Below are 65,347 nucleotides of genomic sequence, written 5' to 3' on the forward strand. Positions count from 1 at the left end.
CCGCCCCTGCACACGTAGGTATGAAAGAAAAGCATGTACATGTATATGCATTGTATCTTTGAAGTATCGTTTTCGTTGTCAGCTAGGTATGACTGTAGGATAAGGAGAGTTCACTGGATAATATGTGTATTGTGATTAGTTTGACTCTCCTTTTTTTGCATTAAAAATACCGACTATTTTTCTTATTGCGCGAAAAATGATACCTGCATTTGTACACCCGTATAACGTTTTTAGCTGTCCGTTATTATATAACCATACACTGTATGTACAAATGGTGTAATGAAGCGCATCACAGCAAAATCCATCTGGCATCTACAAGGCTACATGCAGAAAGGCTTCTTTATAATTTCCCGCCCAACGACAGTACAGTTTAGAAACAGCCAATAGAAACACAGGATATAACTTGAAAGTGAAAGTAGAATAAACATAGATAACGTTAGGTGTTCTTTCCGGTGAATATCCACACAATACATGTAAATAAGCATTCATATGTATTCAAAGTATTTAACATAATATTACTAGCATATAGATACATTTATCTCCACCATGGACACAGTCAACTTACAAATATCACAACTTTGACAATATATATATTGTAGTTTCGATTTCTATTTTTATCTGACCAATGAGCGTAAGCGAAGCAAAAGTTGTACGTGATTTCCACCAATAAAAGCAAGGTTCTTATAACGTGTTTCTTATTTACAGTGCAATAGCTAGGGGTAAGGGCGCGTAGATCATGTCATCCAAACGAAGGTGTGAGGACTCCAACAATATCAATGTTTACAAGAAAACACGTATGGATGGACCTTCAAATGTCAAAACCAGAGTTGCCAGTTGTGACAACGATAATGATAGAATCTTTTTGGAGTTTCCAAATTCACTTGTCAACGCACTCAACATCGCGTTAGACAGTTTTATGGACGAGAAAAACTGGATGGGTTATATAGCGTTAGTTCCCTTAAAGATTATCAATTCAAACGCTGCCGATGGCCATGAAGGTTTTCCATTTTCTAAAGCTTACTGTTGTACAGAAAGGTATACTACTCAGTATTCGTTTGGATCCATTTTCAGAAAAGGGTTGTCAATGTTGATCGAGTTCATACTTCATCGGACAACACCGGAAAACAAGCAGGAGAGATTCGTTCTCGGCAAACTCCTTCATTATCTGTTCGACAGAATGGATACAGGTACAATATTATGTACATGTAGGCCTTAAAAAACTTTAAATAAATGAAAATTCTTTCTGCAGTAGTGCAACAACACACTTTCTCCATTATATGATAAGTATCACGATACAATATATATCGTTGTGTGTTTTTAAGTCATCTGAGCCAGAGGATAAGAATTACCTATAGCCATCATGCTTTGTCTGGTGTGTACCATCCATGGTACACCATGTATAATTTTTTTCATTCTGTATTGGGTTTTAATTGTACACCGTGCGTGCTACGTTCACCTTCTAGCTTCGCACTAAGGAGAATTTCCCTTTAATTCAGTAGGTAGATCAACAGACCAGTAAGTTCAGAATAGCGGGTTCTAACTTCCATACATACAAACATTATAAAAATCTTTTTATTTTCCTTTGGTTTATGCCTTCTTTTTAGGTCATCTGAACCAAAATGTATAGGCATTATATGCTCGTTCCATAGTCGTCTGCCATGCAATGTGTTAAAGTTTCATTCAAACAACTTCTTCTCCAGAAACCGAAAGGCAGAAGGTCACCTAATTATATAATTATAGTAGGAATGATATCCGTTCGATATGTGGTTTAATACTATATGTAAATGTTGACTTTGTGTAACCCAGACTCTGCCTGTCCCTAAGGTTCTGTCTCTCTGTATTCATAATTAAGCTAGAATAACGACACATATTGACAGACTGATATTTTCTCCCATACTTCACAGGGATATCCCGTGGTTGCTAGGGAAAAGATAAACTCTATCTTACACAGGGGGGTGTATAGAACGAATATACGTACCCGGCCTACTATACCTTTCGGCCGGGTACGAATTGGTCCCTATGTGTCGTAGTGGAGCAACTGCCTCCGAAAATCACTCGGGCATAGTTTTTCATACTTTTTTGTAGGTTTCCGATTATTTTATGCGTATACATGCATTTACATATTATTTTTGTCCAAAACAAACATAACTACCATTCTTAATATCTACCGTACAGCTCACAAGACGTCAAATTCACAATTTGTGGACTCGCCGTATAAATTCCCCTCAGAAAGATCTTCATATGTAATATGTAAAAAAAATGATGCCTTGATGAGAATTTGATATTTTATGTGGTTCAGTTTTATTGCCTAGTAGGTAAGCGATACCAAACAAGTACGATAAAATGCAAACAAATGATTAATAATGGTTTGCATAATCATTAATTTGCTCCATTAGCGGTAATAGGCACCAATTGTAGCTCTAAAGACGACACCATTTTCTGTCTATAAGTCTTTTGGGCTACAATATTGCAGCTAGGGGGTGTAAGACAGCTCACATGCGCTAGACAACAACGTGACGTCATTAAACATGCGGCGTAACTGTGCTGCGCATTGTAGATGACGTCATCAATTTTGACGCATAATGACATTCCTGCGATAATGGCGCGATAAAAAAAACTGGAAGCCAAGTGAAACTTCATCATTTTTTCTACTGAGTATGGGAGAAAAAGAATCAAACATGGGTCTGTGAAGTGGACAGGGATATCTCAACCCTCATGAAAGATTTTGGCCGTCAACCCTCGGCAAGGCTAGGGTTGACCAGCCAAAATCTTTCACTCGGGTTGAGATATCCCTGTCCATTTCACAGACCCATGTAAGATTCTATTAGTCATTTATTAAAGACACCTTTGCAATTATTGACTGTTCACTCAGTCACCCAACAGACCCTGTAATGTAATAACAAACACCGCACTCAAAACTTGTCGCTTTGCCACGTGCACAAGTATGAACAATCTTTTTATAGCCTACATGTACAGTGTTGTACACGTGCAATACAGTGTTCCTAAAAGCCAATCACTTGCCCAGACAAAAAAGACTGACTTATGGGGTGAGGTATACCCGTGCTATTTTCGTTATATTGGGCACACTGTCTACCCTTGAAATATACATTTACTTTGGGATTACAAATCTATCTTGGCCAGGACTCATACACACATACTTTTGATTCTGCTACATAATGGTATCTTTATCAAAATTACTGTTTCAGATTTTGGTATATTTTAAGAATAGCAATGTTAATGTGTAACAGCTAGGACAAAAGTTGGGTGTAAAATTATTAAAACTGTAGTTGGAAACTTGGATTTAAACCCACAACTCTACAAGCAATGAAGTGCAGACAGCTACCTCACATGTGATCCCTAAAATCTGACGATGAGGGTTTTTTTGTATTAAATTATGATAATTAATTTCAAAGAGCTGCTGTCAAATCAATTTAACATTTATTGAAGTAATTCATTGTAATTGAGGTTTATCAAAGCATTTTACCTAGTATGAAACATTTCTCGGGTTATATTCGTTATTATTTTTCATAATTTTATGAAACATTTCAAGGTAATATTCATTCATTTTTTTCATCATTTTCAGATGCTGAAGCCATGAAAAACATGGAAACATACATGGAAACAGAACTGACCGCAGTGATTACAAATCATCTGTTTGGCAAGTTGTCTACGTCAACATTGTTTACCATTGATAAGCATTGCAAAGGAAATAGCAGAGGAGAAAGAAACATAAAGACCAACAAACCTGTCTGCCCTTGTGAAAAAACTGATTGTGAATTGTCTGGAGATTTTGGAGATACAAGTATAGGTATATGTTTTGACCATCCTACTGACACTTTACAATTTTGTTTTTTGTTGTGCTTCATCCATTGTCAGTACATAACCAGTTTACTTTTTGAACTTTTTCTCCAAAAGAACAAAATTTTATTGAAATTGTGCGGAAATTCCATGGCCAAAGGTCAATCAAATTGTGAATTACATGGCCAGTCCCCCTTATCAGACAAGGGACCTGAAATTGGGCAAGGTCAAAATATCAAAACAAAAATCATGATCTTTCTTTTTTCCTATTTTTATTCTCAGATAGAAGGACATGCAGTATTAAGGACTTTTACAAATATTGTGAATTTTATTTTCATGGTCTCTCAGGTTCTGACATCAAGAAGAGGAGGTGAATTATTAATTGCTATTATTTATTGTTAGAAATGATTTTTTTTTTCAATTGGCAATAAAATCCTGTAAATGGTGTGAAATTATTAATGGGGGAGGACAGGCATTTGAATGAGGTGTATCCAATTCCAAGGGACAATCACATAGGGATAGGGTTATAAAAGGGAAAACCTACTATCATCAGATGATAGGCTAGCTGTTCCAATCACAATCTTGTCCCTGGTTCATTCATCTGTTAACAATTCTTATAACTGCTATTTCTCAAAAAGCACTGAAAGGATTTGTCTCAAATTTAAGACATATGTTCCCCTATGAGTGACCCTTGTTATGTAAATTACATTTTGGGACTGATTGAACAACAAGATGGCTGACAGGCAGCCATCTTGGATTTTTGATAGTTAAAGTTTGTTACTGCTATTTTTCAAAAAGTACTGAAGGGATTTGCCTATCTCAAGTTTCATATGTACTTGTAGGATCCCCATGTGCTTAAGTGCTACATATTACATTTTGGGACCAATCTGTCATCAATATGTACAACAGGCACCCAGAGATGAAAAGCCCTAACTATACTCATGCACATGTATAATATAGCTTTGCAATCTATGTGCGATAGAAGTCTAAAATAAACATGGTCTGGAAATCAATGGCTTATCTATAGACAAAAGATCAGGTACATAGCTGGGGATACCAATCTGTGCGAGTGATTAACCTAAGGCCACACCAATTTGAAAAATAGTTCTTCAGGATTTGGGGGGAAAAAAGTGGGGTGAGAGGGTGGGGTTTTTTTTGTTTTTTTTTTTGTTTATTTTCTTTTTCCCAAAAAAATGGGGCGAGCGGTATCAAAAATGAGAATAAGATGTACACACATATTAGCAAAAGGCTAAATCCATTATATTTGTGTTTTATTTACATGCAGGTTGTAGCATTTTATGTTTTGAGAGTCAAAAGAAAAGATGTAAATAACATCTTTGGCCTCTGTGCTATTGACTTGTCTGAAAGACTAATTATTGTCTGAACAATGTTCATGTGCAAAGATTTAAAGAGAACAAGGTAAAAACCAATATAATGATAAATTCAACATTTATTAACAACAATAATACCTGACTGCTATGCTTTGGCATTGAATTTTTTTTCATTAATTATCAAATTCAAATAATTTTATACTATAAATCAACAGTGTTTTTATTTCTCGTACAGGTGGAACTTTACTAAAAACACTATAGGAGAATCATAAATATTGTTGATCTACAACATAAAGAACCTATAAAATTTGGCCACACATAATAGAACAAAAGGTTAGCATTTGCGTATATGAAAATGCTTTTTTTCATGTAAATTTACATTTAAAAAAAGAATTTTCAAGTATGCAAATGTAATAATTGGATTGTTTTAGAGTCACACAAAGTCAAATGTAAATATATTAGATATTTAAAATCACAGTATAGATATAATCTTGACTAGTCATTCAAAACTATAGCATTCAATATCACCTGACATATAAATTTCAATTTTGCATTAATTCTTACCCGGTATATTAGTTTCTGTGAACCTGCTTTCATCTTTGATAACAAACCAATACAAAAACATTCTAAAGTTGGAAGGAGATTTATTCCATGTTTTGCTGTTGTTGGCATGATATGAAGTTTTGCTGTTGTTGGCATAATATGAAGTAAAAGTAAAAAAAAAAAAAAAAAAAAAAATGAATTTGATGCCAATATTCAGAAAAAAATATTAAAGGTTCGTAATTTTAAGCAATAAGGGTTATCTATGAAGCATGTAATTTTATGTCTACCACATCAATCACATTTTCGTCATAAGTGTTTATAGAATCGAACAAATGTTTAAACGTCTTACAGTACAGAGATCAACAACATCTCTGCCAAAAGTTCTCACAGTTGCAACATAAACACCCGCCATTTTTTCATTCATTTTTTCTTAATCTGGTCCCCTTTTGCGCTTAAAACTTTTGTTTTCTTACCGGTTTAAGCGCTCAAGTGATAAGGATTTCAGCGTGTCTAAAGCACAAACCAGAAACAGGAAAGGAAAAAATTGGACTTTCGTTCTTCGGATTTCCGAGCATCTGAAATAGGGGTGGTAATTTTTTTTTTTTTTTTTTTTTCTAACTTTTCCATTTTAGAAACGGGAAATCCCGAAGAACTAGGTTTCAAATTGGTGTGGCCTAAGGAAATAGGTGGGGGTGGGGCATTGATTGTAGATTGTATCATCTGATCATCAATCTGGCAACCGTTTAGTATTATGAAAACTTGAGCACAGTTCAGCCAGGTTGATCAAAACTCCATATTTGAACAACATAGCTTGTGATTTGTAACAATATTTACGCTGTTTGATAATGTGAAGAGAACAACTTAAGTAAACTTCAATGAAATAAATAGTAATTCTTATATCAATAATACGTATATCAAATAATTTTGGAAAAAAAATTGTTTCAAACCATGCATGTACTAAAACTTATATATCACCTGTTGTAATAACTTGGTATTTACTGTTATAGAGAAAAATAAGTTGATAAAGATAAAAATTGGTGTTTTACAGGAAACTGGAAGGTTTGGCATGGTAACGTTGATGTCATGGTGAACAATGAAGTTGTTGTAGCTTCTCCAGATGTCGAAGCCGAAAGCAGTTCCACCGAGAAATCTCCTGTCAATGTTAAACTCAAGAGCAGCTCTTTGACAGGAAATCCTCAAATCATCGCCCAAAACATTGTATTTTCTTTTCTACAAAAACACAGGCATCCAGAAAATGATAACTTTCTCTGTCCATGTATAGGAGTTACGAGTAAAGATATTGTTGTGTATTTGTATGATTCCATCTATGATGTTCTCCTTGAAAGTACAATTATTCCGCTACATGGTATGATTGCCTCTCCAAATAACAATATTAACTTGGTTGCAGTTTTAGTGTCATGGCTGGTTGTCAATTATAAGTACCTGTGTGATGGTGTCATGGAAGAGATGAAAACAATGAAGGCAGATTTTTTTCAACAGGCAGAAGCAAAATTAAGTATTTACGAAGCACAGTTAAAAGCTGGTGAAGTTGGAAATGCCTGTTTTACAGTTTATACTAGAGACATACTGAAAAATCTTCATCATCCATCACTAGTTGAGTTGAAGAAAAGAAAGAGATTAATTTTTATGGAGCCAAGTGAGAAGTAGTACATCTACACCTAGCTGCCTTATTGAGATAGTGATATCCCAGTAATTATAAGTTCTAATGTATTACAAACTGTAACTGGCTTTCCCCCATGGCCACTTACTTTCACGAGTTCAGTTTCAATTCAAGTTCACCAAGATTGAATTTCACAGATTAAAAAAACTAAATTGAAATATTGTACCTTATTATCAAAGAAAATACTAATTCGCTGTGATAAACTTTTTGTGAATTTAATTTCATAGTGAAAATTGTGAAAGTAAATCGCATGCGAAAGAAAGTAGATTTACAGTAGTTTATAGTAAGATATGCAATACATGGGCTTATAGAAATGAAGACGATATCCACTGAACTATCAAGAAGACAATGATATCCACTGAACTATCAAGAAGACAATGATATCCACTGAACTATCAAGAAGACAATGATATCCACTGAACTATCAAGAAGACAATGATATCCACTGAACTATCAAGAAGACAATGATATCCACTGAACTATCAAGAAGACAATGATATCAACTGAACTATCAAGAAGACTGATATCCACTGAACTATCAAGAAGACAATGATATCCACTGAACTATCAAGAAGACAATGATATCCACTGAACTATCAAGAAGACAATGATATCCACTGAACTAACAAGAATGTCATTACTAATAGTCACTGGAGCAGAATAAAGATATTCAATTAATTTTTTTTTTCATGATTTATTCATATATCTAAATGACAAAACCATAAAGTAGGACTGTATAATTCTCATTTCCTCATCTAATGCTGTAAATATTGTTAATATTGGCTATAGGGTTTTGTACCTCGCAATTTTTTTCAAAAAGCAAGGTTTTACATATCGAACGCAACGGATGCTTTCATGTAAAATATTTGAATTGAAAAAATATGAGCTCATTTGAACAAACCATGGCTATAAGAACTTATGAAACAATCCATGAAATATTTAAAGATGTTCTACTGCTGACAGAGCTAAATAATATTTATCATTTGAATAATAATTAATATTTAATCATGTAAACATTTTTGTATATGCATGTATGTGAACAACTTCGCTAGCCAAGGGTATTAGCCCGATTCTCTTTCTATTACAAGAGAATCGGACTAATACCCTTGGCTAGCGAAGTTGGTATGTGAAATGTCTGATTTTAAAACACACACAAATACATGCAAAATAATATATTTTGCTTTTGTTGTCTTCAATCAGTTACTCATTCCATATAGGGCATACTGTTATGGATTTATTTTGAGATGCAATGAATTATTTTAAATATTTTTATATTCAAGTGAAATAAGAAGTTCAAACTTTCAAATGATGATTATAGTGTAAAGTAAGTAGCTATTGTTACGGAAGAAAATTACTTATTTATTTTTTAATAAATAAAAATTATCATTTGTCGGCGGTGTAACATCTTTCAGATAACATTTAAGTTTAAAAAATAATCCAAATGAATGAATTATTAAATTTTTGTATAACACAAAAACACTGATATTTGGCCTAGCTGTAGCATGCTGGGATGAAGGGCTACCAAGTTTGTTCAAATGAATGACCTTGTCCTTCAGTCAATGTCACAGGGGTCAAATAGGCTAAAATCTTTAAATAACTTTTTGTGAATACTTAAGAGGTCTAGAGACCTGATATTGGGCCTGTAGCATGCTGGGTTGAAGGGCTTCCAAGTTTGTTCAAATGAATGACCTTGACCTTCATTCAAGATCACTGGGGTGAAATAGGCTAAAATCTTTAAACAACTTCTTGTAAATAAGTAAGAGTCCTAGAGACTGGATATTGGATTTGTAGCATGATGGGGATCAAGGGACCTTCATTAATGGTCTAATTCATCAATATATCAGAACCTGAATTTCTTCTAATACAAGAGTCCTCTTGTATTGCCTTAATTGTTTGCCACTACTGTATTCTTTGAGGTGTTGTATTATGCCAATAGTCAGATGACCGTTAAGGCCCGTGGGCCTCTTGTTTTTTTTTTTTTTTTTTTTTTTTAATTCTAAGATGTATTATAGTGTCAAGGGTATGAACTCTACGGTAGAGAAATTTAATCCAAGTATTTTTGAAGCACGCTCTTCATATCAGTGACGCATACCTTAAAGAGAAATAATTGATACCATAATAGGAGTCCATATATATATACTGTCGGTTAGAAATTTGTGCCAGGTCTCTGTGTATACACCACAGGGACTTGTAACGTAGGTTGTGAGAAAGTCTGCTGTGTATACATGTGTACTATATACTATATAAAAGGACAAGGGAACCAACGGCTCGCTTGGAAGAGGTACACCTGCCTCTATATACAAAAGTCGCCCGTATTCCGTCAAACATTGATAAATATGTACATATTTAATACCAATATATTCTTAAATAAATTTTCGACATGGAAAACACAACTTCAAACACGAAATAATATATAACATACCTTTATTTCACTATGAACGTGGAAAATGCAGTCAGATATCACCGATGTCGTTTTGCCTGTCCACTAAAATCTAGGTTAAACACGTGTGTGTGGATATTGTGTACCCCATACCCGGACCCGGACTGGAAACACCATATACCCGGTGTCTGTACACTAAACGCTACAATATCAATGTGGTAACGGTCAAGTACAACATTAGAGTCTCCATTTAAGTTAGATTCTTCAATTAATGATATGTGCATCTCAAATAAAGATTCTTCTAAGAACCTAAACAGTGAAACTTAATTTATACAGAGTATGAGTACAGAATTTCAGTGTAGTATCGGGTAAGGGCGAGTACACCAAAAAGGTACCCATCATCAATTACAATATGGCGGATTATACGAACAAGAGTTGAGTGCTGGATAAAAAAAAGTCTGATTCTCGCTTAGCTGTTGGATTGGATTAATGAAAGAGTTATCAGAGATAGCCTATTTGTATTTGCAATGGGAAAATATCACCAGAAAGTGAAATGAATGCATACAAAATTTGTTACAGGGGATATGAGTGCTTTTGACCTAAATTTCAGTGGACAGGCAAAACGACATCGGTGATATCTGACTGCATTTTCCTACGTTCATAGTGAAATAAAGGTATGTTAATATATTATTTCGTGTTTGAAGTTGTGTTTTCCATGTCGAATATTTATTTAAGAATATTATTGGTATTAAATATGTACATATTTATCAATGTTTGACGGAATACGGGCGACTTTTTTAGAGGCAGGTGTACCTCTTCCAAGCGAGCCGTTGGTTCCCTTGTCCTTTTATATAGTATATAGTACACATGTATACACAGCAGACTTTCTCGCAACCTACGTTACAAGTCCCTGTGGTATACACGTAGGCCTACACACATTTTCTACAGCCGCTAACATACTTGTTTCTGTTTTGGGCTACTAATTTTGTCCAATGAATGACCTTGACATTCATTCGAGGTCACAGGGTTCAAATTATCCTCGATAAATATTACGATTTAGAATGTCTAAGATGAGTTTTACGATGCTTTTTGATGAATTTGCAAGCGCCCGAAGGCGCGAGATTTTGGTGTTTGGGGGGTCCGGGGGTCTCCCGGAAAAATACGATTTAGAATGGCTGAGATGTATTTTAATGATTTTAAAGCGTTCTTACCACGGTAATTTTTCGATTTAAAGTAACCTGCATTTAGAAATGATAATTGTGATAATTGTGTCGTCATATCATTGTGCAACCTTGCTCGATCTGAACATACCGGCTTCACACCATCGGCACATTGTATTGTAACTCAAAATAATAATGAATTAATTGTCTTAAGACATATAAACAAAGTAATCTTTTAAGAGATTTTTTTTTAAATACAAATGTAGTACGTAGAATCCCTTAAAGGCCCACTACCTTTCCGGAGCAAAATTTACAGGTTTCTTAAAAACATTAATAGCAAAAGAAAATATATATCGATGGCTTAAGATGAGGTTACAACACCAAACATATGCAAGATTTCCTGTCTAATGTACGATAACAGTGGAGATTCATTTCGCTGTTTTGCCGTCTGGCGCAGTGATAGTCAACTACCGCGCGGCATTTAGGACGACACGGCGGGAAACATAAAACGACCCGCGTTATGAAAATTAACATTTTATCTATTCTAATTAAACAGTTCTGAAGTGATGATAAGTGTGCTAGTAAACGTATAGTTAATAACTTCTGCGACTCTACAAAATTATTGATCTCGTTTTTACATTCCTATTTTAAAAATTAAAAGCCGTTTCGGAAAGGTAGTGGCCCTTTAATGGACATTTTTAGTGTTGTTCATGTGTATTGAATTTCTACTATTAAAGGTTTGAACATTATGTGCTTGAACGTTGTAGGAAATGCGCCGCACAGCGAAAATTTTTTTAGAATGAAGTTAGAAAAATGTGCATGATTGAGGACCCTTTTTGAGGATTTCTTTCAAATATACAATTTTAGAACCGAGAATGGGGGGGGGGGGGGGGGGGGCATTGCAATGAATGAACATGTATTGCTTTTTTAATATGCATTAATTTAATACCTCGCGAAATTTTTCAAACATGATTTAACATACATATAATAAATTTTAGTAAGAATGATGTTTTCAATGACTGCTGAGATATTTAAGCGAAAATAAAGACCCGCAAATAAGTTCAAAACAGTAGATCGCCAAAATGTTACATCCGCAAATGTATATATTACAGCAGTTTGATGTAATAACATTGTTTACTTTAAAATCGGCACCTGAGATCAATGTAAAATGGACGAACCAAAATAAAAGGAAACTCATCTAATATATCTCTCAAGTTACAATTTTATCTCTCTTCTGATGACAGGGTGATATCTCCTTATTCCTTTATTTAATCAATAAACAAATTAACTTAATAAACTAGTTACATTTGTTTCTTTTCATTTTCAATCGGTTTACACAAATAAAATTGCATACATTGGTCAATGACTTTCTATCGGGTGTTGGTATAAAAAGGGGACTCAGTAACTTTTGATAATATGTCTTAGATTGAAGTATGAATAATTCTCTGTTCTAATATCTTATACGCAACGTGAAAAGATAATGAAGATTCAAATGTCCGTCTGCCTTAATTTCAGCCAATTTCTGAAAACTTTGAATTTTCTACATCAAATCAGAGGGAACCGTCCTAACTCAGAGTATATCAAATAATAACGTGTAGTTTTCTTTACCTTACGGACACTTTCTACATTCCAGACGCATAACTAAGTATACTGTTAACATGGGAATCAACTACAAAGAAAAACGTTTCATTATTCAATCAATGATTTCTTAAAGATAAGAATAATGAAAATAAAGCTTTCCTTCCCTGGTCTTCTATTTGATTCCGTGGTTTAAAGATTTTTTTCAAAGTAAAATTACTGAGCGAATTTGAGATCCAATTTTATCCTATTGTTACTGCAAATATTGCTGAATATATTTTCATTATGCGACAATTTTCATTTTATGCTTGGATATAGCTAATTACTTTGCGAGCTGAATATTCGACGTGAAAGGTAATCCGTCACGACTAAGGTTTAATATTTTTGTATTGTATGGGTAGTGAATAGAAAATTGGGTTTAAAAAAAACGCGTGTGGTTAATTATCTGTAGTGTAAGGCAAACAAATGAGGCAACGTGGGTATGTGAGCGTCAGACCTGTCCAATCGAGCTCGCTGGAATGCAGTCGTTTGGCTATAATAACTATAATCGGGACAATCCAATACGTTTCTCTTACGTACATAGAAACACAAAAGACCGACGATCGAATATATCTCTATTGGTCACGTGTAATTTGCGTTATTAGCCATTTTACATTTCACCCGATAAGAAGGACGGAAACCGACGCGGATTTCACACTTAGGAATCTCTCGAAGAGGCATGTAAGTACTGATTACAGGTAAGTCTCATCTGAAAATTCAATACACTTGTATATGTATATGTGTATATATGTATTCGTATAAACTGATCAAACTCGTTTATTAAAACCATTTATCATTATTTTTCTTCTTGAATACTGTACCATACCAAGTCCAGTTGAAATTTGTTATTTATATACATCGATATTAATCAATTTTGAGATACCAATGCATATAATAAAGAATTTTATGAGATTGATTAAGGGAAAAAATTGACCGAGGAAGAAGATCGTCGATAAATTTTCTTAGGTCAATATAAACATATATTAACCGAAACAAAAATGCTACATTTGTTTTATTATGTTTTGACAAATCATGTAGCATACATAGTAATAGATGTTCAACGACTAAAATATCAAATTGAACGGAATAGCATAACTATGTAAGATGTTTACTGCAAAAATTCTTCTCTGGTGAACATAAATTAACAGTTTATAAATTAAACAATAAATATTGAACAGTGTACATTTATAGTAATGTCTAAATACAAGCAAAAATGTACGTGGTTATAATACTATAATACGAGGGTTTCAAGATTCCAAACGACTTGAGTAAAGTACAATTTACCGTCGATTAATCCCACCATCCGGTGATTATGACGTCATCATTTGGGGCGAGTTTGATGACGTCATAATCATCAGAAGATGGGAATATCGACGGCAAATTGTAGTTTACCCACGTCGTTTTGGGATCTCGAAACTCCCCCCCCCCTCCCAAACCACCTGCGAGACGTTGATGAACATTCATGAATTATTCATGAATAATATTCTTCAATTATTCATGAATAATTTCATGCGATTCATGAACTTAAAACTTCATGAATATTTTAGGGGGGGGGGGGATTAATGAACATTCATGGATCCTTTCATTCATAAATTGAACGTTCATGAATCGCTTTTATTCGTGAAATCATGAACATTTATGAACAATCAATCCATTGAATATTTCAAGAATATTCATGAACTTAAAACCATCAAGAATATTCATGAATGTTTATACGTGATAATTAATGAGTTATTCATGAGCTACAACTCGCAGCAGTATTCAAAACAATTCTTGAATATTCATGAACTGGAACAATTCATGAATATTCCTTAACTTGAGTCATGTTCATGAAGTTTATTGAATGAGAATTGGGATCAGCGGCATCTGAATTTCCATATATTAATATATAACATCAGAAGGGTTTAACATGAAATAACCAACAGTTTACTGTGTTCGTTATATTTTCATACTGTCACAGATAAGTACTAACATAATCTGTTTTCAGTGATACGCAGCAATCAATTTCATTATACATTCCAAGTAAATTAGTATATGTCCAAAATAAACCTATAGTTGTAAAGCATAATAGTTTATATGGGCAATTTAATCCAATAGCATTTGATAAAATTTCACAAACCAATATTTATGCATAATCAGTGTGCAACAATTTCATGTTGAAAAGTAATTGCAGATAATTCAAAACTTACTGAAAGTATTCATCTATGCTTAAAGAAATCCTAGAATGGAATAATCCGTTCACTAATGTGCCAAAAATTCCATTTAAAGATGAATATTTCTCCTTCCACGTGCCAGCAGATAAAGCAGCCATTTTGGATTGTGACTGCTTTGGCGGGAAACATATATATAAGTCATGTAACTCATGTTGTCATATGACAAGTCATGTGACTTCAATGAATATTCACTAAAATACATCAAAATGAATGAAATAGCATGTCAAGAATCATTTATGAAGTTTTATGCATAACTGATATTCATTAAAATTCTTAAAGATGCTCCACCGCTGACAAATGGTATTTTTTCACTATCAAAAACAGGAGCAGACGATTTAGTATTTTTCTTCTGTTACAAAAGTTACTTGCTTTACACCATTACCACCATTGAAAAGTTTGAGCTTATAATTTTACTTCAAGTTAAAAATATGAAAAATAATTGATTGCATCCCGAAAAAAATCCGTACCACTATATCCTATATGAAATGAAGTACCGATTGAACATGCACCAAAGGCGAAATAAATTATTTTACATTATTTTTTGTGTTAATTAGGCATATATATATATACACGATTAAACACAAATTTTTGTTCGAATGATGAATATCATTTATGCTCTGTCTGCGTTGGAGCATCTTTAAGAATGAATGAAACATTTTCATTCATTTTGAAGAATTTTAATGAATATTACATACATAATTTAAAACTTCACCGATAATTCTTGAAAAATTGATCATGAACAATCATGAATGTTTCATTGATTCATAAAACTTCATGAAGAGTTCATGAGAGTCACTTGATGAATATTCATGAACTTCTTTCATGAACCACAATCTGCTTATATATTCTTGAAAGTTCATGAACCATTCATGAATATTCATGATGTCATTAATACCATCTCGCAGGGACCGTATTGTGTGTTTGGTCGATGATCGGATGTCGGGACCGAAGGATGAAATGGGATAAGTTACACAGTTTGTAATAGCTCTTTATTGCTGGTCTATAGATATAGAGACAATTCTGATTTATCCATCACATCATCCTGATCAAAGTCACGTCACCAGGGCTCGAATTTTACATTTTTTGCCACTTGCCAAAAATAGCAAGTGCCATAAATTTTTACTTGCTAAAATATATTTTTTACTTATAATTAATATCCGTATTCAAATTACAGTTTTGTTATATATAAAATCCTTTATTTTTGCATGATGATGTGAGGTGTATAAGAACATAATAAATATCAACAACATTACTGTAAGAACTGGGCCCCCATATTTTCCATTACAAGAATTTTTCACAATCATTATGCCATTTTTACAGTTGTCCCTGATAAAAACCACTTGCATAAATAAGCAAGTGCATATTTTTGTTCACTCGCTATTCTGGTATATCTACTTGCAAAAAAAAACCAATTAAAACAACCTGAAATTCGAGCCCTGGTTACAATACTGCGATAAGATTTTGTGACCACGGTTTAGGATTTAATACCCCGTTTAAAACAGGGGTTTTTGTATGCCTATATATCACAGGGACCTGGCACGAAAAAAATTTAACCAATAGTATTACATATATGTATTATAGTATCAAGGGTATGAACTCGGCGGTCGAGAAAAACGGACCTATTTTCTTGAAACCGTGATTATTTTAATAAATGGGTTCTATACCATCAAGTCATAACTTCGTCAATACTTGGCCAATTTTGTTCATCAAGCACTCAATGGAAAGATAAATTATTTCTCTTTAAGGTAAGATATCTGTCAATGTTGTATAGAAACCATTTGTTAAAATAATCACGGTTTCAAGAAAATAGGTCCGTTTTTCTCGACCGCCGAGTTCATACCCTTGATACTATAATACATATATGTATCACAGGTGTCTGGGGTTAGGAATTAGATATACTGATATCTGTGTGTATTTCGGCCCATTATATAATACTATTGCATAATAATTAATTCCTAACCCCAGACACCTCTGTGTGTAATTCGGCCCATTATATAATACTATTGCATAATAATTAATTCCTAACCCCAGACACCTGTGATATGCTGTGATATGTATACTATTGGTTATTTTTTTTCGTGCCAGGTCCCTGTGCTATATATCACTTCTTATTTGTACTTGAACATAACTTAGTTGATGTAAACTGTCTATGCATCTGTCCTAACCTAAGACAATGCTGTTGACTCGTAGATTTTTATGCATTGTATTTGTAAATTTTGGCAAAATATGCAAATAATTGTACATTTCATTTCTGTAAGTCCACAGGGTGCAGTATATATTTCTTTCATCAAATAACCATGCCATTATGTTTACTAGTGTTTACAGCATGTAGTAGGAGCACTGGTTTGACCGGATTCGACTTTACAAACCCATGAACATGGAGTCCTTTTTGACCGTGTCAGGAAAATAGCGGTTGTAGATAATAGCATACAAATATAACATGTATGTAACATTCTTATTGAATCTTATTAATCTTTACCTTTAAAGAAAAATCTTTAATTTAAAAGTTTAAATGCATTTTGCCCCAAGTACAGTAGTTAAATATTTTTTCTTAAAAATAACCTTCGTTTCATATTCAGTGTTCATAAAAGTATATAATAGACATTTTTGAGATGATTGACATGCCTTCTTATATATACGATCTTATATGAGTGTTGATTTCATATAAGGTTTCATGAAACGAGTCTAAGAAGTTTTTATTTTTGCGAGCCTTGGCGTCACAATGAATTTTCTAGCCAATGAAAATCGCTCCAGGTCATAGTATTCTAGTGACATACGCAAAAGTATAACACGGGCGAAATCACTGGATATCAGGCGGATTATGTGATAAATGTTTAGGGTGTTGTGGCCAATGTAGAGACCGCAGAACCAAATTATTCCCCATAGACATCAATGTTAATTTTCCCACTGTTCGGTTAAATGAAGTTTTCAAGCCTGGTGTTCTATCACTAATTTTAATAAGGTTTTTCCTCACACAATAGTGAATAATTTTTTGAAGGACAATCATTTTGCTAAACTTTTAGGTTGGGGATAACATCGAAAATATCCACTAAACGTATACTAAACGATTTAGTAGATTTGCACTATTGATTATCTCCCTCTGAAAAACAGACTTGAAAGATATATAAAATTTCTTTATATCATCCTGTATTTCCCAACTCACACATTACAGTAGTGGAACTGATACAACCTAAAAACCATCCATCCAACAGGTTCAAAACAAAGGAAATCCTGCCCAAAACGGAAATTCAGGGAAATGCTTTTGGTTTGATTCTGCGCTCCAAAATACGATAAACGACGCCAGAGGAGTTTGATGACAAAAGGCATGTGCTTTAAAATTAAAAACAAACAAGCTATAGGCTCTAAGATTAATCTAAAATGTTAAAGTATTAAGAAAAATATGTACACTGTAATAGGTGTTGACATTCTAGCTAGATCTTTATTTTTACTGAATATCTGTTATTATATATTTGAACATAATTTCACAGAATTGTTACTTTCTAATGCAATTAAATTGTACGTGGATTTTAAAATTCTATATAGTCCAGTCAAATACGAAAAATAGAGGCCTAACCTCCAAATAATTACAACAAAATTCAAGGGGAGGTAACTCAGGTTTAACACAGACAGACACACCATAACGCACACCTTACACACAATTATAATCTAAACATGAGGATATAGTGATCATAATATCAATATATATATCATATTAAATATGTATATATGAGATATAACATTTTTATGGGATAATATACAGTTAGGTGGATTGACCAAAAGTCCATGTGCATTATTGCACAGGTCATAACCATCCAAACTGTTATTGTTTGAATTACACATAATTAATTATCTTAATTTAGAAATATAATAATATGATAACTTATTAACTGTTGGAAGGAATCACAAACTAAATAAATGTAAATCAGTGTATTAACCCAGAAACACAGCAATACTGCCCAACTAGTTTCCAACTATTTCAAGGATTTTACAAAATTACATGTACTTGATTGATATGAAAAAAATTCTATGAATAAGTCCAAAGGTCAATATAAAGTCTTATTATAGCTTCTAAAGATTAAAAGGTTCAGACTTTCCTATGAATATATGAATATCTTTAAGTACATGTATTTGTCTATTAGTGTTTATACCACAATCAGGACATCCTTATAGAAATGTGTGAATACTGATATGATTATGTGTATTAGTGTAGAAATATGAAATGGTGTGAATAGTAAGACAAATTTTAGGTTAGTACAAATAAGTTGAAATAATATATAAGCATAAGTAGATTTATATGTACACATGTTTCTGATGTAAGTACCATCATTGTAGATTATAATTGCGAAAATGTTTATTTTAGCCACCAATACATTTAATGAGCGTTGTATCAAATATAGAGTTTACCTTTTATGCCCGATTTAGGAAACTACTTTTCTCTAAAATCATACCTTCATATCTTTTCAGAATGCCAGGAATGAAGTTAAGATCATGGTTTATACTCGCGATCGTTTGTTCTCTCTGTATATTGATGGTGATAACACTATATTCAAAACCTGACATTAACTCCAGGAAATTCAAGGTTAAAGCTGTACAACGTTTGATCTCTATGGTGTCAGTGACAAGAAATTTCGAATCTGTAAACGCCTCCATGTCCAAGATTATACTTTCGTTCGGCCACAGCAGGTGGATTCAAGAGTGGGTAGGGCAAAGATGGGGAACATCCAATGTGTTTCAGTCGTGTCCATCGTCTAAAGATTGTATCCTTGCCAATGACAAATCCTTGGTCAATCAGTCAGATGCTGTGATATATTATTGGACAGACATATGTAATGCAGACTTGAGCGAAAAACAAGGTCGAGTTTGGATTTTATTTGACTTCGAATCGCCAGATTACTTTGGAAGGTATTCAAGAAAATCCTGTTGGCGAAATAACGTTGTGAATTGGACGTTTACATACAGAAGAGATGCAGACTTTACATTAGTTCATGGCAAGTTTGTTCCGGGTCATACTGGCTATAACGTGAGTGATTATTACCAATTATTGCGGGGGAAAACAAAACCAGCTGTAGGCGTTATAAGTCATTGTAAAGCACCTTCAGAAAGGGACGACTTTGTTCGCAAACTTCGGAAATACGACGTGGACATCGATATCATCGGCAAATGTGGCAATCTCACATGTGGTAACCCGAGAACGAAATGGAAGGGAGTTTGGAATGTGACGGGTGGTCATGAAGATCACTGCTTTGATGTTTTAGACCATAAGTATAAATTTTATCTATCTTTGGAAAACGCATTATGTGACGATTACGTCACAGAAAAGTCACTACATCTCGTATTACGTCGACAGATCGTGCCGTTGATCAGGGATGGTGCAAATCGATCACTATATCATCCACCACATTCGTATTTAGACACAAAAGACTTCAAAAGCGTAGAGTCACTTGCAAAACGCCTTAAATATCTATCAAATAATTTTGATGAGTACTTGAAGTATTTTGAATGGAGGAAAAATTATTCTATTGAAACTATAAGTGATGTGTTACAATCCGTGTACTGTGAAATGTGTCACAGGATGCATCACCAGGACCGTTATAAACGTCTCTATAGAAATACACACGACTTTTTAACTAAATCACACGACAAAAACGACAAACGTATATGTAAACATAATACAAAAGTTTAGAAAATCACACTGCTGTATCGGACCGGATTCAGCTCAAACTCAGCCGAATTCAATCCTCGTCTTTGATTAACTAACTCAATACTGTTCCAAAACAGCGTTATACATATACATTGGCGATAGCTCTAATTGACTTACAGCAATCACATATATAGGCATCACTACACTCATTCGTTAATTCTACAGTGAAACTATCCGGTTACGTTAGCAGCTGTCACTGGACTTGATGCGCGACTCTAACTTTGAAAGGAAGTCCAATACACATTGGTCAAAAGGAAGGCTAATACACATTGGTCAAAAGGAAGGCTAATACACATTGGTCAAAAGGAAGGCTAATACACATTGGTCAAAAGGAAGGCTAATACACATTGGTCAAAAGGAAGGCTAATACACATTGGTCAAAAGGAAGGCTAATACACATTGGTCAAAAGGAAGGCTAATACACATTGGTCAAAAGCGAGAGAAAAGAGTTCACCATAAAACCTTATATGTCACTACGAAAACTGAAGTAAAATAAATACACATCAAATGAATGAACATGTATTGCTTTTTAATATGCATTAATTTAATACCTCGCGAAATTTATCAAACATGATTTTACATACATATAATAAATTTTAGTTTATGTTTTCAATGACTACTCAGATAATTCGAAAAAATAAAGCCCCGCAAATAAGTTCAAAACAGTAGATCGCCAAGATGTTACATCCGCAAATGTTTACAGTGGTTTGATGTAATAACATTGTTTACTTAGTCGGCACCTGAGATCAATGTAAAATGGACGAATTAAACGCCGTTCATTAATTAGTGTCATTCGCCAAAAGCAGTTGTTATCGTAATATTTCCTATCTGTGTATTGTCCGATATGTGGTATGATATCTCGGGGCCCTTACCAAGTCGTCGGAGTCGAGTAGCTTGTTTAAGAGATGAGTCTATAGCATATCGATCAAAGATAATGTGCGTGGTACAACTGAAGTTCGCAGGTGCCAAGTGTTTCTTGCAGTGATATTTCCGGGCGGGAATTTGCTACAATTAGCATCCTTGCACACACGTTTCTGTTCTCGCGCAGTTCCAACCACTCTCTCGTCGCTTACGATCGAAGCTTTCTTTGCACTTTGCTTCCAAGTTGCTTTTTAATAGGATTCCATATATTGATGCCATTCTCGGTGTTAATCCTTCCCTCCACAAATTCCAAATATGCCTTTTGGCCGATATCGTTGACATTGGCAAGATCATTGGTGACATCACTGGGCATGACAGCCCTGATCATGATGTTCACAGCTGCCTTCTCCTCTGTTATGAACGGGTCACTGTGTGGCTGAATAAGTTCTTTCAGTGCCTGCACATCTCTTTCCTGTCTTTGCATTCTAGGCAGGTTCTGGTTATGCCGATGAGACCGCATGACACTTTCATGATTTTATTGATATGCTCCAGAGCATGATCCGGTCCTATTCCATAGAACGGTACTTGGGTAGCAAAAAACAGTAGATTTGGACAATCTATGAAATTAAGGCGCATGCCTTAGAAATATAGATATAGTCATTTAACTGTAAAAAATACCTGTACAAAAGTATATATATAATTAATCAGCACAACTTTTGCAATTACAATTTGATATTTTGATACAGATTTGGCCATATTCTGCGCTTATTCATGCATGCGAATGCCATGGTAACAACAAAAAAATACCTGAAAAATTGCAAAATATCATGATTTTTAGCCCAAAATTGCAGAAAATTGTACTCAATTTTTTTCTTAAGACCTACCTTAAATTGAGCACTTCTCTCACAATGGCAAAATAAGCTAATTTATTTCATAGGTCGATTAGGTGGATTTTTCAATATTTTTGCCTAAACCCGCGCCATGGATTTTCCTTCAAGTAAAGCTAGCATTTCCGGTCAAGACGCACTTCCGGAGGAGCCCAGAATTGTAATCTCTAACCCATTTTTGTTATGTTTATTTTTGAAAAAAATGAAACTTATATCAAACCCTCCATATTGGATGTACCAATTTCAGAATATATTTGATTTTTAATTGTTTATGCATGGCTCAAAACAGGGGCTCCCCACTTAATAAATATATAGACCGTGGCCAGGCTGTTCTTCTTTGGTTTGCTACCTTGGTTCTTGTTCATAACCCAGTTCCCAATTTCAAATTCCCTCCATGTATCATTTTCGTGTTCCTTCACTATTTTTCATTCCGCAAGATACAAGGGAATATGTCTAGCATAAACCAGTTTGTCCATCGTGAATGCGTCAAGTGATGATAGGTGAAGCTGCCAATTACCTGTGTGGTATGCACGGATAAATTGTAGCAGGAGAAGCACCATTTCCGAATAGTGTTTTGTAATCTTGAACATCGATCTTTCTGCACACATTTCGCGATCGAAGTCTTTCAGTTTCCCGCTTACATTCTGTTGTTCTATTGAAAGTTTGAACGCTTCATGGGCTTGTTGAACCTCCTCGCGATTCTCGCAATTCACTGATAGCTTTTGAATGTCTTGGGGCATTTCAAGCTCGGATCCATTTCTGTCCACAAACTGTGAAAAGTACAGGTCAAATAAAACCAGCAGGGTGGTTATATGCGCATTCAATGACCTTCGGATGTGGTTTGCATCTAATACATGCTTGCATGTTATAAGTCCGTACATGCCACTCTCAATCGACGCAGCGTCAATGCCACTACTTTCGATGTAAATACCAATAACGCGACACATAGCCAACACTGTCAGCATGGGTTAGGATAAGCTTCATTGCAGGTTGATAAAGCCCCATATCCAGTGTGAAAACAGTCGTTCGTTCCTCACCCACTACAGCTGTGTTTAAACCCTGGGCGTTGCTTTCGATGTCACAAGTCAAAAAGCGACGGTAATTTTGTATTAAAATATTGCGTTCGACCATATAGACATCGAACTCCATATTCGTAGTCTGTATTATTCGTTGTTCAGTTTTTCTACAAAATGAAATATCTTATTTAAATGTTGACTGGAAGTGGTCTCCTGCAGTCGCTAGTCGTATCATACATGTATATATACACAATGTGTATCGCGGGAAGGGTTCCGATTGAGTTAACCAATCAAATTCCATGTTGGGAATTTACATTTTTACTAAAAAGAAAAATCATTATTCAAGGATTCGAACTCGATCTGCCTTTCTGGTTCTTCCAATATTTCGTCGCATCGACTCTGCGGTAAGTCAGATAGTCGGTATGCATCGGTATACCAACCTAGCTTCGCAGCTCAGGATTCACAACCTGCACGTGCCCAGATTGATATACCGCTGCATGCATCCTCTTCGGTTTATAAGGGCGCAGCTCTTCGTGCCCGAGGGCACGAAGTGCGAAGCACTTCTAAGGTAAAGCATACATGAAAATATAAGAAAAATAACCCACTGTAAAAAATCCAATCAGCGTGAATGCGATGCTTTGAAGTCAGCTCATGATCAATATATAATCAAGCGGTTCAAACGCTTTTATGATCCGACGAACGTATTCTTCATCCGGCAGAAGCTCATGATCAGTGCAATTGCTCTTTATTTGTAAGCGTTCAAGTGATAGACCACCTCCAATATAATTAACTGACCCAAAACGAAATACATGTATCTGTTACGGAAATAAAAATTTCTCCTTTCTCTTATGTGGATTTTCTTTCTCAAATGGGGGTTTTGGGACAAGGATAGAGTGAGAATGTATGAATAAAAAATAACCAGAAAATTCGGCTCCGTTATTTCCATAAATTGAACTTTTTAACATTGCATAATTAACGGTTACTGAAACATCTAGCTGCACCCTTTAAGGCCTTTCCTTCAGTCATATTATCCTTTACGTAAATTACAGGTGTTTACTGTTTAGCACGCTGTTAAGGCAGTCACACTCTAATTATGTCATTTTAATATAATTTTTTATTGATGTTTTAAAACAATAGATTACGCTTGTGAATTCTAGCCACTCAATTTTTGGTTTAGGTCAAACTAAGGGAGATAATCACTGCTGAAGAGGTCAAGGTCAACCAATGGTAAAATCGGAGTTATTTTTGACAAAAAAATCACATTTTAAATTTTCTTTTTAAAACTTAATACATAATTTAGTAATTAGAAGAAGATGATTTATGTAAAAAAAAATCATCCATGACTATCCATCACTGGTTTGTCGGAATTTATTACAACATTTATCCCGATTATCTCCCTTTGCGGTTAACACAACATGGAACCAAACCTGGTAAGAAATAATAATAATAATAATAATAAAAAATAAAAATTAACAACACAGAAACATAGGGGAAGATGTAATTAATATTTTGAAACCAATTAAACAAAATTCTATCTATTGATTTTCTGTAAACTTGCGATCGAAAGTTGTATCTGGTAATATCCGCCAACATATCCATTTATGTTCATTCAGCTATTACGAACTTTGTTTTCACTCTACGCATTAAATAATGCATACATAAAGTGCACAATGCATACCATAAGTATATAAATAGAAATAACAGTCAATACAGAAGAATTATATGACATTAAAGCTAGATATTTGTTAATTTTCAAGAGTTATCCCCCTTGAAAAATTGAAAAATTACAGCACGTGTAGTAAATACCCGGTGAGACAAAATCATGTTCTTCAATCATACTTTTGTGCAATATTAAAGATAATTAGACCCAACTGACACTTTTCAAAGGAACAATTCAGTCTCGGAGTACATTAAAATTTGCACATATTTCGGAAACAAAGCAGTTATAATAGAAATTAAATTAGTTGGCTTTACGGTGACATGCCAGAAAAGCCCACTGTTGTGAAATGTGTGTGAAATGTTCAGACTCGCTTACTGTCCGCCATTACACATATAGTAGTCTGATGTCCTGTATGCCGAACCCTGGCCCTTGCCAGTGTAGTAAAGAATGTTTTTGTCTAGCACTACTCAAATCGCTCTAATAGTAGTGTGTTTACCTTATTAGATGCATGTTCTTGTCAAAAAATAATTTCATCAACTCCTCAGTGATTATGTATTGCATTTGTTTGACGTGCGTGACTTTGACTCGGGTATGGGTACAGCGTACACGTTGTACCTGCTATTTCAAGGGTATCAATCAAAATACTTAACAATGTCGTGGACTTTGTCAATATTTCTTGTTATATGTTTCATCGGGAATGTAGAACAATTTTTTATGTCATATTTTGCTTCGTGGTCTGTAAAAGAATTAGCCTTACTGAATTGTCCCTTTAAATATCGAATTCCGCCTTGCGGCAGTCGTAGAGCAAACATTGGTTTACACGCATGATTGAACACTCGGGTTTTATCATTGTGGAAATGAAAATCACCGGTTTAAACACACAGCTGTAACTTAATTGTATTGGAGTACAAAACGTAAGTAACGCTTTTGTTTTATAATCTTTGTGTTTATTTCGTGTCTATTGTGTCTGAACCTCAAGTTTTATGTATAGTTATTTGTTAGTGTTACAAGCACATGTACAAGTAGAAGAATATACGTACCCAGTGTACTATACCTTTCGCCCGGGTACTAGGCCAGCTGCAATATTGTAGCACAAAACACACGGGGCCAAGCTCAAAACACAGGGGGCCAACTCAATGAAAATGGATGTTATCATACATTTTTTGTATTTGGTGGATGGACTGATGAGTATATATGACAGTAATGTGGCTTTTTCCAGAAAATATGAGATTTGAAAAATTATTTTAAAAAACGGGAATCCCGATATTTACTTTCGGTAAAAAAATCGGTCCTCTTCCAACTACATTTACCATGATATAGCCGGTTATTTTCGTGGGTTAAGATTTCATAATTAAATTTTCGCGGTTTTAAGATTTCGCGACTTGTCTTTAAGGGTATATGTTACTTTCTTAATGTTAGGCGATTCCATTTTTTCTGACATTAGCAACGTCCCCTGAAATCGCGAAAATATCCTCCTTCGAAAATAATAGGGTATACGGTATTTCTGGAACCACTGCAGCATCACTACACATTTTTGCATATCTTTATAAAAATATTGTTAAACTAAAAACAAATTAATTATTTTCAAGTATTCTGTATCAAATGAATAGATCATGTATGTGTGTGTGCTCAATATCCAAGGACGAGTTCACTACTGTCACAGATATGTAAATTATGATTTTGAATTTTCCCCGCCATTTCACGTAAGGTAAGAATCTTTCAGGATATGTGTTTGTTGCTTTATGTACATTTCTTATTAAATATCGCCTCCTATTTGTCATGTTGCTAAATGGGCACTGAACGTAGAGATGTTCAATCGGCTCAATATCGGCTCTTTGGCCTAGAAGTGCTGCACGGAAATGTCAACGCGGACATAGCCAGCCGGGAGGACGTTTTAGGATTCCTGTATTATAAATAAATTTCTTCGCATACAGAGCGCTTATGAAAGATAAATTGATTTTTCTGTTTCATGACAAATTATACTGAATATATGAACACAATTTTTACCGACTTTGACCTTCCTTTGCCCGACTATTCACATTAAAATATTTACATTTTCGACTTCTCGAAAGCTGCTACAGCAAATCCAATAGAATTTTGTACAAACCTTCTATGGCATAAAGCCAATTTAAATTGTGGATTATATAGTCAAACAAAACTCTTCTACTCAACTCACAAAAGTGGTAGAATCCGGCACTTTACTGTGATTTATTGTGAATTTTATTACCCCCAGATTTTCCTCTGGGGACAGGGTCAAACTTTCTAAAGTTTGATAAGGGAAAACACATTTCTGAGCAACATTTTTTCAATTCCCAGAGGAAATGAGTCAAAATTGATTAAAATTATAAGCCTGAGATAGCATTTCAGCACCATCGCCAAATTGGTCTTGTCTGACCTAAGAGGGGCGGGGCCAAATGGGGTTAAGATCATTAACATCTTCTACTGAGCTCACAGATGTGATGGAATCAATACTCTGCACAGATAAATGATATTAATATCATTTTTATTTTACTAAAACTTTATATCTAACGTCATATTGAAGCCGTTTTTGATACTCTATTATGCTCACATCAGTCATAACACCAAACCATTTTTGTGTCATTCTGTATCAGAACTCGGGTCACCGTCAAGACCCTTGGTCCTATTGGTTTGCAAAACAATCAGGGTTAAACCTTTTGTGACCTTGGCATGGTGGCTGTAAATGTTATCCGCCTAAGGCAAGAATGTTGTAATTTGTATTCCAGTCGATTTACAGGTAGGTACACGAACTATAATGAGGACGGAATTCCCGCTGGGCACAGGTGCTATCTCCAGATAGTATATGATCAGTTGTTCAATTTGACCAGGAAAATACTCTAAATAGCATAAAGGTCAAGCGTGACATAGGATAGTGACGTCATATTTTTCCACCCAAACTAGACCATATCAACATACCCATGCATGCACACTGTATGGTAACGGGATCCGGCCCCGGTTGTTTGGTATCTACTTCCGGAAAAATCGTATCCAAAAAATGAGAGGGGTACGTGCTAAATCGCTTCAAAAACTCGATATTATTTCATTTGTTTATCGAAACCTATCAAAAATTAGAACAGTGAAAGCTTAAAATTTTAATATGTCCCACAATTGTATGTGAAAATGATAATAAAGTCTCCTTTTTTGTATTCAAACATGTAACATGGATCGTATTTCCACACAAAATTGAGAAAATATATATACATGCACATTACTTCAATTTCCTTCTATTCTGGCATTTTCCTCTCATACACTAGAAATTACATTTTTTTTATTATTATTATTTATGAAAAGGGTGCAGGGGGTAAGGAAAAAACAGATGGGAAGGTGGGGGAGGAGGTATAGGGGGATAAGGGTATGAAGATGGATGGTATATAAACTAATAAACCAACAATCAACATAAGGTAAAGACAGAAAAGGGGGAAAGATACAGAAAATGGATATCAGTTCACAGATCCATACAAATGTATACATAGTGCAAGCATGACACATGGGAAACATGTATATATAGCTATTTCATTTCAATTTAAAATATGGACAAACTAGTGTCAGGGGTTTGCAAGTTCCACTAGTTTTAACCATTTTTGCCAATTTTTATTGAATCTATTATATTTTTTTCTCATTTACCAAAAGCAATATACTTTTGAACATAGTAATAATCTTTAATAGAGTTTTAAAAAGCTGTCACATTTAATGAACCATGTAAGCATCTAGTTTTGTAAATATAATGTTTTATATAAAGAACAATTTCTTTGTCAATCCTATGGTATATACAATTTTGATCTAGTTTCCAAAAAGCATAGTTTCTTTATTAATACCAAAAGGAATAAAAAGAATATCCAAAAGGTTTTCAAAATTGGCTGAAAAGTTCTGAAATTCAAAGCATTCCCAAAAAAAGATGTGTGATTGTCGCCCTTTCTAATCCGTGAGAATTATTTGAAAGACCAATTTTACAAAGATATGTATAAGTTGTTATAGGCCGGGATCTAGGGGGGGTCTACGTCTAAGTAAGATTGAAAAATAGTCATAACATTGACATTTTTCAACCGAAGAAGACAAATGAGGCATCAAAAATGACCACAATAGAACAGCAATTACATATCAGGACCATATAATCCAATATATGTAGTTATTTCTACGCAGGAAATGAAAAAAATTGGATTTAAGCTCAAAAATGGTAATTTTTTAGCAAATTTTTCATATTTGGCTTGACGCAGCAAAAATGTTTGCCAACAGCAAACTATTATTTCTTATCAGTTATTTGACCTCTTATCAATCAGTAAAAAACAACATCAACAAAAAAAACATTGTTAACATTGTATAAGCTCCGGTTATGACGTCATCAAGATGGCCGCCATCTCGAATTTCACTAACAATTGAAAAATAGTCATAACATTAACATTTTTCAACCGAAGTAGACAAATGAGGTATCAAAATGATCATAATATAACACAAAATTCATATCGGAACCATATAATCCAATATATGTAGTGATTTCTACGCAGGAAATGAAAAAAATAGGATTTTAAGCTCAAAAATTATAATTTTATAGCAATTTTTTCATATTTGGCTTTACGCAGCTATAATTGTTTCCCAACAATAAAGTATTATTCGAAATCAGTTATTTGACCTCTTATCAATTAGCAAAAAAACAACAACAACAAAAATGTATAGAAATTCAAAAGAGAATTATTGTTATACCATCATTTGGTTTACAAAACATCACCGGGTGCGTATACAGGGTATATGATTGCTGGTTTTTTCCAAACCGCTGACACTACAATTTCCGGATGTCTTAGAACTTCCCAAAGATAACATTGGCAATTGACGATTCATATCTTAACACATTTGAATTTTAAGTTGGCTTAATATCTAAGTGGGACTTATTTCCTAACAAAATCCATTTTCATGTTCGAAAGTTTGTAGACTAGTAGCGTCTCAAGATGAATTTTTACTGCACAACGCCAACTAATAGGGTATCAAATTAAAACTGAAGAAAGCATTTGTTTCCGTTAATACCGCGACACTTTCCGAAATTTGTTTCTTTTAGAAATAGCGCATCCACTGTTAACTTTATTTTTCTGTGTATAACGTAAGGAAATGTCAGATGGTTACTGCAGTATCACATATTTCTTTCAATAGTTCTTAATGATAAGCATTATCTTTGTGCGTGCTTTCTCGCCAGAGTGTCGATGAGCTGATGAGCTGATGTGATATTACATTACCGGTTTACCATCGTGGTTCTAACTTGTCAACCGTCCATGGCCAGAGGTAACATCAAGAACATCGGGTTCGCGGATGTGGGAGCTCATCTTGTTTTCAACCTAGTGATTCACATATCGTATATGATGTTCCAGACCTCTCCGGTAGGATGGAAAAGACACCAGAGCCACATTCTGCGAAGGGTTGAGTTGCATCTCCTTAATTCGTATGAAGCACAATTCCTCATTCTTGTGAACCCTCAGTGACCATAGATGACACAGGTGAATTATTTGAGGTCATAAATGAGGTTTACAGTGAAGTTCCTCTCTTTGCAAAGTCTGGAGAGCACTGTAGAAAACTTTTTCTGGAGAGTCTTCAATGGTGTATCCACGCATACACCAGATGCGACACAACCAGTACCTTCAAGGGACATGGGAAAGTCTGACCAATGAAAAACATTTAACATTTATGACCTCATTAAAGACCTCAAGGATATCACCTGTGCCAGCTATAGTCGCACCAGTGTCCACAAGGTTGATGAATGGTGCTTGAATCATTCAACCATTCGAAGAATCTGGATCTGGTGTAATTTCCTGAGAAGTCTGAAACAGCATATACGATATGTTAGAATCTGAAGGAGATCCCACATCCCTGAACCTGTTGTTCCTGATATAAACTCTGGCTATGGATTGGCCATGAAAAATGTCAGGCTAGAACACCACTGGTAATGTAGTGTCACATCATCTCATCGACATCGAAGACGACGCTCTGGCTTTCGACGAATTGGATACTGATATCTCGATTACTCTGATTTTGACTGCATGTACCAGCTACCAGACATGGCGAGTCACGTCAGAGGATAGTGGAGTGAGGTGGGAAAGCACGCACAATGATAATGGTTATAATTGAGAACCAGCGAAAGAAATATGTGACATTGTGGTACCTATCTGACATTTGCTAATAATATGCATAGGAAATAAACGAAACTGTGATTTGTCCTACCCGAGGCTAGATATTCTGTCAACTTTACATTCATGTTTCCTACTTATAAATCGCCAATAGCCAAACTTATTTAAGGAACTTATAACACACCAGGAAACTAGTGTCAGCGGTTTGGAGTTAGAAAAATAGCATATACCGGTATACGCACCCAGTGCTGTTTTGTAAACTTAATGATGGTATAACAATAATTCTGTTTTGTATCTCTATATATTTTATTGTTTTACTGAGTGATTAGAGGTCAAATAACTGTTTACGAATAATAGTTTGCTGTTGGTAAACATTTTTGCTGCGTCAAGCCAAATATGAAAAATTTGCTAAAAATTATCATTTTTGAACTTAAAATCCGATTTTTTCATTTCCTACCTAGAAATCACTACATATATTGAATTATGTGGTCCCGATATGAATTTGATGTTCTATTATGATCATTTTGATACCTCATTTGTCTACTTCGGTTGAAAAATGTTAATGTTATGACTATTTTTCAATCTTTAGTGAAATTCGAGATGGCGGCCATCTTGATGACGTCATAACCGGAGCTTATACAATGTTAACAATGTTTTTTTGTTGATGTTGTTTTTACTGATTGATAAGAGGTCAAATAACTGATTAGAAATAATAGTTTGCTGTTGGCAAACATTTTTGCTGCGTCAAGCCAAATATGAAAAATTTGCTAAAAAATTACCATTTTTGAGCTTAAATCCAATTTTTTCATTTCCTGCGTAGAAATAACTACATATCTTGGATTATATGGTCCTGATATGTAATTGTTGTTCTATTGTGGTCATTTTGATGCCTCATTTGTCTTCTTCGGTTGAAAAATGTCAATGTTATGACTATTTTTCAATCTTTAGTGAAATTCGATATGGCGGCCATCTTGATGACGTCATAACCGGAAGTTCATCCCAGTTTATACAATGTTACCTCTCGATTTCGTTATCAGTGGGTCATAAGGCTTCAGAAAAACATTGGTTCGTTAAGTTGTGGGGGGGTGCACGTAGACCCCCCCCCCTAGATCCCGGCCTATTAGAATATGATGGGAAATTCTGAACTGAAGCCACTAAAGTTTAGTATTATAAGTAGACATGAAGGGTATATTGTATATTTGTTTCCACATTTCTTGAGAATAGTCAAAAGAGGTTCTCCATTTATGCTGGCCAGTTATAGCCATATAATTTTTTTAACTAGAACTCTGTAAAAATCTTGGACTCCACGGTTATTTTTCAATATTAATTCAAGGCTAAAAGGAATAATTGGGTAAAATTATTTTTCATTTGGTACATTTACATTTTTAAGATACTTTTTATTGCTAGATACAAGTACATGATACTGAAGATAATTACTTATTGCACCATAAATATTACAGAATTCATCACATGTAAAGAAACAATAAGGAGAAACACTTTTTAACAAGTCTTGTATGGTTATGATTCCATTTCTAAATCAAGATATGTAAAAAATCAGCTTTATTTCCAACAATAATATTTTTGTTGTACCAAATTGGAATTTTGAATACAGAGTATTCTTCTGCTTTTAACTGGTTCCCCTTTGATCTTAATTTATACCATGCTGTAACGTAGTACACGTATTAACAGTTATATAAAGAGTAATAAAATACAGTATATGTTAATTCCGTTCTAGGATTGGGTGTAAGATTGAATTAACTGACGTGACTGAAGAAAAACACCGACCTACAGTCCTTTTCTGGCAAGTGCCAGGCATGGATTCCAAATCGGCTATCATGAATCTCCGTGTTATTGATAGAAAATGTTTGAGGAAGTGCACAGTTTATTTTACCATTTATGCAAATAATGTCTTAGTATAGAGTTTATTGGGTTTTACCCACGTTTTTAATCTTACGAGTGTATACATTGACTGGCTAGTCAAAGGGAAACCTCAAGAGCCTATGAATGAATGCTGAATTTCATGTATAAGTTTATTGACTCTCTGTTACACACTCGAATGCCTTCATGAGCGTTTTCTTTATGTGTCGGCTCATTGTTAGCATGGCAAACATGTCACTATTCTCTATCGTAAAAATTAGGTAAATATTTATATGGTGTATAAGTGTTAAAATACGACATTAAACTGTTGACTTTTTGAATTATCAGTAAGGTATATATAATCACCAGTCAGCGTTAATCCATTTCATTGTCCGAACACACTATAAAACGCCTACATGTAACCGAGCATTTGCATTATGGTGCATAAGGTAACAGCGCAACTGATGAGTCGCCATTTTAAGCCCACCGTCATCAGATGGTGAGCAAATCAAATCGCATTTCGTTTGTGGTCCGTCTTCCTCCCGTCCGTCCTCCCGTCCGTAAAAAAATCTTGTTACCACTTTTGCTCTTTTAAGGTACTAAAGTTGACGTGCCCCAAATTCCATAGGTAGGCTCCGTCCGTTAAGGCCATGGTTGTGCATGTTGTATTTTGTCCAGGGTTCGTCCCTCCGTCCGAAAACAATTGATATCGCTATTTTTCTGAAATCACGGAATGAACATTTGCCAATTTTTTTATGTATATTGCATTCCCTTGGCGTTAGGTTACAGTTGTGTGCGCATGATGGTGCGGTGTGCGCACGATGTATGCACGATGTGCGGTCTATGCGATGTGCGGTCTGTGCGGTAGGAACGGTGTCTGGGCGATAGTTATCGTGGTTGATATAAATTAAGGAATTCAATTTTATTGTGTAAACATGCGAAACGGTGATGGGGTTTATTTCTACTGTATTGAACACAGGGACCTGGCACGAAATTTATGTATACCTGAGCCCGGATATTACTTAAATGGAAGGTAAAACGATTCATGGCCAGAGGTTAGCATTAGTGTCAGAGCGGCGAAAAACACATACAATAGATAGCTACAAATGTATACACACTTATATATATACATGTACTGTAGGTAGCTATAGGTTTGGCGTTGGGTTGGGGTATATATGTTGTCTCGAAGCATGTTTGAAATACACATATATACATGTACATATATACATGTTGTATAAATGTATCTATAAGTAAACCCCTCTAGTATCCCCCTCTCCTTAAAAAAGATAAATAAGATACAAACAAGTAACAAAAAATGTGTATGCATTATATTCATTTTGAGAAAAAAATCAATATTATACCAATTATTCTCAATTAAAAGAATAAGCGCAATTTGATAAAAAGTAGCCATCACTTTATTAGGTCATCTGACCCGAAGGGTCAGGATGACCTATTGTCATCATGCACCGTCCGTCGTCGTGCGCCGTCCGCCGTCCGCCGTCCGCCGTCCGCCGTGCGCCGTGCGTAAACTTTTTATTCAAACAACTTCTTCTCAATAACCGGAAGGCCCAGGGTACTCATATTTGGCCTGTAGGTTGCTGGGATGGAGGGCTACCAAGTTTGTTCAAATGAATGACCTTGACCTTCATTCAAGGTCACAGGGGTCAACAAGGCTAAAATCTTTAAACAACTTCTTCTCAAAAACCAGAAGGCCCAGGGTACTGATATTTGGCCTGTAGGATGCTGGTATGAAGGGCTACCAAGTTTGTTCAAATAAATGACCTTGACCTTCATTCAAGGTCACAGGGGTCAAATAGGCTAAAATCCTTTAAACAACTTTTTGTGAATAACTAAGAGGCCTAGAGACCTGATATTAGGCCTGTGGCATGCTGGGATGAAGGGCTACCAAGTTTGTTCAAATAAATGACCCTGACCTTCATTCAAGGTCACGAGGGTCAAAAAGGCTAAAATCTTTAAACAACTTCTTCTCAAGAACCAGAAGGCCCAGGGTACTGATATTTGGCCTGTAGGATGCTGGGATGAAGGGCTACCAAGTTTGTTCAAATAAATGACCTTGACCTTCATTCAAGGTCACAGGGGTCAAATAGGCTAAAATCCTTTAAACAACTTCTTGTGAATAACTAAGAGGCCTAGAGACCTGATATTAGGCCTGTGGCATGCTGGGATGAAGGGCTACCAAGTTTGTTCAAATAAATGACCTTGACCTTCATTCAAGGTCACGAGGGTCAAATAGGCTAAAATCTTTAAACGACTTCTTCTCAAGAACCAGAAGGCCCAGGGTACTGATATTGGGCCTGTGACATGCTTGGATGAAGGGCTACCAAGTTTGTTCAAATGAATGACCTTGATCTTCATTCAAGGTCACAGGGGTCAAATAGGCTAAAATCTTTAAATGACTTCTTCTTAAGAACCAGAAGGCCCAGGGTACTCCCAGGGTACTGATATTGGGCATGCAGCATGCTGGGATGAAGGGATACCAAGTTTGTTCAAATAAATGACCTTGACCTTCATTTAAGGTCACAGGGGTCAAATAGGCTAAAATCTTTAAATGACTTCTTTTCAAGAACTAGAAGGCCAAGGCTACTGATATTGGGCATGTAGCATGCTTGGATGAAGGGCTACCAAGTTTGTTCAAATGAATTACCTTGACCTTCAATCAAGGTCACAGAGGTCAAATAGGCTAAAATCTTTAAACGACTATGTTGTATTGTACTAATAGTCAGATGACCGTTAAGGCCCATGGGCCTCTTGTTATCATTATTATTTGAAATAAAACCACACATGGGGTCAAGTAGACTTTACAAAACTAATCAGGTTATACAGGTACAGAGGTGGTCACAGCATGCTATCAATTGAATTGAATGATATGATGGACCCCCAGGGGTTAAAGAAAATAGGTATACCTTGCCTGTGACGCCTGACTGATCATCATCTCAGGTGAGGTGTCACTTTTTAGGTGGTGGGGAGAGAGGGAGAAAAGGGTCCTAGGCCAAGTGACCGAAACTACAGCCGTAGCCCTGTGTGCCTATAATTACGTGTATGCGGGTAGAGGGTATATCTGTATCCCCACGTACATAAGTGTATGTGACAGACTTCTGTACCAATGACATTGGGTACATACATATTATGTATGTATACTGCACATGTACATCTACGTACATGTATGAATATTGGAATTTGGGAGTGACCTAAAACTAATATGGCCGACAGGAGGCCATCTTGAATTTAAATATCTGAGACAGTACTGAAGGGATCAGTCTCAAAGTTCCAATGTAGGTATTTCTTACTGTTTAGATATGCATTTTGGAACTGATCTGAAAACAAAATGGCCCAAATTGTTTTACTATTGAATTTTGTAATCATAATTATCTAACTAAGTATTGAAGACAAATTTAGCATCTTTCTCAAAATTCATAGGAATGCTCCCCTTGGTGCCTAGTTATGCAACTTTGATTTTAGGACCAATCCGAATCCATGATGTCCGACAGGCAGCCATCTTGTTTTCTGACAAAATAAACCTAAAGCGATGCGGTATTGACTAGTCTTAACAAAACGTGTATCCAGCATGTACGCACACCACGATATGTCCGTCCGCACAACATACCCATGCGACCCCACTCATCAGATCAACACATATGGGTGGTATCGCTTATATGATCAAAATGGGTCGGTATACCAGACCGAAAGTGCCAATAGAAAATACGAATTGTAAATTGTGTTTATCAAATGAGGTTAGGACGAGGTCAACTTAAAAGTATGTGTGCAATAACTGGGCGAAAATTTTGGCATGTTATTCTTGATTAATCTATTGAAAACCATAAGGTTTGATCAATTAAGCGATGAAAATCATTAGAATTGCTTCAGATGACTTATAAAGTTTAGTTACAATATACAAATTATGTACTGTAAAATTATTGTTTTTATGTATGATGTATGTTAAGATGGAATCTTTCCTGCAGAAATCACTTTACAATTATAATAACACTTCAAAAATGAAATTGTAGACATTGTACAACAATTTTGCTTCATGGTCTGACCGCTCTTATTTGTATTTGTAAAATTAAAACCAATGCATTGAAAGTACTTTAATTTTTTAAATGTTATTAACTTTTGGTGATGAATAACACATTAAAAGCTTATCTTGATTCGTTAATATGAAAAAATACGGCACACATAACTTTCAATATTTAAGGAATAGATTATTGTTATTTTGTTGAGGTTATGAGCTAGGGTATAATGATAATGGAGCACTGTAAAGCCGGGGTTCCATAATTTACACGTGCTCCATTATCATTATACCCTCATAACCTCAACAAAATAAAAATATATTCCTTATATTTACAGTTTTTCACGTAATTGAATATTATTTTGTCTCGCGACAGTTGCATATTTTTTATTAAAGTACCCAAAATATTTTCTCTGCCGTCATCGTCAACGAATTCGATTGAACAGCTGATTGGAATCGAGTCATTCATATGTCACGACCCCACGTTGCTACGCCAGCGACTATTCCCGTAACAATAGAATCGCCGCACGTGTTGTACTATCAGTTTACACTGATAATGATAATACTAGAAAACCATGGTTATTGAGTCCATGTCAGTGCAAACTGTAAATATAATATGATATCTATGCTGATTTACGAGGACATTTTGACCGTCAAAATCGTTCACCCAGGTTGAGATTTCACTGTCCATATGACAGACACTTGTAAGATTCTATTTATCCAATTCAAATTTCTGATAGATAAATCTCCTCCAAATCTACTATCAAATAAACTTAATGTAATGTGGAGGAGGAGAAGTAACTTATTGTAGTTCTTTTAAATATTGTAACATAACGTGGGACAGTCTTACCTTATTAACTTTTAAAATGCAATATTTCGGACTGTTCTGTTTTCAGTAATTACATATTATTGTGACAGTGTCTAAGATAGCCATAATTTGCTGAATATACCTTACGTTTTGTGAGAACAAATATATTTATGAAATGTTTTGTTCCCTACGAAAGCAATTGCGTGTCTCATGTGTGTCATTTTGATGTCACTTGTTAGCATACACGCAATATTCCCTGATCACAATGATCAGACAAGGATATTGGTTTTTATCTTCAGGTCATGACAACACTGAAACGTGATATATAGATATCTGAATGAAAATGAACAAAAATAAAGAGATGTGTCGTCTGCAAAGGTATTCTATTTCATTTAAGCTGGATAATTTAATGAATTTACATGTCCTTAAATAGTTGAAATATTATTTACTACTTTTTTACTCTTTGAATACTAAAATATTAGAGAGCGAACTTTAGTGATAGAGGTGTCTCGGTAACGTTATTCTATGTAAATCAACTTTCTCAAAAACCGGAAACAGGAAGTCAACACAAGATCCAGCATCGCGCAAGACAGTATCCAAAGTGATTACAATATCACACTCTCGCGAGATTACAAACAAGTAACGCTTGGAAAAATTTAAAATGAAAACATTAGTGAAAGATAAACCTTCCAATTTATTCTTACCTGAATCTAACAATTGCATTTTGTCCTGAATCTTAACTTAAAAGCCGTTTTACGTGAGCAGTTGCTTCGGAATTTTCCGCCTGGCAAGGAGAATGACGTTGAGATCTAATTAGTATTTTTGCTGAAAGTGAAAGTAGAAGTATTCTATGTTCAATATTGTTTTTCTTGTTATAAACTCAATGCCAGTATTTCAGCAAAGCTATGATTTTTAATAATTGATAATTATATAAATGGTTTCTATCAGTACAGTTATTCAGCGCACACAATTTGCAATTAGAACAAAACACATGTCAATATCGATAAGACTGATCGGTCAGTGGAGATAACTCTTTCGCCGTTAGAAATCCTTTATTTACCTGGCATATTTCTATTTAGTAACAGTTTTAAGAAACCAACAAACAAACGAATGGATTAACTGCTGCGCTCTCAGAAAGGCTTTGCCTTAAATTATATTATGTTCAGAGAATAACAAAAAACACTCATTTAATTATGCATGCGTCAAGCATTCGTCTTATTTGTATATAATTCAATTTTGATGTAACAAGTATTTTCATTGCCTTAAAAATTACTTATCAATTCATAAAGGAAAAAAATGGCGTCGCCTTTTGTAACGTCGCTTCTGGTTGGCTGATATAACGGCGTAATGAATTCATAGAAAAAGAGTCCCAAAATGAATTCGGAATTTTGAATATATTATGTTTAATAAATGGAATTATAAGGATTAATATACAGATGTAATTTGAATATTATTTTTTTATGTTATGGAAATATAAACACGTGTGCTCTCCTCAGGAACTGCTTCGCAGTTTACTTAGAGTACACTCATATCCCCATGAAAATATATCAAAAGTTAATCCTTAACTGTTTTAAAACTGTTAGAATTTGCACTGATATTTGATTTTGTCATAATATTATTACAGTTTTATTCTCTTAAATGTTTACATTGCTGTTATTTTTATACTTTCAGATTACCAAAAATGACGTTTGGACAATATTTAACGTCACGCTCCATATTCGGGACCATATGTTTTCTATCTTTGTTAACACTCGGGACCCTGTATACACAACTCTACAAAACATCCATTATTGTTGAGTCTACAACAATAAAACCACCAGTCGTCGAAGACTTCCGATCAGGGAATAACGAAGAGACATCCCCGAGCAAGATTATCCTCTCCTTCAGTCATAGCAGGTGGATTAAAGAGTGGGTAGGGCAGCGATGGGGAACATCTGATGTGTTTCAGTCGTGTCCATCGTCTAAAGATTGTATCCTTACCAAAGACAAATCCTTGATCAACAAGGCAGATGCAGTGATATACAATTGGCTAACGACATGTAAATTAAGGAAGAGACATAAAAAGGGGCAAGTTTGGATTTTATTTGAATTCGAATCCCCAGATTATTACGCAAGTTATAGCAACAAAAACTGTTGGCGGAATGATGTTGTGAATTGGACATTTACTTACAGACGGGATTCAGACTTTTCATTGGTTCACGGAAAGTTCGTTCCACATCACACTGGCTATAAATTGAGAGATAACTACCAGTTATTAAGGGGTAAAACAAAAACAGCTGTCGGCTTCATAAGTCACTGTAAAGCCCCCTCAAAAAGGGACGACTTTGTTCGCATGCTTCGGAAATACGGCGTGGACATCGATATCATCGGCAAATGTGGCAATCTTAAATGTGGAGGACAGTTTGAAAGCAAATGGAAGGGAGTTTGGAATGTGACGGGTGGTCATGAAGATCACTGCTTTGATGTTTTAGACCATAAGTATAAATTTTATCTATCTTTAGAAAATTCTTTATTTGACGATTACGTCACAGAAAAGTCTTTACATTTAGTGTTACGTCGACAGATCGTGCCGTTGATCAGGGATGGTGCAAATCGATCACTATATCATCCACCACATTCTTATTTAGACACAAAAGACTTCAAAAGCGTAGAGTCACTCGCAAAACGCCTTAAATATATATCAAATAATTTTGATGAGTATTTGAAGTATTTTGAATGGAGGAAGCATTATTCTATTGAAACTATAAGTGGTGTGTTACAATCCGTGTACTGTGAAATGTGTCACAGGATGCATCACCAGGACCTGTACAGAAGGGTGTATAGAAATGTGGAGAAATTTTATTCTAAATCACACGAAAAACTTACATATAATATTTTAAATCATTTTCCAAAAATATAGGGAAAGAAATATGCCTTCATGTGTTTTTGTTATAGTGGTAGTACATAGATATATACAATAATGGGTTTAGTAAGATAATAACAACATACTCCTTTCTCGCGCGTCATGGCCACCGAACTGGAAACGAGGCTGTGGGCGCACCAGCAGCGCCACCTACTAGTGCAAACATGGCCGCCAAGCACTGTTGTGTACTACTGTGCAGTAACGTTTCAAGGAAATGTCAGCCGGTATCGTTTCATCTTTTTCCGAAAAACGAAATAAGAAGAAGTAGATGGATCGTGAATATCAGAGGAGATGAGGGGGATTTTTTCAAGGCATGACACAGTATAATATCAAAGCAGATCTAAAGTTTACGTAGGGCCTAACGTTACCTGCCTACTGTTGACCAGTTCTCGCTGAAGTACCAATTCTCGCCATCGCATAATTAATATAATCACAAACGAATTTTGGGACAATATTTTATGGAAATCAGCTTGAAAGTGTCTTTTGTCAGAAGAAGGCTTCATAGAGATACAGATGCGATGGCGAGAACTGGTCGCCTGCCAGTAATGTAACGTTATAAACACAGGGCACACATATTGATCACAGGAGTTTGACGTTCTGTCAATAATATATAGTAAAATTATATGAAAAAATACAACTATATACTACAAAGGGGTATTTCTTATATAATTTTACTATATATTATTGACAGAACTTCAAACTCCTGTGCATTGATTATGTATGGTATTAGCTAGACACGTAATATTACTAATTGTACGCTTATTAGGCTAGTCTATGGTTAGTCCTTTTAAATTGTTGCTCCTTACGGAACTGATAAAGATCAATAATAATACACATGTGTGTCCCTGTCGACTCCTATGACAGTACTATGTACTGTTAATATTGTTGCTGTCTGTACTGCAGACTGAATCCAACTTTGTCTTTTTGTTCGACGATGAAAAACTTTTTTATGGGCATTATATATATATATATATATATATATATATCAGTGACATCTATGGGAAGCAGATATCGTCGTCTAAACTTGTGTAATCAGCGTTTAGCTATAATTTTAATACATACTCTAGGCCTTATACTACATGTTGCTGTTAATTATAATGCAACAAAGACCAACTACACCCCTCTACCCCATACATGCCAAAGGACGACGTCATATGTACTTACATGTATATAATTTTATTTCATCAAATTTTATTGACATATTGGGTGTTGTATTGTCAATAGGATTGAACAACAGGCTTAGCCTATACACATTCTCTCCTAAGGTGTACCGATGTTTATGGACACAATATATATATATATATATAAATTAATTGAAATGAATTTTTATAACAGAACATATAAGGGGTTTGTAAATAAAAGGGAATAACTCTTATAAACTCTCTCATACTTCTTTCACACATATACAAAATAAGGTATAATTTACACATGTACTTAATTTATAATATATTATAGTTTTGATTTATATTTATAATCTGGAGATTGGTAGTCTAGACCTCGAAAGTCCATGTGCATAAGTTGCACAGGGGGTCACTGCTACCAACTCTGTGATATTTGAGATTATAGTTTTAGATTTAACACATTATTTACAGATCGTGGATAGATGTTAGTTTTAGATAGGTATACATGATAAAATACAATTTGTACAATCTTGAAGTCATGCCTAAAGCAGGATATAGTGTTTTTATATGATTCGGGCTAATCTCCAGTTGATTTTCTTCAATATTCCGTCATAGTCATGGCATACATTTTATACTAATAAGACTATATCTTCAATCTATAACATATACAAGTTAAATCGATGGGATTTACCAATAAAGTTATTGTACCTGATTTAATATTTGTCTATTTGTATGTCCATCACAGTCAGGGCAGCCTTGGAGAAATACATTTCACATTAAATATGATTATGTTCATCTTCCATAGGTAATTAAGAGAGGTTAAAGAGGAGGTATTCTTGAATTGTTAAATAAAGGACATTCCAGAAGTAATGTGTGAGACTGTTTCATGTTCTCAGTAGAGCAGAGTTACAAATTGGGATTTATTGTCCAATAAGATGATCATGATATAAGTCAAAGTTTAGAATTACTACAGGAGTTCCTTAGTTGACAGAGGACAATATTGGCTCTCCTGTCACCTTCTGTTTTGAAAATTTGTGTATGATTCACGGGTCAGATAGAATATCTTTATTTAAATATATTTTGAACGCTTCAATAGAGGTTATATCAATTAGATTCAGGATTAGATATGTTAACTGTGCGACACAATAAAAGGGATAAAACTGTCAAAGTAATTATTTGTTCTACATAGTGGTGAGTTAAAAATTCTTTGCTTGTCTTAGTCGCATAGGGATTTTTCCATTATTAGTAAATGGTATTAGAATGTCTTGAAGATATTGTGGGTGAGTGTCCATGTAGTATCTTGTATATCATAAGGGTGTTTGTGTTTATTTCTTCTTTCAGATAATGTTTCCCATCGTAATTCATTTATATATGTTTTTGGTGTGTGTGATGTCCCTGATCTTAAACCTGTAATTATTCTAGCAGCTTCTAATTGTACTGATTCTAGTAAATCCTTTGCTTGCTGTGAGCAATTATTCCCATATGATGTCTGCATATTCTAATATTGGTCGAAATGAAACCTGTGTATATTTTTGATTAAAGATTTTCTATGTATTTTATTTTTAACAAATCGTAGAATACTCAATCTATATATATGCTTTTTTGTATATATTTTGTATGTGTTTCTTTCCAAGTGGCATCATCCTGAAGTGTAAGTCCTAGGTGTTGGTGAGATGTATGTGTCTGTGACTTGTTTACTTGGAAATATAATGGAGCGGTGATGATGTGTCCTGTTTTCTTGAGAATAATTACTGATTTTTAGTCCTTGTTTGGATTTGAAATTGATATCCCAGGTAGTAGCAAGAATGTGAAATATTAGTTAAGTCAACATTAAGTAATTTGTGCAGCTTGTGCAGGGTTGTTATCATTATGATATAAAGGGAAAGTGTCCATCAGCAAAGAGTTTTATATTAGTGTCCCTACTGTAGAAGTTATGTTCATTAAATGAAAAGTAGAAATAAGTAGTGGCCCAAGGACCGATCCCTGGGGTACTCCTGCTTTAACATTTTTACTAAATTGTGAAAAAAATAACCTTCAGTGTTTACTCTTTGCATTCTGTCAGAGAGATAATATTTCAAAACCAAAGAAGAAGATTTCCGTTGATACCATATGATTTTAGTTTAAATAGAAGACCTTTATGCCAAACTCCGGTCAAAAGCTTTGCTTATATCACAAAATACAAATCTGAGTTCTTTTCCTTTATCCATATATTACTGACCAAGTTTCATGATAAATTAAACAAAAGTTGGTTTTAACTGTAGAATCACCAGGTGTTTAAAGCCACGGACTGGTTCTTTGTGTAAATACTTTCATTTTGGACCAAAAGTTATATAAGAGAATATTTAAATATTAATTTTCTCTATGAGTTTTACTGAAGCATGAGGTGACTAGAGAGTTTGGGTCTATTAGTTTGTTACTTCGTTAGTAGAACATTGCCCCCTTATATATAGCTATTAACAATTTGTTTTTTGGCAGTTTAAAGGTTATTATTCCAGATTGTAGGGTCTTATTAAATAGCAAAGTGTGAGTGGTAGTGTTAGAGACCGTTTGGAGGTTGTTTTTTTCGACAATTCTAGGGTTATTATACCATCAGGACCAGGAAGTTTAAATTTGAATTAAGGGATTTTAAGGTAGGTCAGCAACATCTTGCTGAGTTGATGTGGGGGATATCAGATTCAGTGAGTTAGGAGGAAAGGATTTAGGTTGTGGGAGTAATTTGCGGAAGCCTCTATGTCAGGAGTTTGAATAGAACATGAGTGTGTGCGCGCGCAATGTTAGTGTGTGTGAAAATTGTGTTATTAAGAAGTTCAGCTTTTAATCAATGAGCGGGTGATGGATTTTAATTGGTTATCTGATTTTATGGTGGAGGAATGGAAGAGGAGATTTTTATTAGATGATTTTTGTGATAATGACCTTGCTATCTTCCACCATTTGTCCGGAGAAATATTATTAATCATCCAGGGATTTTTCAAGATTTTCAATATATTTCAACTTTGCATCACAAATAAGGTCAATAGTTTCATTTCTTATAACTCGAAACCGTTCCCAGTAGTGAGGATTATTTGTTGTTTTTGCTTTTACGGTGAATTCTCTGTCGTTGTGTCTCATTTTTTTAATCGAATTGTGTTATTCATCCATGGTTTATCATTTGGTCTTATAGTAATTGTTTTGGAAGGAATGAATCTATTGACCTGCTCATTAATTGCATCAAATTATGGGACTCATTATAAGTATTAGAATCTTGGATTAATGATAGGTTTAACCAATCTATATTACACAATGCATTATTAATTCCATCAAAATTAGCTTCATCATAATTTAGTATATATTTTTTTTATAACTTACTTTTTTATAAACAGAGTAGGAAATTGATGCATGAACTGAAGAGTGATCACTACAAAATGGTGGAGACACAAAAGTATCTTTAATAATGCTTTGATTATTAGTAAATATAAAGTCAATGGATGTGGACACTTTCAAGTGTTATTCTTGTTGGTTTCAAATTAATAAGGCTAACTAAATTATGCTTAGTAAGAAGTCTTGATAAATGGTCATTTTAAGGGTACATTTTAACATATCAATATTAATATCACCTGTCAGTAACCACATCCATTGATGTATCAGTAGCTTTAGTCAAAGTATCGTCTAAACGATTCCAGTACTCAACATTACTCTCTGTGGTCTGTATAGGCAGCCTAGAAGAAAAACATGGTTATCAAACTAAAACTTCAGACCAAATAAGTTCTATATCATCTCTTTCTAAATCCCAATCTTCTATTCAAAACAACATTATTTTTACTATGTAAATTATAACACCACCTCCAGGTCCAGTAGTTCTGTCTTTCCTGAGAGGAGAAGAGTCAAAACAATGCATCTGAATATCTAAATTAGTTATAGATGTGTTTAAATGAGATTCTGTGATGCATATAATATCGCTATCCTCACAAATTCTGTTTTCTACAAAGGCTGTCTTGTTTCTAAGGGACCTGACATTTATATGGACTAAATTTATATTCTGTAATGGCCCTGGGTTACTTTTCTATATCGCAACACAGAATAAGCAAGAAAAAATGAATTACAAGGAGATATATTAAATTATGAAAACATAAACATACTAGTAGTAATTTAATAGAGATAAATGCATGGTGATCAGCTAGACGATGAAATCTAGATAACGTTGGAGTCGGTGAGATCAACAGTCAAAAGAAGATTTGCAAGAATATATCTAATATTACCCATCATTGAGGAATGCATAGTAGAAACTACCGATCACCCAGCTCCACAGAATTAAGCAGATTATTTGGATCCACTTAGTCATGACTTCAACGCAGATACTATAATAAAAACAAACACATTCACACACTTACATTCATGGTTAATCAGAGAAACACATGTAAATAATCCAACCGGAAACTGACTCATCATAGTCCCGGGTGCTTGGGACGCTTTGGTACACAGGGTCTAACTAAATATCGACTCGGATCTAGAACACTAGTTTCCGCTATCGTGAAACTGGCCTCATATATAGGCTAAGTTTGTCATTTTATTTTTGAATTATAGCATATATATTTGGACAGATATATTTTTTTCAATGACCAAAAAATTGTTAGATGATAAACAATTTTTTTAACCATCCCTGTGTAATGATAAACACGTGAATAAACAACAACAACAACAACAAAATATATACATAGGAAACTGCCTTCATTTTAGAAATTAAGTGGGTTTCAAAGTAAGTTGATACTCTGAATAGTTTCACAATATTTTTCTGATAAGTCGATATAATTCATAAGCTATCAGATGAATGGGTTATAAAAATATTGACAATCACATCCATATACAGACTAATATTTATTAAGAAAAAAAATATCAAACTCCGGCATTCCTTTTCGCTAAACGTTTTCACTAATATATATATATATATTTTCCCCAAAGAAAACAAAAATAAAGGTTAATGATAACAACTATTTAAACATACAGGTCCCTGTGTACCAAAACGTAATATATAAATGCGCGAGGTGCATGAGAAAAGATACTATACAACAGTCAATATATTAAATAAAAAAAAATACAGAAGAAAAAAACGCCATTTGAGATTTCATAAGTTGAAAGTCTTCAAGTAAGTTTGTGAACTCTGAAACGGTTTCAAAATATTTTTATCGATAAATTAGGTTATAATATTATGGAACTATTCAGATGAATGGGTATAATTAAAATATTGACAACCACCTTTGCAAGTAGTATATTGTTGTGGTTAATTAATTATTAGCTAATATAGACTGTTTCGTTTATTACATAATATGAAGGATTCATAGTATAGATACTACATAATTTTCGTGGTAAAGTACTCAACACGTGTTGTGCTTATTTGATTTTAGTTTCCTGAGATTTCGTGAAATTTCCTAATTTGGACAGGATACTGATGATAAATCAATCAATTCAAACCGCGTGTGAAGATATTTACAAATATTATACCCCGCAAGTTAACAATTGTCTCGCTAATATAATAACCGGTCTTTAGTGGGCTTAACACAATAAAACAATAAAATCAATCTGTTGGAAAGATAGTACTTCGTATGAAAAAATTGAGTCACGTGACAAGACGCAGCTCATGTACTCGTGTTGTCCCATCTGGGATCTGTGATACTGTTTACCTGTTACTTTGAGTACAAGTGAAAGTGGGCTATAGATAAACCCGTGGATGTCGTATATGTGTAGATGGAGGATTTAATTTCATTCATCTACGGATGAGTTGTAAGACTTTTGTACTTTATATAGTCTCACTTTTATAATTACTTATTATTGGTTCTATTTGTACACGTATAGGTAGTAACAAAGTAGAATCGGAAAGTATATACATGTAGTATGGAAAATACAGTAGAAAGCTTCACTGTGTTGTGGTAAATCGTACCACATTTACAAAGGATCATATGTATGATGATTGTGTTTTTATTACGTAGTATATTATTATTTATTGTAACAGAAGTTGGTTTAGCATTTTTGTTTTGCTGTTATATTATTAAGTCTGGGTTGAATGTAACTCAGTATTCATTGTTCATAGATAGTAGTACCATTACTATTGACCCACAATAATTCTTCATTATACTTTAGGTATACACTAGGACTATTGGATTTTTTTCTAATGAAGGAAAGTATTCTGTTATTAAGATAAGATAAATATTCTGTCCCACAACACCACTGCATGCATGGGGCCGTCGATTAAATGTTTGGGACGACAAACACACAAACTTGAAACGTAATGGAAATTGGATTGTTAGTTACTTGGAATGTGCCTAATCCTGAAGAGAGTATAGATTTCACATGTAGCTGCTGTAGTTTTGTTGGTCCAGTGACATAAAGCATCGATCCTTTACCATCCCCCGATCTTGTGGTAAGAATACGTGCCTTTCATTATGTAATGTTTTTTGAAGGATTGCAATATGTTCAAATTGTTGACATATTTGCCTAGCTTTGTATCATGTCATTCTTGTTTTATATACATCGGATGTGTAGGATAAATTACTTTTAAGAGGAATTAGCTATCAAAATTTGTTGTTGCAGCGGCTTTTCATGTCATACTGACATTAATTGTAGTTCTTTTTGGAGTTTGTTTCCAATATGCAGCATATTATATATAGTCCCCATCTAGAATGAAGATTGCCTTGTTGTGACAGTACTTCCCTGATTTCTGTAATCAGTGTCTCTAAAGTCACTGAAGAACTTTCTAGCATAGCTAGTATCACTAGCTTGGTAGAAATGATCTTTAAAGATCTCGAGCAGGTCACAGAGGTTTGATCTTAGCCTTAGGGAGATCGGTGGAGTTTGGCTTTTGTTTTGCCTTCAGTCTCATTGAGTAGGACCCTGTAGGTTGCCCTATTGCACGATATCTTAAAAGGCGACTAAATTTAGGATCTTATCGTTTCTCTTCTTGCTAACTGACTTCATCCTTCCTAATGCCTCCCTTGGCACCGACTCACTTTTGGCCATGAGTTGAGCGTTCGCCCCTGTGAGAAGGCTCTGGGTTCTGTCCCAAGGCCGAGACACACCAAATTCTATAAACGTGGTAGTTTCTGCTCCTGCTGACGACTGGTTCGCCCGTTGTCAGAATAATGTGACCGGGTGGGGTGTGTTGCTTGGTGTCTTCGGTGGCATGCTTTAGTGATATAGCACTATAAAAAGGACAACAGTTCCACTATACAAGAAGACACAATATGAATAAACCGCAGTCTCCCAACATACACGCAACACACCGCATACATGGGAGGCCGTCCTTACATGACCATAGCTGTTAATAGGACGTTAATAAATCAAACAAACATCATTCTAAGATGTGTTTGAATTTTCTTCATTTAGATAAGGAAACGTATCATATTTTCATTAATTGTAATCCATCACGTATTTCCCTAACTACGAGTTACCTTCACATAGTCGGATGTTTGTCGACGTGTCATCAAAACAAATACCAGCACTTGGTTTGCAGCGTTTTCAATGTCATCTGCAGTAACAAATCCATGGATGGAAAATAGCTGCACAAATGGTCGCTTGACAACCTGTTTAACACAATTTGTCCCATAGTTTTTACTTCTTTGTGAATAATGCTAATTAGTAATTTCTATGCACAGTACCCTATATTCGATTGATTTTATGATCGGATATATGATGCTATGTTTTTATATGTTCATATATACTTTTGTAACCATTCAAGGATAGGACCTTAATAAGTTGTAAAAAATCTATTTCAAATAATCTAAGTAGAGTCTACAATTCATAATCATTTTTTTAGTACATCTGCAGTAGCAAAATCGGAAGTCTTTTTGAATCTTGCTGTATTTCTGCTTTTTAGGAAATCTTCTGGCAGAAAATTATAGGCAATCTACAAAAAAAAAAAAATACTTGCTCATTAAATTTGTATAATGCACAAATTTTGAATCCGTGAACAATACATTTATGCCATATTTTGCTTCTTGGTTATGTAAAAGAAATTAGTATGAGTGAATTGTCCCTTTAAGAAATCAGAACATTTTAAACCGTTAAATTTGAAATTACCCCAAACATGGCATCATGTGGTTCTTTAGGTCGCAGAGCATCCCTGACACGGTTTGCAATCCTTGAAAGATTCGTCAGCTTTGGTCTGCTGGCAGGAGGAAGGTTACTGTCGCCCATTGTGTACAAAACCTTCTCCGCTATTGCACCTGACGACTGGAAAATATCTTTCACGGACTGTTCCTTTACCCTGCAGTAGAATATGTTTGACCTAGTTGATATGCTGCATAAAGAAAGTCATTTCTATACACCTAACATATATAAAATTACAAGCATTAGAACGTTTATGATATCAAACAATATCAAACAATATATTGTTTGATTATGATAGATAAAAACATCTTTTACGGAGTTTTTGATTTTAATATAACTATTTTTGACATACTGGCATTCATCTTTGAAATGCAATTTTTGATGTGGGTGAACTTACGCTAGCTTTCATTCTTATCTGAATATTTTTTCCTGGCTCGCCTGGATGGTTGTGGCATTTGTTTTTGCCCATTGAGAATCCCCCAGGCTCTTTCTTTTACAGTTTATGCGCAGTACGTATCTTTACGCCTGGCGGCAAAACACTGCCAATCTCTCCTTTAGGCACCACTCTTCTTAAAATAAAACATACACAAATGTTCGTTAATTTATTCCATTAAAGTAGTTTTTGAGTGCGGTAATTTAATTTTCAATGTCAGTAATTTATTCGCTGTGAATAGAAACCGTATTTGTAAAATATTAATATATATACGTATTACATGTTTTGCTATTCTTTTCCTTAATGTTGTATGTGTAACCTTTATTGTCAACCAAAAGGTCTCGGCAGTTCTTCGAACCATTTTAGAAGGACTTCAAACGTATGGCTAGTATGGATGGAGCTGGAACAAAAATGACATTTTCGCATTATTTTTTTTTTTATTAACGGAAACACGTGGGTGAAATAGGCGGCAATATGTCTTTTTTTAATACCTTTATACGTGTATATAAATCTTTTAAAGAGAAGAAATGTACAGTATATTTTATGTAACTAAGTGTTTGAAATTGATATTTTTACTGAAAAAGCTTGCTTTTGCAGTATTGCTACGGTCCGGATGACCCCACTAATTTAAATGCAATTGACCTCTCATTTTGCATGCGATTTTTTTCTATTTTCCTCTTTCTAGTGTAACAGGAGTATAGTCACGTTCGTCTTCGACCATCCCTTATGAATACTAGTTGTCACTATCTATGTGTACGTTTTGCACCCAGGTTCAATGTCGTTCAACCCGGGGTTTTTACGGTAGTATATATTAGTGTGGTCAGGGAGGGTAAACAAACACAGGATTGTGGTTATCAGGGTATTTTATTGCTCCCCGCCAGAATGCTTAAATATCAACACCATCAACAAAACAAGTGGTAAAGTTAACAAACAACAAAGTATACACATGGGAAATCAGAAGGGGGGGACCTTACCGCTGGTCTTCGAACTTAACGGAACATACTATACTTACACAAACTAACTAGCCTACTTTTAAAAAGGGACAACAAAATCCCACAAAACCCCTCAGGACAACACTATAAAGAGAACAAGATACGTAGAGAAGGTGAGAGTCAGAGAGTGAGACACCCCCTTACCAAGCCAGGATCCGTGCTAAAAGCACGTTTACACGGACTACAGCGGGTTTATATAGCGATTACACAATGGGACAAAATTTAGCCAATAAGATACCTTGTTACAAATTTAACGGGAAGATAGACCGAAAATAAGGAGTGTAACGAAATTGAGATACCCGGATGATAATTTCATGTTGTTTTTTTTCTTTTTCTATAGTTTCTGAAGATTTTCTGTAAATATAAATGAGACAGCTGTTTAGATCCGATGTTCTTTATTCCTTGTCCAAGCTCTGAGTGAAGTACATGAATATGATAAACAATCATTCAGTACAAAGGTAAACTACAATTGATATCGACTTAGATATACAATACAGAAATATCTATTTGTCAAATAAGAGTTACAATTATATTAAATTGAACTACAATTGTACATCAAAATAATTTACTGTATATATAAAGAAAATATATACTATACTGAAGACTTTCGTTAAACATATTGTATTTGGGGAATGGGGATTAGCAAAGGTAAAGTCCTATTCACTTGGCTATGAGAAGTACATTTAGCCTATAGATAAATGAACAAGCGATCTATTATTTACAATACTGATATTAAAAACAACACATTAATATCAGACATTAGAACAATTAGAAGAAAACTCATTTACACAACATTTATAAAAATAAGCACGACCCATGAATAAGATTTGACTATCTTCTGTTTACATTGACAACTTCTACTTTCACTTTTGATACTGTACTTCCGGCATGTAGTGGTCATTTCCGGTCAGACCGAAATTCGTTAGATAGATAGTAATCATCAATAATCACCGAGCTTAAATCCGAGATCGAATATTAAGCTCTTATAATGAAAATGTACATTATGGATCAATGGTTATTCAAAGATTATAATAAAAATATTTACATCTTAAATTTACTGATCATTGACGTTAGCAACTGACACAAAAACTTATGACACTTGTAGTTTAAAACTCGCTCATTCAGATCAGATTAAACTAGTAGAGAAAAGTATACATTTCAGATTAAAAAGACAAAAATCATAAATCAATATTACATACAGTTACCTCAATGATGAAATTGATATTGAATCGAGGAACATGATTTACACAAAGATGTATTTCGCACATGTCGGCAGTCATTTTATTTACGGAAGATCTCACAAGGGAGATAACTCTAACAAAAGTTGTAATTTAAGGTAACGCTTCACTGAACCACAAAGGTTCGCATAGATAATACTGATAACTTTAAGGTAAACTGATTTCTTACAGAACATGGTCTACCCTAGAGTTAAGTTATAGGTTAAAACAGATAATAATGCTGCTTAGATTCCGAACATTCAAATTTACGCATTTGTTAATTCGTTTCTTTTGTTAGAAAGACTGCGACACAGAATACATACATGTACGTAAAATATACAAATGAAAAATTTATATACAGCATTGAAAAATTAAATAACTTTTAAATCAAAATGAAACATAAATCATTTAACAATATAATGTCAAATAGCTAATATGACTGATGACGAATAAATGATTTTTAAAAATAACAAAGATAGTAAAAATAAAGGATTGCTTACCTGTAAATATAAATGAGACAGCTGTTTAGATCCGATGTTCTTTATTCCTTGTCCAAGCTCTGAGTGAAGAGCTGGACGATGAACCAAATCTAAAACAGACTGTCCGAAGAACTTTTTCCGTATTCTGATTGGTCAGCCAATCAGATCTAAGATCAAGGTAAGACAATCAGACAATACCGTTTACTGCGACACAGCGCACTGGCATCTAATCACACTGTCGCTAATTGATACTTAATGCCTGACACGGCTGTCAGATAATTAACTGACCAGGTAAAATCACAGGTGCCTTGTAAATGTCATGATGGTGACATAACTTGTACAAAGGGAAGATAAATCTGGAGGAACAGGTGTTTACTTCAAGTGACCATAGAGTAATTAAAATTGCAATTAGCTATGTAGATATTCTTTGTTTGTTAACTAGCCAACACTAATAACACACGGCGTGGGTAGGATATTATTACAATGATCAAAGGAAAGGAATTACATACAAATAAAGCTGACACACATGTTTCTTGAGAAAGATTGTATCACATACTTTATACATAATTATTTTAAATTCTTGAAATAATTTCTTCAATGCATTTTGATTTCTAATTCCTTTTTCTTACTAAATATGAACTTTTATTTACAAAAACAGAGAATTATAAAGAAAAGTCTAAAATAAAACTTTTTACAAAAATCACAGATTTTCACTATGAAAATATCCCTATTGGTCACAAAAATCTTTGTCCTCAAAGATAAAAATGATAGTATTTGGTAAGTAAATTTATCTGGCTAGAAGCAAGATAAAAAAAATGATGAAATTGGAATAATATATACACAAACAATTTCACAAAAAATGAGAATCATGTAAAATTGCTAAAACAAGAAATTGAAATACAAGGGAGATAATCATGATTAAGATGAGAAATAACATTATTTGTACAATTAGTGAAAAATAAATTGAAGATAATTTGACAAAACGCTAATTTTGTATTAAGTTGTACAAGCATCTAACCAAGTACATGTATCCATATTTGAAATCATATCAACACTATTTGATTTCTATATACACAAAAAAAAAAAATAACACACATACAGATTATGACCTTTTCCTGAGATCTGAACACAAAATTGGCAGAAATAAAGGTAAAAATTTGATAAGAGCGAACATCAGCTCTATCATAGTCAATATGAAAAACTTCTTTTGCCTGAATTAGGCTTGAATTCATTGCATGAGTACAAGAAAAATTGCACAAACAATAAAATCAATCAACAGTAATTGTTGAATAACAATAAACACCAAAAAAATAATAATATACATAATATACAAGAAAATTGCTTAGCATGTCATGTCTTGATCATACAAATTTGTCCCCTGAGGACCGCTCCCGTTGCCCTTTTTACACTGACGCCTCATGCCCCTTTTTTGCCTGTTTGTTTAGTACACTCTCTTTTACCATTCAAAGCTTGATAATTTAAGACGAAAGAAGTGGACTACATGGAAATAGTGGCCCTAATTAGCAGCTTGGGATGGACCTTGACATAGCGTCTGTGTAAAGTATATGCGATCGGGCATAACCGATATCAGCTGCCTCAATAATGCATTTGATCCTAATACATGCGTGTGTTTCCATCCACACCTAAACTACGCTACTATTCTGTAGGTGTCACAAAGACTAAAACGTCAGACCTTGTTTAGACTCCGTCGCAGCCCGTATTGAATTTCAGGTATAAATCCTGTGCTTGCATTTCTAAATTAATATCAAAAATTATTGTAAAAAGAATATAATAGATTAGAGAACACAGGACCAGTCTACACTTAACACAGGAAAGATCCTACCAAACACTTGAATATTATTAATATCAATTGGAGGAGAAATAGTCCAGTTGTCAGGACATAGAGGGTAAAGAGGCAATGCGAACCAGTTCACATGTAAGTGCCAGTGTTAGTTCAAGAAAGAACAGCAGTTTTTTAATGATTGTTGTGAAACTTTCGACGTATGCAGTAAATTGAAGTTAGTATAAATACTGTGGTCCCCCCCCCCCCCCCCCCAAAAAAAATCAAAAAGTGACAGTGTTACATAAGGCCATGGTGTCATTAGGGTATTATACACATTTTCAGTAAGGGGTGTAAGATGTGGTTGGGTTTAGGAACACCTTGAAAATGAAAGCTGGGTACATGAGGTGAGACAGTAAATGCCTGAACTGTGTGAGCTTTCTGAACGAGTAACATCATAGCAGATACTTTCCTTAATTTTGAGTACAAAAAGAAAATTAAGATAATTGCTATGCCTGAAGAGAAGTTGCTGTTCCTACTAGTGCGATTACACCACTAGTGTCTGGCCATGTTCCTGAAGTAAATGGAATTTGTCCTTCTAACATAGATTCAGCTAAGGATTTGAATACAGTTTCACCTCTCTTAGTTTGTCTCAACAATCTTCTTTTAAACTTAAATGATATTTCTGATCTTGTAGCTAAACTTTTCAGAAAATGAGTGATTATAGATGTTCAAATTTGGTATTTTAACATGAACAAAATCTGGGTAGGCGGTATCACCAAAAATAGAACTGTGTTGTGAGCTAGGGAAAAATTCTTGAAGAAGAGCAAGGTTGACTGACTGGATGAATGACTGAAATGTCATTTGTATCATTCTTACATTTACCTAGACGAGGAGGTACACAAAAAGATTTCCTGCTGTTACAGTACATAAACAGGGTATTCTGACTACACAAAATGAGCAACCTTTGATTATCTTCTGACCATTTGGACAGTCTAATGCTAACATTGGTATATGATACATGAGTAGAGTAGAAGGTGCTAACTCTGTAATGGTTGGTGACAATACATTAGGTAAAAATCTAAAATCACATCTAGCTTTTACAGACTCCTTATGATTATAAAAGATAGCTGATATACAGGAAGATGTTGCTATTGACGAGAGAGCTAAATGAAACTTACAGTATAAAATGTTTGTTCCTATACAATCTTGTAATTGTTGGTGAGACAAAGTAGAAAAATGTTGATTGTCACTTGTATGTACAAAATAATCAGGAGTGTCCAACAATTGTGTTCCATGAGAGAAGATGTTGAATTAACAGGTACTGGTGCGGAATACACTTTGTATACAAGCAATGGATGTATAAATGAATGAAATAGGAATTTTCATAAGTAAATATAACATAGAATTATGTCTAGCATACACAAAATTGGCGTAATGATAGTAATACAATGGTTCATTATGTATAATGCTAAATCCTTTGTACTTAGAAGACATGATGTTTTGAACTTGTTTCAAGGTTGATTTCATAATCTTAGAAGATAGCAGAAAGGGAGATAATTTACCTTTTTGCTAGATCATGAATAGCTAACTTAGCATGTTCTAAATGCTTATCCATCCAATGTTGATGTAGCATTAATCTGAGTGAGCATAAGATTATCTAATAATACCAATTCATGCTCAATGCCATCTAATGAAGCAGTAAATTGTTCTGATAATGTGACAGTTTGATCATGATTGCTTTTAACAGCTTCAACAATATTATCAAGACGTTCATTGACTACAGATATGAAAGACGTTAACTGGTGACTTTGAGAAGCCATAGCTTTAGCTAACTTGACATTGTTATTGTTCAACACTTGCATGTGACGCTTTAGGTCCTCAACATCATCTGATGTTGCAGTTCCAAACAACGACTTGGAAATTTGTCCAATGAAGTCTAGTAAACCACGTTTGGATCTACCAGAACTAAGGGTATTTGGGAAGTAAGAATGTGGAATAAGACGATGAATTTCCTTCACAGTAGAGTTGACATTAGACATACACTGAGTACGCAACTTGTTAAGCGAATCGACCACTTGATTTGCCATTTTACACGTCTGTCTTTGACATGTACGAATTCCTGGTAGATACAATGGTGAAGGAAGGGGTATCTTTGAACGTGTGAGTCCAATATTTCTTGACCAAGATGTAACTGAGCAGTAGGTTCAAACAAAATTCCATAGTTTAACCTTTTGAACTGGTGATGAATCCGCGACAACTAAGGGAATGCAGAGGAACATCACAGCTAGAATGGCCCACATTTGAGATACACTATTCACACCTAGAGAAGAATAAGAAAAATAAGACTCAAGTTAGTGATCTGTGTACCGGTAGAAGTCTCTGGCCAGGAGACATTTAGCACTAAATTGACAAACAAATATCAAAATCTTAGTAACATAACACTAAAGAGGAAAAGAAAAATAAAGGAATGAAAGAAAGTGGTATGAGAATATAATGAAATCTCAATTGAAGTTTAATCAATTGCTGTGAAAAACATGTCATGTTAGACTGTTTGTTCTTTGTTTTTTCTTCCCATGTTGTGTTTTTGTAATATGAAATTCTCTCACCAATGAGGCAGGAAGATTCCCTTCTGGTTCCCAGGTCCTTTCTGAGTAACCTTTCCATTTAACACGGAATTCCTTAATTCCATTTCGAATTCTATAACGAAGCAACTTATCAATTGGATAAGTTCTGAGAGTCTTGAGAATCAGACTGTACATTTTGATGTCAGAGATGAGGGAACACCTAATCCTTGTGACTGAGAATTATCACTTTGTGATGGGGTGTTTACTGTCCTTGATACTTTTGTATTTTGATCACTAACAGTTTGTGTGGTTGTGGGACATGATGCAAATTGGCATTATTTTCTTTGAGAGGTGGCATTACCTTGCCGAGAACCGTGACATACTTTGGCATCCTTTCTTTGAGATGTGGCATCAGTCTGCCGAGAAACTATGATGCTTGTTGGCATCCTTTCTTTGAGATGTGGCATCAGTCTGCCGAGAACTATGATGCGTGTTGGCATCCTTTTCTTTGAGATGTGGCATCAGTCTGCCGAGAACTATGATGCGTGTTGGCATCCTTTCGTTTAGAGGTGGCTTTGGTCTGCCGAGAACTATGATGCATGATGGCATCATTTCTTTGAGACGTGGCATCAGGCTGCCGAGAACTATGATGCGTGTTAGCATCATTTCTTTGAGAAGTGGCATCAGTCTGCCGAGAACTATGATGCGTGTTGGCATCATTTCTTTGAGAAGTTGGCATCAGTTTGCCGAGAACTATGATGCGTGTTGGCATCATTTCTTACCTGCTGGGATGGAGGATCAAGTATAACTCTACCTGTGGGATTGACATAAACCTTCAATCTGTTTTGCATGAATGAGTGATTTCAATTCTTTGTGAGTGCTACAGCGCCTTAGTTTATATGTATGATTTGGACCAATGTCTGTAATATAGAAAGGACCATCCCAGGGATTATGTAGTTTTGGAGAAAGACCTTGTGGTACCCGAGTTAGAATGTAATAAAACAAGATCTCCATTCTTGAATTGTGGCTCTTTTGCTTTCCTGTCATGTTGTTGCTTCTGTTTGGCTTTAGCAGCTGTAATATTTTTCTCTGCTAACTCTTTTACATACTTAAGATGTTTTAGTAGTGCTGTTACGTGAGACTTGGCATCTTTATTTAAACCTTGCTTAGGGAGTAGGGAAGTGTCAAATGGGAGATTCATCTCTTTACCATACAATAGTTGATAAGGAGACATTTCTGAAGATTGAGTTGATGGACTCATACGGAATGCCATGAGAATACCTGGTAAAAATTCTGTCCAGTTTTGTTGATTTCATCCACATAAGCTCTGAGACATTGAGCTAAGGTGCTGTTCATCCGTTTCACGTATGTTGAGTTTGTTTGGGGATGATAAGAGCTAGTGAAATGTCTGGTTACCTCAAATATTTCACAGACAGCGGTAACTATCTTAGACAGAAAATTTTGTCCTCTATCACTCACAATGGAATGTGGTGCTCCGTACCTGCTAAAAATTTCAGAATAAAGTACTCTAGCAATCTCCTTAGAATCTTGAGTCTTAAGAGGGAAGGCTTCAGGCCACTTACTAAATGAGTCAACAATAAGAAGGATGTATTTGTATCCCTCAGATGAAGTAGTAATGGGACCTAAGATATCCATATGCAGTCTGGAAAATGTACCATCTGGGACAGGCATGGGAGTTTAAAGGTGCATTTCTCAGGTTTGTTGGCTTTTTGATCCTTTGACATGTATCACATGTGTGTGAATATAGTCTGAAAATGTTTTGATACATTTTTGGCCAATAATATTTTGAGTTGAACTGCATGGTAAGTTCGGTCAAATCCTAAGTGTGCTCCTCCTGCTTGACTGTCATGATATGACTTGAGGACATCGTCTCTGAGACATCTAGGTACTGCAAGTTGACGAACAGGAAGTTGTCCTTTTCGAGTAGATCGTGAGTAATGTAGATGATACAGAATGTCATCAAGTAGTACATATCTATCAGAAAGAGCTAAAAACTCTGTCAGCATTGACCTTACCGAGCTGGTAATATACCTGTCTGAAGATATTCATAAAGGTCAGAAAAAATCAGGGCACTGTGATTGTAACAGTGAAACAGAGTCTAAAGGAACAGGATCAGATATTTCTGATATTAACCTCAGGTTGAAGCTGGGTGTTGTGTGAGTACTCAAAGATAACTTGAAAAGAAGATTTTGAGTCTAAAACAGTAGCGACATCAGAAGAAGGTAGACTATCTTCAATAGGAGACGAATCTGTAACTATCATAGGGTTCTCCTTGACAGGGCATCTGCGACTTCATTTTTCTTACCTGTTTTGTAGATTATTTCATAATCATAGCTTTGAAGAAGAACAGACCAACGAGCTAACCTACCTGTTGAATTCTGTTTTGATGTCCTTCAGCCATTTAAGTGCACAATGGTCAGTATAGATAGTAAAACTCTTACCTGCGAGATACACATGGTAGTTCTTTTATACCTTCAACTATAGCAAGACCTTCTCTTTCTGAGATACTATACTTAACGCTCACAGTTGTTTAATGAACGTCCACACCATAGGCAAATTGACCCTTTCTCTGGTTCTGATCATCAAGTTGTCCCAACACATAACCAATAGAACTCACCCGAAGCATCCGTAGTAAGGATAAAAGGCTTCCGAGTGGTCCGGATATAAGCCAGAGAATTGGAGAAGATGTGAGCCAGCAGTTTTAAGAGAGTCAAAAGCAATTCTGACAGTCAGTGGGTCCATTCAAACTTTCTGTACCCAATTTAGTGAGGGCATGTAGGGGTGCTGCTATTTTTACTGTATCCCTTTGACAAACTTTCTGTAATAATTACAGAGAGTCCTAGAGAAATGAATCTCACCTGTTTAGGGGTTTTTGGGAGTTGGAAATGACTTAGCAGCATCTGTTTTTGAAGGTATCTACCTCAACACCTTCCTTTGATATAATGTGTCCGAGGTAACAAACACGAGGTTTTGCAAACGAACATTTGCTACCTTTTAAAGTCAGGTTAGCAGACTTAAGACGATCGAAGACTTGTTGAAGATGTTGAATATGTGCTTCAAAGGAACGAGAGAAAACTAAGATGTCATCTACATAGACTAAACAAGTTTTCCAGTTTAAATCTCTCAAAACCTTTGTCATCAATGATTGGAAGCTAGCTGGGCTATTCACAAGTCCGAAAGGCATTCTTTTCCACTGGTACACACCAGTTGGTGTAACAAATGCAGACTTATGAGCCGTTTTGGGGTCCATTGGGATTTGCCAAAACCCAGAAGCTAGATCAAGTGCTGGAAAAGAATTGAGCCTTAGTTTCTCCTATGGCATCAAATACATCTTCAAGGCGAGGGAGAGGGAAACAGTGAATTGTTTAGTTACAGCGTTTTAATTTCCTGTAATCAACAGCAAAGCGTAAACTGACCGTTTTTCTTTTTTACCATAACAACTGGCGATTGCCACATTGATGTTGATTCTGAAATAATGTCATTCTCTAACATTTCTCTTATTTGACGTTCAGTTTCTGCTTTTACTTCTGGAGTTTGTCTATAAAATCTCTGACGAATAGGCGTAGCCTCCCCTGTTTCTATCGTGTGAAAATCATAGTTAGTTTTACCCAGTTCTGATAAGTTGGTAGCAAAGACAGAGATCTATTATTGTTGAGAAAATGTCAGGAGAAACATTTTTTTTTTGTTGTTCAGAAAGATCCGAATTTTCAAGGTCAAATGAGAGTTCCTGTTGATTCAGAAGTAGATTGAGATAGAGTAGTGTGGCTTTGTTTACTCTGACCATTACCTACTGAAGACTCTAAGGGGGGTAACTGTTTCATTGTCAATAATAGATACTGAAGCTACAGCCCTTGTTTCTCGAAAATAACTACATCTTTCTCTGTTGGGTTCATCCAACCTGTAACACAGATTTCTTACCAGATTGTACTACAGAAACACACTTAGCACCTGCGATACCTAACTTAGGTAAATCTGGTAAAGGTTCAAGTAACACATTAGATCCTACCGGGAGTGTCGAAACGTCTACCTGTATATTTGATATGCAACATTGATGGTACAGTGATACTAGTGGAAGTTCTAGCTATACCTAAGTTTGTGTCTATTGAGAACACAGTGTTTGATGTTGGTTCTTGAAGCTGAAGTGTTCTAGTTGATGCATTAAAAACAGCTTGATTTTTCTCTCAAGAAAAATCCATACCGAAAAATAATAGGTTGATGAAACTTTTCAAAAACAATGAAATACTTAGTGTGATGAATAAACCTCCAAAAGAAATTAAAGGCAGGACACTGACCCTAAACTGCAGTGATTTTCACCGCCGGGCTACTAATACACTAATTGCTGAACATTTTTGTAGTGTTGACATATCAAAATTGACTCTTTCAAAATAAAGGCAAAGCTAACACATGAAATGGATGCTCCCCTGTATCTACTAATGCCTTGACAGGTGTACCATATAATTCAACACTCACAGTGTTCCTATCGACAGGGGGTGACCAGGTTAATGTTAGTTAACTTGTTTCCTACAGCCTTGGAAGGTCTGTCTGAAGCTCTACCACTATTTAGTTTTAGTAGGTGAAGGTTTACTAATTGGTGCCCTATGAGAAGTACTATTAGCATTTGTGCTGTTTAGGTGCCTATCCTTGCTAGGGATAGGCGCGTATCCCTATCGTGAATTGTTAGTATTTGCCCATTGTCCTCTACATACAGGTTTGATGTGGCCTATTTTGCCACACTTGAAACATGTTAAATTAAAAGCAGGACATTTTGTTCGATCAGTACATGACTTACCACAACCTTGGCATCGTCTTTGTTGTTGGTGCATTGGCTGGTTTGTTTGATGTCTATGGGGCTTTTGCTGTCTCCATTGTTTGCTGGTGTTGTACTTGTTGTTGCTGCTGCTGTGTGTTGCTGTTGTTTGCTTTTGTTGTTGCAGCTGATTTACCTGCTGAAATATTGTTTCAGACATGTCTCTGGTCATTTCGGCGAATTTTTCTGCGAGCACATTGACACTTCTAACCTCCGGCGAGTCTGTTACGCACTCTAACTCCTCCGAAGCTAGCTGAACTGCTTTCCTTAGTTCCAAAAAGGTTGAGGGCTCTTTACCTATTACTCTGGCCCTTAAGTCAGAATTGAGGTCCTTTTCACAGCTGCTTTTACCTTATAGCACTCTGGCAGTGGCGCTCCAAGTCCTGTCTTTTCAGCCCTTTCTATGAAGGATAAAGCACTTTCCGTTATGGTTTGTTTGATAGACATAAAATGTTGCATATCATTGTCTTTAATACCAAATCTGTCAAAGAAAGCTACTTTTTAAAAGCAGCTAACGAGGCTATAGCTCTGATTGCGGTTGAGTTTTGCAGCCACAGTGCTGCAGGCCCTTCAAATAGTAGTGGCAATGCACTAGGGGGGCATCTTTGCCTTATTTCTTCTGTATAATTTTGGACTTTCATCCAAGCTTCCATGCTTGGAAACCATATTTGTGGTGACTCTGTTCCATCGTATTTCTTTGATTTGAATGGTCGTCATCTCAAAGTATGATGTATTTTCTACAGATGAGTTAATTATAATTTCATTGTTAATAGAGGTCCTCCTGTGTCAATTCCTGTTCTTCCTCATCATGGTTTTGTATGTCCGTTGTTGTGGATGGCTGACTGACTACGGGTCGTTATGGAATCTCTGTAATTAATTGGCTTTGCTGATAGGCATCACCAGGGGTCGCTTAGGATCTCCACCAAGTTTTCATGTTGTTTTTTTCTTTTCTATAGTTTCTGAAGATTTTCTGTAAATATAAATGAGTACAGCTGTTTAGATCCGATGTTTCTTTATTCCTTGCTCCAAAGCTCTGAGTGAAGTACATGAATATGATAAACCAATCATTCAGTACAAAGGTAAACTACAATTGATATCGACTTAGATATACAAATACAGAAATATCTATTTGTCAAATAAGAGTTACAATTATATTAAAATTGAACTACAATGTACATCAAAATTATTTACTGGTATATAAAGAAAATATAATACTATACTGAAGACTTTCGTTAAACATATTGTATTTGGGGAATGGGGACATTAGCTAAGGTAAAGTCTATTCACTTGGTAATGAGAAGTACATTTAGCCTATAGATAAATAAACAAGCGATCTGTTATTTACAATACTGATATTAAAAACAACAAATTAATATCAGACATTAGAACAATTAGAAGAAAGCACTCATTTTTACACAACATTTATAAAAATAAGCACGACCCATAAAATAAGATTTGACTATCTTCTGTTTACATTGACAACTTCTACTTTTCACTTTTGATACTGTACTTCCGGCATGTATAGTGGTCATGTTCCGGTCAGACCGAAATTCGTTAGATAGATAGTATTCATAGTAATCATCAATAATCGGACCGAGCTTTAACATCGAGAGATAACCGAATATTAAAAGCTCTTATAAATGAGAAAATTGTTTATTAAATTTACATTATGGTTAAATCAATAAAGGGGTTATTTTCGTTAAAAAAAGATTATAATAAAGTATAGACGGTATTCCCATTCATCTTAAATTTACGAGATCATTGAGCATCCTGTTAGCAACTCTCTGTCTCATACACACGTCCTGAAAAACTTATGACACTAGTAGTTTTAAAAACTCGCTCAATATTCAGATCAGATTAATTAACCTAGTAGCTGAGACAAAAGCAACTGACACAAAAACCTTATGACATCCGCTCATTTTCAGATACTTAGAAAGACAAAAATTTGCCATAAAAATCAATATCAATCAACATACAGTTACCTCAATTATGAAATTGATATTGAATCGAGGAACATGATTTACACAAAGATGTATTTCGCACATGTCGGCAGTCATTCTATTTTACGGAAAGATCTCACAAGGTGAGATAACTCTAACAAAAGTTGTAAATTTTATGGTAACGCTTCACTGAACGCACAAAGGTTCGCATAGATAATAAACTGATAACTTTAAGGTAAACTGATTTCCTTACAGAACATGGTCTAGCTCCTAGAACGTGTTAAGTTATAGGTTAAAGCAGATAATAATGCTGCTAAGGATTCCGACGATCACATTCAAATTTACGCATTTGTTTAATTCGTTTTTTTGTTTAGAAAGACGTGCGACACAGAAATACATACATGTACACGTTAAAATATACAAATGAAAAATTTATATGCATGCACATCTGGAACAATTAAAATAAGCTTTTTAGAATCAAAATGAAACATAACAGTCATATTAACAATATATATTTCAAATAGCTTAATACATGACATCGTATTGACGAATAAATGATTTTTCAAAAATAAACATAAGGATGAGTTAAAAATAAACGATGGATTGCTTACATGTAACATTTATAATGTAGCAACCGCGAATGCCGCGCTTTTCTAGTAGGTTTTAGAATCCACAGAGTTCTTTATTTCATTGTCCAAGCTCTCTGAGTGCGAGAGTGCTTGTCGATGACACCAACATCTAAACATAAACTGTCCGAGAGAATCTTTTTCCGCATCTAAATTACTGAATTGGTCGAGGACCAATCTATATCACTAAGGTTCATAGGTAATGACAATCAGACAATAACCGTTGACACCTTGACGACACCAGCGCACTGAAGTATCCTAGGCTCATCCCCAAAGCCCCTGGCAATCTATTTCCAACAGTCTGTCGTTTAATTTGATACTATAAAAGCCATGACACACGGCTAGTCAGATACATTAAACTGAACAGGAGTAAAATCACAGGTGCCGTTTGTAAATGTCATGTACGGGGACACTAAAACTTGTACAAAAAGGGAAGATAAACTGCTGGATGAACAGGTGTTCTACTATTCCAATAGTGACCATGTGGTAATTAAAATTTAGCAAATAGCTGTGGAAGATATTCTTTGTTTGTTAACTACAGTCCCATCCGTCTATCTAAGCACAACGGCGTTCAGGTTAGTACATCTATCTATTAATCAGTCATGATTCAAGTTAGGGAAGGGGTAATACGCATACAATAAAGCTGACACCACATGTGTTTCTTGAGATAGATTGTTGGATCACATAGCTTTAGTACGCGTAATTATTGTTAAATTCTTGA

General features: G+C 34.9%; 3 protein-coding genes and 1 pseudogene across 3 annotated transcripts; 3 read left to right on the top strand and 1 right to left on the bottom strand.

Annotated features, from left to right (window-relative positions):
- The first annotated feature begins 704 nt into the window (after positions 1 to 704).
- On the top strand, positions 705 to 8,031 carry LOC138312264 (uncharacterized). The gene is made up of 3 exons (XM_069253234.1): positions 705 to 1,187; positions 3,584 to 3,808; positions 6,721 to 8,031. The coding sequence occupies exons 1-3, from the start codon at positions 737 to 739 to the stop codon at positions 7,338 to 7,340; spliced, it is 1,296 nt and encodes a 431-aa protein (XP_069109335.1). The 5' UTR covers positions 705 to 736; the 3' UTR covers positions 7,341 to 8,031.
- A 5,057-nt stretch (positions 8,032 to 13,088) lies between these two features.
- LOC138312267 (alpha-(1,3)-fucosyltransferase C-like) lies at positions 13,089 to 20,974 on the top strand. Its single transcript, XM_069253236.1, has 2 exons — positions 13,089 to 13,208; positions 19,188 to 20,974. The coding sequence occupies exon 2, from the start codon at positions 19,189 to 19,191 to the stop codon at positions 20,404 to 20,406; it is 1,218 nt and encodes a 405-aa protein (XP_069109337.1). The 5' UTR covers positions 13,089 to 13,208; position 19,188; the 3' UTR covers positions 20,407 to 20,974.
- A 4,683-nt stretch (positions 20,975 to 25,657) lies between these two features.
- Positions 25,658 to 40,801, top strand: LOC138312265 (alpha-(1,3)-fucosyltransferase C-like). Its single transcript, XM_069253235.1, has 2 exons — positions 25,658 to 25,762; positions 39,337 to 40,801. Exon 2 carries the CDS (start codon positions 39,347 to 39,349, stop codon positions 40,562 to 40,564), a length of 1,218 nt encoding a protein of 405 aa, XP_069109336.1. The 5' UTR covers positions 25,658 to 25,762; positions 39,337 to 39,346; the 3' UTR covers positions 40,565 to 40,801.
- Positions 40,802 to 55,174: 14,373 nt separating this feature from the next.
- Positions 55,175 to 57,427, bottom strand: LOC138312266 (uncharacterized; annotated as a pseudogene).
- Positions 57,428 to 65,347: the final 7,920 nt, after the last annotated feature.

This window comes from Argopecten irradians, unplaced genomic scaffold (genome assembly GCF_041381155.1).
Source record: "Argopecten irradians isolate NY unplaced genomic scaffold, Ai_NY scaffold_0266, whole genome shotgun sequence".
NCBI lineage: Eukaryota > Metazoa > Mollusca > Bivalvia > Pectinida > Pectinidae > Argopecten > Argopecten irradians.

Bases quoted from the DNA above. Each gene is read 5' to 3' on its own strand.
- LOC138312264 (XM_069253234.1), top strand. From the start codon at position 737: ATGTCATCCAAACGAAGGTGTGAGGACTCCAACAATATCAATGTTTAC. The intron at 1,188-3,583 runs GTACAATATTAT...CATCATTTTCAG, and splicing joins GTTCGACAGAATGGATACAG to ATGCTGAAGCCATGAAAAAC. The intron at 3,809-6,720 runs GTATATGTTTTG...GGTGTTTTACAG, and splicing joins TTTTGGAGATACAAGTATAG to GAAACTGGAAGGTTTGGCAT.
- LOC138312267 (XM_069253236.1), top strand. From the start codon at position 19,189: ATGCCAGGAATGAAGTTAAGATCATGGTTTATACTCGCGATCGTTTGT.
- LOC138312265 (XM_069253235.1), top strand. From the start codon at position 39,347: ATGACGTTTGGACAATATTTAACGTCACGCTCCATATTCGGGACCATA.